Here is a 72089-nt window from a genome sequence, read left to right as displayed (position 1 = left end):
AGCGGGAAGAGCATGAGATGCCACCAACTCATAAGGCACGCAGAAACGAGACCAGAAAAGATCACTGAAAGGCTGTGTTAGAAAGTCAACCAAATCTTAACCTGTAGCCTTTCTAAGGCCAATCTACATAAGCTACATAAATATCAGATACGGTCAAGCACATTAGAAAAATATTTACCCTGAGAGACAAGTCAACAGGCAAAGACACCTACCTTGTGTAACACATTCGAAATTCAAAGAGGAGGTTCTAAACCCAAACTGCATCACTAAGTCCAATAGTAGATATACTAATTTTTTAAAAATCTTTGTTGCAGACTTAGTTATCCCAGAAATCCCTTTGTTTTTTCTCCTGCGTGCCCATTCTGCCCGGCATAGAGATGGAACAGGAAAAACCACCACTGTCCAGGTAGCAAGGACTCCTGAGGAAGCTCTGAGCCAACTCCTAGTCCTGAAATGAGCTACAGGGGACCTGACAGCATGGAAAGAGCTACAGCTGAATTTCTTCTGCTTATTTGCCCCATAACCTTGAAGCTATTTTAGTAAACTGAAATTGTAAGGCATTATTTGAAGGCTCTTGTAGGAAAATGTTTGGATTAAATGTATAGAATTCTTTAACGAATTTTGCATATATTTACACAGAACTAAGTAAGAAGTGTGATGGTTTCTCTATGCTCTGTTGCAAGTTGTGTTGTTTTAACTTAGAAAAACAAAATTCTACCTAAAATTGCAAACTTTGTTAAATTATTAGATCTAGTTCATTTTCTGCTATTCTAGATTACCCCTTCTAGAGAGATTTTTGTGCAGTTAGTGTCTGGAGCAAACCTGTAGCTTCCTTGTAGAATTCCTGTGTGACCTTGAGCAAGTATTTTGTTTTATCAAATAACACAATGCTCTGACTGAGCACATGCTAATAAAACTTCCCTACCTCATAGGCAGGCTGTGGGAATCAACAGCATTAAATACCTGAGCTGCTCAGTAGCCTGGTGATTAGGACCATATAAGTAGTTACATAGTCAATCCCTCTATGGTTAGAACATTGTCAAAGTGTGTGCTCCATGTATCTGTGTCTGATGTGACATTTTCCCAGTACCAAATTATCTGGAGACATTACAAGCAAAATTGTGGAAGGATCAAAAACAGCTCGAGTGGTTCACCCAGTCCCTTGTTGCAAGATAAAATGGCATGCAGCTGACACAAAACATCTCAAAGCTCTTGATTTGCTTCAGTGCCTTTTAAAGTACTTCTTCTGAAGAAGGAATATGTGTGTGCACACAGGAGTTATTACCAGCTAAAAACTCTGTCTGCTGATAACCCACCTTAGAACACTGCATGTATCTACTCTAAAATCAGATGCGACATTGAAAAAATATTTGACAGAGGTATGGTTGTCTTTTGATCTTTATGAATTCCTGACATACTTCTACTGATCATGACCTTCCTGCTACTTTCAGAGGTGTACAGAAATGAGAACCATCCCTTATGTGCTGCCAATTTTTATCTTACCAGTGAATAGTGGTAATTTTTTTCTTTTTGTATATTTACAGGGGTTCAATCACAGGCTTGCATGGGATTTTTAACTACATCAACTGGAAGAAAACATAATAACATAATAATGATTATCAATGTAACGTGCAATGGCTGGTCCTATAAAACATAGTTAAGAGGCTTGTTGTCTTGTACATTAATATTGGTTTGATGATGAGATCACTTTACACAGAACCTAATGCAGCTTTGGTCTCAATTGCAAGTAAAATTCTTAAAGCACGTCTTATTTTTAGGAATGGGACCTTTCAGCTGCAATGGAGAGTTTCTCAGTGGCTGATCTAAACAAGTTCATACAGTAAATATGGGATCACTGGAGCTGTTCCAATTTTGTGATGATGATGAGCCTGATAAGCAGATGGGGGGCATATTTGTAGATACTTTTCATTGCTTTTCTGTCAAAGCTTTTCATTTGTCCACTTACTCTTATGCTTGCTTCTGCTGAACAGAGATTCAACCAAAAATAAAAACCATCTGAGAACTTCTGACTGAGGTAGGAGTTCATGTTTAAAAAACTAACCAATATGGCTGATAGATAAAAGCTTTGTCTGATTACATTGCTTTATGCAAAGAAATGCAGTGCTGTGATGTGTCTTCCATATAAATTGTGAGTCCATCAATATTTGATGAAAATCATCTACTGTCTTTCCTAGTAAAAACTTTTGTGCATTCTTTTAGATCATTGACAAAGGTGTTATATAGCATAAGAGCAAATCTGACCCCTGCATGACCCATTAAAACATATTCACTCTGTTACACTTTCCTGTGTATAACCTAACCAAGTTTTAACCCACTCATTTGATGACAAGTTGCTGATTTTGTTAATCACCATAACTTCTAAATTGAAATGTTGACTAGTTCCAAATTCAGTACTTTGTCAAAGTCCATTATAGCAGTAGTCTTGCTTGTAACAAACATTCAAACTTCAGTTTGATTTTTAGTTGCTCAGAGAGGATTTAGGCTTTTTTATTTCTCTCTACTGATTTTCTTATAATTCTGTATTAAACAAATAATCATAGAATCATAGAATCATGGAATGGTTAGGGTTGGAAGGGACCTTAAAGAGCATTGAGTTCCAACCCCCCTGCCATAGACAGGGACACCTCCTGCTAGACCAGGTTGCTCAAAGCCCCATCCAGCCTGGTCTCGAACTTGCAGGGAAGGGGCATCCACAGCTTCCCTGGGCAACCTGTTCCAGTGTTTCACTGCCCTCACACTAAAGAATTTCTTCCTAATATCTGATCTAAATCTCCCCTCTCTCAGTTTAAAACCATTACTCCTTACCCTATTGTTACACTCCCTGATAAAGAGTCCCTCCCCATCTCTCCTGTAGGCCCCCTTCAGGTACTGGAAGGCCATTATAAGGTCTCCCCAGAACCTTCTCCAGGCTGAACAACCCCAACTCTCTCAGACTGTCTTCATAGGACAAGTGCTCCATCCCTCTCATTACCTTTGTGGTCCTCCTCTGGACTCACTCCAGCAGGTCCATGTCCTTCTTATGTTGGAGGTCCCAGAGCTGGTTACAGTACTCCAGGTAAGGTCTCATGAGAGCAGAGTAGAGGGGGAGAATCACCTCCCTTGACCTGCTGGCCACGCTTCTTTTGATGCAGCCCAGGATGCGGTTGGCTTTCTGGGCTGCAAGTGCATACTGCTGGGTCACGTTGAGCTTCTCATCCACCAACACCCCCAAGTTCTTCTTCTCAGGGCTGCTCTCCAGCCATTTTCTGCCCAGTCAGCCATTCTATTTTGTTCCATGGTTGATGTCAGGCTAATGTTACAGGCCTTGTTACTCATGCAAGTTAGCTGAAATGTTAACAAAATGTTAGTTTTCTTTTCATCTCTAGAACTTCTTCAGTTATCTTAGAGTCAATGAAAACCACCACCAAGGATCCTAAGGGTTCATTTTCCAGTGCTTCTGCTTGCTATAGACAAATTATCAGTACTTTCTGACATAAAAAATTTTAATATAAGTAGCTGCTGTTTACCATCTTCTGAATTTTTCAATTGGAAAATGCGTGAAAAGCAAAATATAATTCCCTTTCCACTTCCTTATCTTCTAAATCCTTCTGCCCAACAACACAAAAGAAAAATTGCAGCTTGTAATGCAGTTTGTGTAAAAGTCAGGGCAAAATAGAACCATGTAAGGAGCAGCAGGAGCCAACTTATTTCTGAGGTAAAAACACAAGACCAGTCATTTTCCTAGAAGACCTGGCTTTTTCTCCATTAGTGTTAGCGTTGTTGGCTGAGAACTACACTGACTACATGCAAGAGGAAGGAAGGACTTTGGGTCAGTTTCCTGCCCTCCATGCTCATGGGCCACCAGCATGCAGTTCTGTTACCTACATGTTTTAAAAGTTGTGAGTCCCTCTTCACTTTTTCCTAATTACTGTAATACCTGCATAATCCTCAGCATCAAATGAAAAAATTATATTTAAACTTTAAAAAGATATATCAAGTCAGATATTAAAGTGGTGTTTGGTATTTTTTAACCAAATTAATGAGAACTGGATGAGGAGGACACTCTTCTGTGATATCATAATTATACAGTTATTTTGGCTCCTTTTGCTTTACGACATATACAATAGAGTTCTCACAATTTTATCTTATTGTGATAAATGACAACTATGGTGTGTTAAGACCTTTCTGAGGGAATCTGACATATGTGAATGGAATGGAAAAAGTAGCATCCCTTTGAAATATCTGCATTTTGGGTAGATCTTTTGATTATTTATTGAATTCTGAAAGGCAGAAACTAATGGTACTATAGACCTAAAAAATCCCAGACACATCAACAATTGGAAGAAAGCTTTCACAGAAAATCCGCCCTTCCTTCTTACACCTGACTGCAGGTTGCATTAATTTCCAGCACTCCCCTCAGCAGGTGGGACACAGGAAGATCTCCTGGTCATACCTGTCTGATCTTCTATACTCGTCACCCAAAGGACCTTGGGCCTCACAGGCATGAAGTCTGTGGCATCTGCTGGTAAAGATGTCATCAGCTCACCCTCTTATCCATCTGGTTGTGGTCTCACAATTGCTTGCTACTGACAGATCTCTAACATCTTCCACTGAAATCTCTCCTTCACAGTACAAATACGACAAAATGAAGCTCACAATTTTAAAGGAAGCTTCAGTGGAGGAAACAGACATGGTTGAACAGACATGGATGGTTTTTGCCATGGTTCTGTGTCTTTTGGTTATTTTTGTGGCTTCTCAGGTGCAACACAGAGGAGGAACAGTGGCTTAGCACATCATAAACCTCCATCTGTCACACAGAGGGTGCCTAAAGTATGTCTACCTCGCTCAGCAGTGCTCACAAGCAAAAATGGTAGATGTGTGGTTAAACCTGTATCCTCATCTTTTGTACATCTTCCTGTCTGACTTGTGTGTCCTTGAATCAATTACCTGTGTGACCATTGTGGGAAATCCAGGCAAGGTGGGGAGCTTGGCTCTGTCAGGCATCACAGCTCTCACAGAGTGCCAGAGAAGCAAAAGGAACAAAAGTGAACTCTGAAATGAAGGTCTCGATTTCTGCCACAAAAAAAGTACAATCAGTAAAACAAAAAACAATCCACGTAATGATATCATTTGAAATGAATGGTTTTGTTTCAACTTTCTTGAGACAAAATTAGTCTTAAATTTTGCAGAAAAGTGTAAGACCTTCCCACAGAAAAAATCCTCACTCAGCTGTAATGAAGATATTTGCCAATTCCTTCCATCTCTGCTACAGCTTTCTGCACTTTGCCTGTGACTTAACATTTTGAGAGGAAAAAAAAAAACCACACACAAAACCTGTGGCTTATTGAGTCACTTACTGGCACAGGGCCTTGTTTAAATATCTTCCTGAAGCGGTTGGCTTGGCGCTCTCTATCTCTGAGGATTTCTAATGGATCTTTCTGCCTGAAATTAGGGCAAGTAGTTTCCTCAAAAGAATTGAAGCTTTTTAAGTGGTTACTAGCACATCTTTTCAGTTTAAATTTATCAGCTGATTTCATCCATGGATTTGTAATACTCTTCCCTTCCCCCCATCTAAAAAACTGGATTTCTGCTTCTGCCATATTACATTGTCTTCATTCTGAAAACAACTGAGAACTTCTCCAGTTCTTTTTCTCCACTCATGGATCTGGTATTCACCCTTGAAACAGGTGACTGCTGCCTCATTAACACAGTATCAATTTAATAAACCAACATTTTCAGTGAGAATATAATTCCCTGGAGGATGGTCAAGTGGTGGAGCAGGTTGCCCAGAGAGGCTGTGCAGGCTTCATGTTTAGAGGTTTTCAAACCCTGCACGGCCTAGTCTGACCCCATATCTGCCCCTGCTGTGAGAAGGAGGGTGGACCAGACATCTCTGGGGGTACATTCCAGCCTGTATGATCCCATGATCCTTTCCTGATTGTCTATTCAGCAATTGGTTTGTTTTCTTTTAAGTACAATATTAGAATTCATTTCTAGTTTAAGGTCTTTGTCCAAATCCTTAAGTTCACCTATGGCTTCCAAAATACACAACTATGCAAACACATCACTGCATTGTCAAATTACACTTTGGATTTTCTTCAGGTAAAATTAAGTTAATTATCAGAGCTATCTCAACAACTGTTGTCATAAACATGCAGTGTTTTTCCCTTCTCTTAGTAGTTCTAAATCAATTCAGTCTCCAGCTTTTCCACTCACCTGGCATCTTTCCTACCCACATGGTCCTACTGATAAACAACAATAGCACGTAACACTATGATATAAATTGCTGTTGAGTTGGAACTGTGTTTTCCCACAATGAAAATGTTCTTACACTTTTACAGATTCACTCTTACCTTTGAATCTAATGCTTTCTGACACGGTCTGTGTGAGTCTGACTAAATGTGGTTTTGTAGATTTTTTGTGTTCAAAGGGAGTGGCAGATTTTCTTGTGACAACTACTCATCTCAAAAACATAAAGTAGCCCATCTTATAAGGGTATTTACAAGAATGAGCACATTTTCTAACTCTACTTGAATATTTTCCTTGACATGTGCCACAGATTAATATTTTTCTGGGAAATCAGAAGATTTAATTTCCACTTGAGATGCTCCTATATAATTACCTTTATAGCCCTATTGAGAGTAGGAACTTTAAATAAATTATAAAGGGCCAAGTATCAAAACCCTTCCTAAAGTCTTGATTGCACAGTAATGGAAGAACTGCATAAAGTAATGTAGGGACCTGTCCAAGGGGAATATACATAGGAATTCCACTTCCGTTTTTAAGTTCAGTATTTTATATGGCAAGACTATTCCTAAGAAAACTCTCACTATGAAATTTTCAAAGGTGAGTTGCTAGGAATTCTTTTCTAGTGAAGAAGTACGCATATCCAATACTGTGAAGATTTGTATATAATTAGCTCCTGCTGTTTATTTCAATCTCACGACTTCTCATAATTTATTTTACAAGTTTATTGTATCTTTAGTGTTTGCTCTAAAATTGCATTTACTCAGCTTAGACAAGCTAGAAACATAACTGGTGATGTTGCAGAGTTGATGCTGAATTTTACTGGAAAACACAAAGTAAATTTTTCTGGAAAACACAAGCATAGTGAAGGTATCCCTGCAATATTTGTTAAAAATAGTTCTGAAGTTTATACAAGACCAATTTGAGTTCTATATAGAACATTTAACACTTTTATACTAATTATGTTAATATTTGACTACTTATATAAAACCCTAACAAAATCCTGGACTTGTGAAATTGCTATGATTTTTGGCATTCATTTCTGAAGAACCAAAATTTCATTCAGTGTGAACTTCCAAAAGTAATACAATAACCTTTTAAAAGTGATAACATACTAGTTCTCAGCAAATGAATCAGTACTTCAAAATATATTGTAGAAGGGGAAAAAGGTCCTTAGTAGGCTTCTGCGTCTATTTTGTGCATCAACAGCAAATGTTCTAAACTGTAAATTATTTAAAACTTTAGCACACTATATCTCTTTAGGTTCAGATCACTGAATTTGTAATGCAGTCGTCTCTGTAGACAGAAACATTTCTATGTGATGCATGCAAAACGTTTCTTCACTGAATTAAATAATGTAGCAAATTGTATGAAGTCCAATGGGACCACATATTAGGCTAATCTAAGTTGTCATGGAGTCATGGACTAATGAAGAAAGGATTGAAAGAATTAACCCAGTTTCTCTCCTTCTCTTATCAACTGTCACTGGAGTCAGGGAAAGGTTCTCAGTCCTTGAATCTGCCAAACCTACAGAAATGTTTAATATGATTATTACTTGTCCTTTAAATAGTATATATGAATATTGTGTAGCTTTTATTCTTTTTTGGTCTATTTCAAAACATTTTGCAAATATGACAAGTATCATTACTCTTTTTCTATATAAAAATATTTTTTTCTATATCTTATTATTTCTAATTTCTTTAATGTTATGTTGTAAAATATATACAGAAGAAAATCTTTATAAAAGGAAAGTAAATCAAGCCAGAGAAAGAAAAGGTGTCAGAGGTCTCCTTTTGATGATGGGACTATTCATATTCTTACAGTTCAGTATTTCTCTAAACTGAGAAGAATCAAGGGTGTAATTTGCTTCTGTTGAGGCAAATGGCTGTGGTGGTGACATGTTTCCATCAAGCAAACCCAGCACCACCTTGAAGGCATATTTGCTTCACATTGCTACAGTGAAAAATGTTAAAGTAGAGGATCCATCTCTTTTTCTTTTTTTTTCTTAGATATTAATAAACCTTCTCCCATTGGGGCAGCAGCAGGTTAGCAAAAATAACAAAAGCTTTTCATTGTGTTGAAAGAAAAAGCCGTACCCAGTCAGTAGCTCTCCTTTGCAGCCCTCCCTCATGGCACTTAAATGTCATTTCAAACTTCACTTCATCACCTTGGTGAGCTAATGCACTCTACGGCCTCACCAGATGTGTTTCTCTCAGATGCAGTAAGCACTTTACAAGGCTTCACCCTCCCACCCCCCCCCGGGAAACTGTCTTGAGAGGATGTTTATATGTTAAATTACAAGAGAACTATGGATGAGAAATATCAATTCTGGTATAGCCTATGAACTGATATACATTTCTTTCAACTCACTGAAATGGGGTCACATAGTTAGAGACACACAAACCAGGGAGTAGAAAACAGTGGGTTGCCTATTGTAAAACAGGACCCAGATGCCAAGGATATACCTGACAGAGAATCAAGAGATAAAGCACCAGAATTATACTGGTAAAATTATATACAACACATTCCTGTCTCTCCAGTCATATATGCAGTCAATAACTTATTCTCTTCCAAAATTTATTATCTAGTAGCTTAAATCCGTTGACTTCAGTTGCATTTACTTCTGCTTTTTACTGATCTGATGGGTAATACAGGGACATGTACTAGTGCCTGATCGTTGACTCCTAAGATCAGTACTACCTTTCTGCAGAGTAAAGTAGGACATTGGGCACTTCTGGTTGACTTCTCATAGAGTCATAAGATTGTTTAGGTTGGAAAAGACCTTTAACACCATCAAGCCCGACCGTGAACCTAACAGTGCCAAGTCCACCACTAAACTATGTCCCTAGGCACCACATCCATGTGTCTTTTAAATACCTTCAGGGATAGTTACTCCACCACTTTCCCTAGACAGCCCATTCCAATGCTTGACAACCCTTTTGGCAAAGAAATTTTTCCTAATATCCAGTCTAAACCTCCCCTGGCGCAACTTTCCTCTTGTCCTATCGCTTGTTACTTAGGAGAAGAGACTGACTTCCACCTCACTACAACCTCCTTTCAGGTAGTTGTAGAGAGCGATAAGGTCTCCCCTCAGCCTCCTTCTCTACAGGCTAAACAAATCCTTCAGTCACTTCTCATAGGGCTTGTGCTCTAGACACTTCACCAGCACTGTTCCTGAGTGTCCTGCCCCTTCTTCCAAAGGTCATAAACTCTCCGTTTGTTTTCTTCCTGAGTTCCAGCTGAAGCTCTCTGTTCAGTCAGACCGGTCTTCTTCCCCACTGGCTCGTCTTTCAGCACATGGAAATGGCCATCTCCTGTGCCTTTAAGATTTCCATCTTGAAGAAAGCCCTCAGTAGAGGATAGTCATGGTCTGGGTAGTTTCTGAGCATAGCTTCATGGAATTGCATGTATACATGGAACAGATAGGTGGAAAATTACTAAGCAACTATTGTAGCCCAAATCTGGCCAGATTTCCAAAGTACCACAGTGCCTGCGAACAACTCCAGTCATACCTAACACAAGCACTTCTGGTGTTGACACCATACTTTCTCCACAGGATCTGTACATGGGAAACAAACAAACAAACAAACAAATCTCCAATATTGGAACTGTCTTAAACTTTTAGAAAATTGTATAACAATACTATTGGTACTCTCATAACAGCATGCTACATCTCATGCCCTTACTCTGTAAGAAAATGCTTTAAACATATAGAAAAGTACTTCCTCAAATATATTGAACATGAACCTTTATTATTTTCATTTTTCTTGAAACATGCTTTTATAACAGCTCTTGGAGTGGCCACCAAACATTCCTTTGCTGGGGCAATTTTGAGAAAACTTATGAAAAAATATTTTAAAAATCCACTCTCTTGGAGATCACTGGACAATAAGTGCTGACTTTGCTGACAGAAGTTGTGTTTTGGTGACAATCCACATGCCCGGAGATAGATACTTCCATGGATTTGAGATGGAATTGTTCCAGTGGTGTCTCCATTCAAACCAGCTACAAGCCTGGACCACAGCTGAACTTCAGATTTACCTACCTAGTTATCTGGCTACCTAAGGTTTGTCATAACTATGACGTTATGTACATTTCTTTATACTATGTTCATAATTACTGAAATAAGCAGAACAGAAAACAATGTTTATTAGAAACTTCTGTAAGCTAGTTGCATTTCTAACATCTGGAGTATAATGTACTATTAACAAGTAAGTAAATGAGTAACAGAATACAGGAAGATTACAACAATTATAACAGTTACCAAAGCAAGATTAAATAGTCTCAAGAATTATTCACAAACTCAAGTTGTTTAGAATAACGTCTGTAAAGGGCAGTGGTGAAAGATTAGTGAATGAAAGTCAAGTATTGTTTTTTTTCTGTTTGCTTTCATTGTTCTGCCTGGTTTCTGGTGCCACTTTTTATCAGAGCTGTTCTGACAGTTAAAATTGTAGAAGTGATTAATAGCAATGGAGGAAGAACTCTTCTAGTACTTTACATCTCCTGCATGATCCGATGTGTGCATCCCACTGTCTGGGTCACTGTCACATGCTGCCCCAGGCACATAGCCCGCATGTGGAGTCTGGCAGGTTTAGAAGGGAGGTTGGAATCAAAGCCTCTGACCATGACTCTCACTGCCTTTAAACTGCCAAGCTGGAAAATGCTCTTGTTTCACTTCCTAAACTTAGCTGGAAGGAAAGCATTTTGGCTTGCTCATTCCTCAGATGACTAGAACAAAAGATATCCATTTGTCTGTCAGCACTTAAGAGACAGTCATTAAAATCTGTCCTTGAACACAGGCGTTCCCACTGATTTTGCTAGAATCCCAAGGCAAGATTCTCAGTGAGGGTGCACCATAATTTCATGGAAACTGGTAGAATTATAATCATTTGTACTATCTAAAGAGATAAGCTATATATCTGAGGTTAAAATGCGGTATTTTGTTTCTGAAGCATTGAGAAAAATCACATAAGGCCAAATTCTGAGTTTGGTTGGATGTTTGTGCCTCTTACCAATTTCTTTGTGAGCAGAATTGTGGAAATAATTTTCCACCTCTTGAAGTGGGATACAAAGGTGTCAGCAGGTATTTACTGCTACAGGGGTTAAATTGACAGAGGTGTTTGCAGCATTTGCTATTCTGTGTATAGGAAATATTGCAAAGGTAGATAGAGATCTGGGGATGCTGGTCCACAGCAGGCTCAATAGGAGTCGGCAGTGAGCCCTGGCAGCCAAGAGGGAAACCCGCATCCTGAGATGCATCAAACACAGCATCACCAGCCGGTCAAGAGAGATGATTATCCCGCTGTATTCAGCGTTGGTGCAGCCTCACCTTGAGCACTGTGTGCAGTTCTGGGCCTCACAATTCAAGAAGGATGTGAAGGTCCTTGAATGCATCCAGAGGAGGACAACAAGCTGGTGAAAGAATTGGAAGGAATGTCCTATGAGGAGCGGCTGAGGATTCTGGGTTTGTCTGGTTTGGAGAAAAGGAGGCCGAGGGGTGACCTTATTGCTCTCTTCAGCTTCTTGAGGAGGGGATGTGGAGGGGGAGGTGCTGTTCCCTTCTGCCTGGGATCCAGTGACAGGACATGTGAGAATGGTGCAAAGTTGCACCAGGGGAGGTTTAGGCTGGACATTAGGAAGCATTTCTTTACCTAGAGGCTGCTAACACACTGGAACAGGCTTCCTAGAGAGGTGGTCAATGTCCCAAGCCTGACAGTGTTTAAGAGGCATTTGGACAATCCCTTTAATAACACACTTTAACTTGGTCAGCCCTGAATTAGTCAGGCAGTTGGTCTAGATGATCGTTGTAGGTCCTGTCCAACTGAAATTTCTATTCTATTCTATTCTATTCTATTCTATTCTATTCTATTCTATGATATAAATTATTATTTTCTTATGTCTTACTGTACATACACATCAGTTTTTACTTTTTGGATTCATTGCAGTACCACAGAATCCTGTTACAAAACTGTATTTGAGATAAAAATCCCATGTTTCTGAAAACATGATGATAGGAATGTAACCATGGCCACAAGAGCATTCAGTTCTGTTATAATTTAAGCACAACAAACTGCATTAAGCATCAAAAAAGGCACTCCACATCTTCTGATTGGCATTTATAGTAGTTTATAATATGACAAACCTGACACCACAGAACAGGATAAAATATTATAATAAGAAAACTGATTGATTGTCTGCACAGCACTTTTAAATATGAAGCACTGCCAACTTAATGCTAAGAAAGCATTTGGATAGGCATGTCCTGTATAAGTTGAGTCTGAAAATTACCCTTCTGATGAAATAATGTATTTGTTAGACTGTAGCATTTAAATTTCTTCTGTGTTCACTCCAATTATTACTATGGTCAAGCATTTTCTGGTGATCCATTGAATAAATGGTCAATTATCCTGTTGTATAAAATACAGAGAAGGTGATACTACAATTGCAATCTATCTAAAGCAAGCTTTATTCATTAGCTAAACAAAACATTATTCTTTAGAAAGGATGTAGGAAATGACATCTCACAGCAGCAAATTTCTGCTTTCAAGTAGATGGCTAGATTGATGGGAAGCTTTACGGGAATCCTTTACTCTGGATCCAGAGAAATTGATTCTGTTTAATGAAGTGAATTCTATTTAAAAGAGTAAATATCAAGTCAATACATAAACATCCTTTAGAATATTTAATTTGCAAGAAAATGGAAGGGGCAGGGGATGAAAGCAGAAATAATACAGAAGTTTCTTGATCAGACAATTTTATGAATGCGAATGATACAACCAAGGATACCTTCAGGACAAAGGTTTCCAGACTAGTGGATTAACAGCTTTTTATGAACTATCAGTATCTCAAGATTCAAGCAAATATTGGCCATATTCTGCACTCAGATATCACTAACATGACTGCAGCACCAGCAGGAAACAACGGCAAATGTTGTCAGTAGCATACAACCTTTTATAAAAGCCATAAAAATTATTATTATGGAATACATTTTTTGATACACTAGGCAGCTAATCCAATTGAAAGTCTTGCTTTTTATTTTTATTAACAGTAAATTAGGGGCAGAACTGATGTCACTGCCTTTATTACAGTTGTCGAACTCTGCTCTACAAGAAGCTATTATCAGACCTCACATACTTTCCAAACTAATCCTTTGTTTAGTGCTCCATGCTGGGTTTCCTCCTCAGGTTTTGTATTTCTGGGAAATTTCAGACAAAATTGTTTTTTCCTTATTACTTTCTGGTAACGTTTTCTTTCGAATGCTGTATGGCCCTTTTTTCTGGATCAAGGTTTGGCAATTCGACAAGCTGTGTTTACTACTCTTCCACAAAAATAAATACGAATGAAGGTAGAAGGCTTTGTAGCAGCTCTTTCTTCTAAGGAAGGACATGCTTGAGTGCCGTAGGCAGCTTTTCAGAAGACTCAGTCCTCATCGTGTGCATCTCACATCTCACAGTGCTGACCAGGCTGTGTGTGTGCCAGATGCAGCCCCGCTGCAGCAAGAGGGATTGCAGCTGGCTTTCATCCTTGGTGTCCGTAACCAGGGGCCAGACCACAGAGGTACAACCTGGAGCACATTGCCTCCAGCATACAGCCACACTGGGCTCCATGAGACTGAAAAGCTCATGCTGAAGTAATTCTGAGTTCAGGCTCTCATAATGTGATTTTTATCCAGATAGCTGAGATTAGGCCAGTGTAGGTAGGTACACCAGTCATGTATAACCATGCTCATACTTTCTGGTTGCAAGGAAGACATGCTACCTGTGACTAAGAACTGATGTAACTCTCAGCCTGTTCACCAGCCTTCTCAGAATTGACTTCATAGGTATATATGAGATTTATCTCCGTTTTGGAAATTAGAGCTGTTTGCAGTTTAATAGCAAAGATATCTTGAAAGGAATTCTATATATGCCTGTTCTGATCTGTTCTTTAATGTGGCTTAAGTTACGACCCAGTCCTATATAAGCTCTAGCTTCAGTGTCTTCCAGATGGGCAGTAAATCTGAACACCAGGGAGAGGTTCTCAGCTGCTCTAAGTCAGCATATATCCAGATGAAGTAGCTTGTGCTAAGGGTTATGTACTTCAGGGATTATAAAGCCATAGTTTCTGTAAATGATATACACAGTCATGGTGGTTTTTTGGCAGTGTGGCAGGCTGGCGAAAATCAAAGGCAAGGAAGCCCAAGCTGGAATACAGCAATGGACAATTCAGAACAGTGCTAGGAAGTTATAATCTATTTCTTTACCTAGTATTTAGTTATCACTCCTAAGAAGATGTATTATAGACTTATACCAGTGCGCACCAGCTAAGACTCTGGCACAAGAGTAAATTTTGAAAGAGGGAAAAATAAGTGGATATAAATGTAAAATGGAATAAAATTTCACCTTGATTTTCCATAGCCACATGACTAATCTATTTTGTTTTTCTGATAAGACATTATTTTTTTGAAATAAAAGAAATGTGTAAGTTTAAGATGTCTGGACTTCACTAAGGCATGCAGTATTGAAAAATGTGATAATTATGAGCTGGACTGGAGAAGATGGTACATAAGGTACACATAAAGTACAGAAGGAATTAGCCAAAGAGAAGCTTATGACAGAGGTGTCCTGAAATGGTAATAATTATCAGAGGGAGACTATTTGTGAAGTTCTCTGTGGATCGCCCTGAAATCTTATTTAATTTAATATTTTCCACAGTGACCTATGTTACTCTAGTGACATTGGAGGTGTAATGCCTATATAGGGGTATGAGTGGTGCTTGAGCACAGCTGAGAACGTGGTATATGCTCTCCACTTTTGAAATATCACAGGCAGTGACTTATAAATGCTTCTTCTTGCTTACTTAAACATAAACTGAATGTGTTTGGAAAAGTAGCTGTATGAATAAAACAATGTGATTTTTTCCATGCTTCTGTGAAAAGTCCAAACTAAATCAGTATCTGAAGTCAAGAAAGAACAAAACTATTGACACTAAACCAGATTAAACTGATTCAGAATAATGCAAAAAGTGTTCAGTCATTAGCTCTCACCAAAATTTGTGGACGGCTGAACTGGGTGGAGGAGGATTGTTGAGAGGATTTTTTTAATGACCTCAGAAAGGTAACTGACCTGCATCCCAGAAGCACACATATTTTATGAAGTGCCCTGGATATCTTTGGAGTCTGGATATACAAATAGTGAGCAAGCTTACTAAACAGAAAGAAAAAATTGCTTAGGCCTGGTTGTTTAAGCTATCAAAGAAAAAAGAATTTTTCCAATTAAAAAAAAAAAAAGCAGGCACATCAAAATAATTACAGTGTGAAACCCTACAATATTTAATGATAAAAGACTGGACATTTGGAAATGCGAATGACTTACAAAAAGACATTATGTTGATGAATATCAACAAGAAACAGTGGAGGGAAATTTGAAGAAGCTGTTGCAACAGGCAAAACTCATGATCCATCCAAAAGCAGATGAAAGTACTGCCAGAACCAAGCATGAGCAAAGTGAGAGATCTGACTGGCAATCAAACACTTGCATGAAAAAGAGACAATTGCACATGAACAGGGTCACATTCAGCCAAGAAAGAGACATGCACAGTAAGGGCACAGATGCATTAGATTTGCTTTCCTATGGACACCATCCTGAAAAACAAAAGGAACTCTTAACATTAGGGAAGATACGCATGAAATACCAAAGGTAATTTGTTTGTGTAAGCTTGCCACTAGGCAAATGGAAATGGAGAAAACTCTGTAGAACAGAAACATTTACACTGGTAGTACAGCATTTCTTTAAGATCATATAGTAAACTAAGAAAAAGAGTAGATGTGACTATATAACTGCCTTCATAATTCCAGAGGACATGGATTAACAATTCAGATATTTCCTTTCAGGTAGTTATTTTACACTGTGTCACAGATTTTCTTCGCTGTAGCATTTTGGATGCTATTGCCAACTTGAAGAATAGAACTTAAACAGAATTCAATTTTGCATGATCCTGGAAGAAGTTTAGTCACATCTCTGTGAGCCTTTGACTCCATTCAACTCTCACCTTGGACTAGTTGGATGTATCCAAGAAAGAAATACCCCATCCTTCTGTTTGGGTACCCAATCTGTAATGCAGGTAAGCATCAGTAATTAAGAAAGCAGCAACACATTTTTAGATTTAAGTTAATTTAATGTAAGTAAATACTATAAATTAAGCACGTAACAAAGCCTGGACCTGGGCTGGGGGTTTAGAACTAAGCCAGCCTCCAGAAATAGTTGGGTTTTAACGTTACTTATTGTAAGGACGCCCTTCTAAGAAGTCACTTTCCTGGGAGGAAAACCACCACAGAAATAGGCATTCCATAATCAAAGAGCAGAGAGGTAGGTCACACTAGGCATGCAATAGCTGGGTTTGAATCAAGGCTGTAATATGAAGCCTGAGACTTTATAATTTACACCAGTTATCCCCACATTCCTACTAGTAGGAGCTGATGTGCTGTAGGCAATAGAAAGATGGAGGCTCTGAGAGGGAAAAGGTGGAGATAAAAGGAAAGAAATATCAAGGAACAACTACATGTTTATTAAATTTTGGGGGAGGTTGTTAGACAGATGCAAAGTTTAAACATTTTAACAAAAAACAGGCCACTCCATGCTCTCTTTGCACTAGTGTGAGAACTTCAGTGTTCTGATACCTCTTAAAGTATTTGATGAGAGACTAATAGCCTGACAGGCTAACACTTCACTTCCTTCCAATTAGGAGACTTCAACATCAAAGCCAAGGTCTTCCACTCAGCAAGGGCTTACTTGAATGAATTATAGAAGAGAATAAGTCCAGTAGTTTCTTGGTTTTTTCCCTCACGAAGACACAGTCCAGCATAGGCTTTAATAAGATGTTTGAGGTCAAAAGGTTCAGGTTCCTCACTGTGAGTGCTAGGAAGCTGCCAGAGTGTTTCAATATGTGTGGTGTTTGTAATGCAATCAGACAAAGCTGAAAACTCTATTACACAGTGTCATGTGGCTGACTTCCTTTTGGAGTGCTCTCATGTATAGTTAACAGCAAAGAGTATGGGACTTTTAGTACGCTATGAATCTTCCATGTTGCCATTTCAGCCTGCTGGAACAAATAATGCCTTCACCACCATTAGTTTTTGGTTGGCAGGAGGGGTGCGACAGTGTCTTCCTCCAGGGTATTGTGTCAGTTGCTTAGGTATCGATTGGTCTTCAATGAGAAAAGATGACTATGTTTGATGTATGAATTTATTTGACTTGCTAAGCATGAAGCTCTGGCAGAGTCTAAAAAAGTTACCATAAACTGTTCTGCCCCTATTTACTTCATCAGCAAAGAATAATATATTAAAATCCCTTTGAGATAAACATAGAAGATGCTTTGTTCCTTCTTTTGGTCAAATAGCTTCTTAGATGCGGGATATTTTTTGCCTGTGTATACTATCTAACTTTACTTATTATTTTTTATTGTTTCCTACTGTCAGGATTGGATCTCTCCACCTTTCAGCAACAGCTTTTTTTCTGAGGGAGTTTAGAAAATACACATATCATTTATTTTAATACCTGTTTCACACAGAAGAGCTGCAGAACGGATTGTAATACAATTGTTTGCTGCAATATTACAATGGAATGAGAAAAAAGGAAAAATAGATAAAAGAAATGTCTTCTGTTTAATTATACAAGAGACTAGATTCACCTGACCTTGCTTTAAGTCCTCTGTGGTCAAAGGAGAGAGATTAACATCCACTGAAGAGTAGTTATCAAAGTTTCCTTCCATGTGAAACAGCCAAGGTATAACAAAGACCAAAGACCACTGCAGAGGTGAAGTCAAAGAACTGGGAGGCACAAGACCTTTATCAGACATGAAGATCTCATAATTAGCATCTTGAGAAGAGTTTCTACAGTATAAGGTCCATATCTCAATAATCAGCAAGTGTTTAGATGAAAATGATTTGTGTGACAGTTCATTAGTCTCCAAGAGAAATTCTTTTTTAATCCAGGTACTACTTTCCAAACCACAGTATCTAAATCCATGCACCCTTACAGGCTACAAAAACAACCCCATCAAATGAAAGTACTTTTAATTTCCTCCCACATCCCTAAATTCCCAGGCAAATCTCTTTTTTTTTTTTTTTTTTTTTTGAGTTGATGTTGGGTTTTTTAACTACTTTTTAGTTTTTATTTTTCTCCACATACTCCTAACCTTTGTCTGCACAAAAAAATATTGAACTGAGCTAGGTAAATTGATACAGAATATAACCCTCTATCATCAAAAGCAAATCCAACTACAATGATACTACTTTATTTAAACCATGCATAATCCATGTGGGAGGAAGAAAAATCAGCTTCAATGCGAAGCACTTCCATAGCAATACAGCTGTATCCATGCAAGTTTTGGAAAAGTATTGCTATTCACATTCATTTTGGTTTCCTTTGGAAATCACAGTTCCAAACTGAAATGCTATTACTGATGAAAGAAGATCTATATATATTCTGCGTCTTGTGTTTTTACTCTGGTAACAGCATCCCCTAATTACTGTAACTAACTGAAAAACTGTTTTACAAAACTTTTTGCTCAGTAGAAATAATGAAATGCTTCTAGACTTTCTCACTACCATCAAAGGAAAATAATAAACCAAATCCTTTAAAAGTTCTGCTTTCTCAGAGTTTCTTTATGCCTCTGTTAATTTTGTTTCTTTCAAATTCTGCCTTTTTTTCCAACCTCCTTTCCCTTTCCCAACATACTTGTTGTTCTTTCTTTTCTCCTTAAATTTTTGTGTGAAGAAGAGAAATGAAACAATTTTTTTTTTTTTTTTAATTTTACAGCTTAAGGGAGTGGTTGAAGCCAGTTAAGAGAGTAAACTATCTCTGAAGGACAGACCTTCAACATGAAGACTATAGCCTTGAAAAGACTCCTGGCAGTGGATGACTCATTCAGTGTTGACACATCCATAAGAGCCATGAAATTTAGCTTCCTGAAAGTTGCATCACAGATTGTCTCAGGGATATGTCAGGAGAAGTCCAAGGAAAACCTTAATGAGTACAGTTGAATTTTGGAAATAATATCTGGTGTGCACAGAAGAGACAGAAGACAGAAGAGAATAGGAAGATGAACTCAGCTCTTTTTTTTTTTTTTTTTTTTTTTTTTAGGAAAAAGTTGGTTTCTGTATTCTTATTGAAATTTATTTTCTGGAAAGTCTGTTTCTTTGTTACTAAATAAAAATGACCATGTGTAATTCATAGGAATTTATCACACATGTGGCTCCCCTATAGGGGCCCAGCTTGCAATTCTTCTAAACCACTTTTGATGGAGAAAAACATTGACAAACTTCCAGCTGTTTGAAATTCAAAATACATCTACTCATGAGGTGGTCTAAATACAGATTTTTTATAGTGTATCTTGAAAACATGAGGTGTGGGGAGTACGTAAATCCTTAAAGACATTCCTTTTTCCACCAACATTTCTTCAAAGTTTCTTGGTGTAAACACAAATGAAGTTCCAATGGAACTTCTATATTTTTCATCAATCTTTAAATAGTATATCTTGCGTCTCCTGACTTATTCTTCACACCTAGAGCCATTTTCAGTTTATATCTAACTCATAAAAAAGAAATGTGGATAAAGGAAATGTGCTCAATGATATACATTGCAGAGTATGAAATCTAATTAACATCAACATCATATACATTTTGCTAGAAAACTAGATAAAACTTACCAGAAAAATTCTTATAAGTCATCCATTACTGAACTAATTGTTGTTTTTTAATAGCTATAAAGTAATAAATCACAAATTCTAGGCAAAATAAGAACAGCCTTATTTTTCTTTTTCAGTTTTTGCTTTTTGAAATCAAAAAGAAATTTCCATAGATGATTTTTGAATTAAGAATTCCGGTTAAGATTTTCATGTGTTCTTGCAGTGTTGTATGAACATAGATTTGACTCACTGCTTTTGCTGTGTATATACTTTTTCTGCAAAGTAAAGATTGTGTGACACTACAGTAATCGGATAATGTTTATCTGATAACTATTAATTTCCATGTGTTAAGTGTGCCTACAAGGTTTCCACTTTAATTCAACAAAAAATAACCAGATAAACTGAAAGTATACTATCAATAAATCTTCTATAGGAATGACTTTAAGCTGATCATGCACGTGGCGAAATCCTCTGTGGAAATACTTTTGCCTGTTTTCAGCACACCATGGAAGTTGGCCTTAGCAAGCTTTTGTTTGATTCCTTGATGTGGCTTAACAAAAGATCATCCTGAGTATTATTTACAGTCCGTTTCCATTTCCATACTAATCATATTATTCCAGAAACTCAGTCTATATTCACTTGCCAGTCCCCACTGGTGAAAGACAATCTTTATTATGTAAAGAAATGGACATCAGAATATTGTTTTTGAAGTGTAATGAAATGATTTAATAACAATGTGTCTTCATATTTCGTACATGATTTTAAAACCTTAATGCACTGCAGGGGTCTGCCTCAGTGGCATAATGAAATGGGACAGTTCAGATTGCAACCTGCTGTTTGAGGTTCCCCCCATGTACAGAACAGCATGACAGCTCTGTCTCCTTTCCTTTTTATCTTTCTTTTCCTAGCCAAGTGCTGGGTAATATTCTTGAAGAGACGGATGTCACTCAGTATCTCACACATCCAGCTGGTGATTAATTTACACAGAGTGAAGATGAGGTACTTCTTAGCACTAAGTTTACTGCTACAGTTTGATCGTGAAAGTTGCCAAAAGATTCAATATATAGCTCTGCTAACTTGGATGTTAGTAGAAATCTTAGCCATTTACTTTCAATGACCAGCAAACTGCCCTCTACACACACACCCCTGGCATATGTATACAAACATATAGCTGGGCATTTAGATAAATATATATTTAGAGAGAAAGTGGGACTAAAAGAGACGTGCACACACATGCTTACATATACACTGCTGACATGATGATTTCACGTTGTCTAAGACTGCAGGCAGCCGCAAGGGAAAAATGCATGCAAAAAAAAAGGTGTAAACAGCAAGAAATAACTTCAAAAGAATTTGAGCAACTCTTACAACTACAAACCTTCAGACTGATCTTTGTACATTTAAATGATCTGATAATGACTATATTGCAACTATTTTTCCTTATGTCTTTTGAGTATAATCCTGGAGGCTTCTTTTAGTGTGGCTGTGGCCTGGACATAGCAAAAGTAATATCCTAAATAGAAGTAAATATACTGATTGTTGCTGCAACCTCCTAGAGAGAATGTTTGCAGATCAATAAAAATCATGAAGGGAGAAAGCAAGAGCAGTTGTGTCTGGAAAGAAGTTTAGCGGGGAGGCTGAAAGGGTAGTACTGGCTGACTATGCCTATTTGCCAAATTGTCTCATTGTAACTTTGCCCTGAGGCAAAAGTCCATCAGAATCTACTGGAAAAGTAACAGCATTGAATTTGAGGCATTGCTTTGCTGAAGTGAGCTGTAGCACCAGTCTGGGCTGGCGCAAACTCAAAATAAAGGGAAAATTTTACTTCCAAATTGTAGGTAGCATTGACTAGACATTCAGAGTAAAAATCATTTCACCTAAATTTATGGCATAAATTTCTGCATCCCCTAGGTTCCTTTCTGAATCAAACGGGCACTTTCTGGGCATTACTCAGACCTGGTTTAGATGTCTACTTACGGATAAGATGGATTGCACCCTAGAAGTGCCAATTTCTCTTCATTGATAGAGAGGAAGCCTGAGGTGGCTGCCTTGTGTGTAGATGGATGAACCCCTACCCCTCTGTTCCCAGGACAGTGCTGCAGCAGAATTAACATCTCTGATGACACGCTCTCTAACAGTCGCATGACTGTATGGGTATTAATAATGCAGGTGATCCTACTCTGTGGAGGATGAATACATGCCTTTGCAACTGGATGGATTTTTTTACCTGAAGATGAGCTAAAAGTCACAATTTAATATTAACAGTCTAATGTGTTATTTTGCTCTGCATGCATGGTGTAGCTAGCTTTTCCAGTCTTTGAATTGACACATCACAACACACAAATACTGCAGTCCATAATGTGCTTAACACAGAGGGAAGAACTTGACCATCAGCAGCTCACCTGTGAGCTAGTGACATGTAAAACAGCTCAGTCTTTTTATTACCAGCCTGCCCTGAACTGCCCTGAACTGCATCTAATTCCATCATCATCTTTAGCACTGGATTTCGTCTCCTTCAGGGTTGCACTTTGCAGACACTGTTCAAACAGCAACACATACTACTTTACTGTCAGGTAGGTGACAAAAAAACGAAATCCACTCCAGATCATTTGACTCTTTTGCCAGCTAATTTCCTATGAAATTTTCCTGATCTAAAGGGCATGAAACCAGTCTTTCCATATATTTAAAACAACCTTAACTCAGCCCCCTAATGGTAATCCTGGATGATTATAGATACTCCGTCATGTATTCCTTGCTAGTCTTTTGTACATGATTTCTTTTTTTAGGACTAAGAGCTATCTGTGCCTGAATTGTAAATGTGGAGATACTGTTTGTTCATAAACTTCTACAGCCCTGCAGACTAGTAGGTAGCCGCGTGACTCCTTTATCTGAAAGGACTCACTTTTAAGGGTGATACACTGTCTAATGTTCATTGCTGGTAGACGCAAATCAGAAGGAATGTGACCTATATTGCTTCATTTCAATTTTGCTATTGCCTAATCTTTATTTTCCTTTCAATTGCTGTTACACATGGGCTATGGAGGCAAGAAGAAATTAAAAAAAAAACAAACCCATCCTCTACTGTCCTGAGACAGATCTATTAAAGTCTAAGTAATAAAAGGCTTGAGCTTGACCATAACCTAACCCCTAATAGCAATACCAAGAGTAAAGATAAACTGTCCCCAAACTGTCATCTGAAGACCTGATTCCTTCTCTTGTGCATATTTGCAGAGATGAACTAGAAGTATATTTGTAATCAGCTACTTTCTGTGCAGCATGATCTGAATAACTTTTTTTTTTTTCTTTTTGTCTGAGGGCTAATAGAAGACAAAATGCCTAAGTTTGCAGTGTTGTGCAGGCATGAATACAGACGACTTCTGCCACCAGGAGATGGATTCCTTCTAATTCGCTGGGCCACAGATTGAGGTGCCTGACTTGCAAATATGGACATAGCATGCTTTCTCTGTATTTAACAACAAGGAAGGAGAACCCCTAGAAGGTGACTCACCCCACTTAAGATGTCAACTGCCCTTTAGAAGTGCTGGCTTGCTCCTACCATACTAAGGCACATGAAGGTGACTGTGCCCCTTGGATGGGTGTCTGCATTTATATAGAATAACCCCCGAGGCCAGTGTTTTGAAGCAGAGAAAATAAAAGTCGACCCCCTCAAGCTGGTGGCATTATCCTGGTTAACAATGCTGTACGAGAGCAGAATTGATTGGGCTGGGTGGATCCTACAATATCTGACTTTGGCAGATCTGGCAGGTAGGAGGCAGGGTGAGCACAGCTGACGATTTACTAGGGGGTACGAGAGTAATTCTCTGCTCAGGTCCAACATGTTCAGGCAGCATCAGATAAGGAAGCAATCGGTTTGTTCACACCTGCTTACATTCAAACTATCTGCTAACTGCTGACACAAACCTTCTATCTTCCTACTGAGACACCAAGATAAATTCAGAGGAAATGGAGCTGTTCAAAAAAAAAAAAAAAAGCTACTCTTTGCAAAATTGAGTGATTCCTCTAGGCTCTGACCAACAGTTTGAGGTCAACGTAAGCAGGAAAGACAAAAGAGAGTCCCTCAGGGCTTATTCAGAAGCTAAAATAGAAAATTTGCTCAGCTGTTTATCACCTGGGTTTGACCTCCCAAGCAATATTTTTTTTTCACAATAAGAGGGCAATGAAGGATTTGGCAGTGAATGAAAGGGAATTCATCTTCCCAACATTTTGTTAGTGACAGTCTGGGGCTCTGTTTCTGACTTGCATTTCCTTTGGAGTTAGATCCTTAGGCTCGTTGGGCTTTTTTTTTTTTTTTCTCCTGTTTTTTGTATTGCACTACACCCATGAGTAGACAGTGTCAGACACTGTGTGTTTGTAAGCTACAACTGGGGCCAGGTTTTACCTGTGATTTTTTTTTCACAATTCCTTCCAAATAAGCACATCAAAAGCTTTTGCTTTTTCTTTCATTTTTCCCCTCTCGCAAATCTGTTGTCATTGAAAGCACTGATCTTATAAGATGTCTCGAATCCTCCTCTCCCATAGATACTGCCACAGAAGCAGGTGCTTGGCATCTCTCAGGATCAAACCCTAAAATGCTAGTTGCCATGGTGACTGAATGTGAAAGAACAATAAAGAGCTGTTTACCAGGGAAACTTATCAGCAGGGCTCGACAAAGAACCACAAAACTGTAATTAGGGTTGCGTTGAAACACAGCTTTATTTCTGCAGCTAAAACTAGGCAACAGCCTTTGCCTTTGATTTCTTCCTGATCTTATCCCTTGTATATCCCTTGCATCCCTTGTGTAAGATCCCACCCAAACTCTAAGTAGATTATAGCAGAGTAGGCAAAAATTAGCATTTTGAAAAATCCATGAAAAACAAGGCTGTAAAACTGCATGCAAATTACTGTATGAAAAATGATGCTTTGAGAAGCAAAGTGCTTTGAAGTATCCTACACACCCAGAGGTTGCTGTACTCCACAGCAATCTGGAGAAGATCATGATAGTTTAGCATACACTTTTGGATGCAAGGATTCTTTTCATATTTGACTGAAAGAGCAATACCCCAAACAGCACACAGAGACCTTTGGGTTTTCATATTAAATTTTGCTTGGTTTTTTGCTTCTTAGGGTTCTGGTTTCCTGTGCTGCTAGTAATAGTGCTATCATAGCTGACAAGCTAAAGCAGATATTGTTAATGATAGTAATCAATGTTGGCTTGGCAACTCTGTGTCCTGAATGAATTCAGAGGTGCACTGTGAAAAGCATTTCACAAATGCCTGTGAAGGGAAGGTCTTTACAGTGAAGAGCTTTCGCTTTAATTAAGGAAAACAGATGGTGCTGGAAGGGAAACAAAGGCACACATAGGTGAAGCATCTTGCTCACAGCTGATCAGTGGCAGCTCTCAAAGAGTTATTCCCAAATTGTTAGGACTCTGAACCAGTGTCAGTCATCAGCACAAATGTGCACCTTTAGCATTCAGCTGGAACAGCCTGTATGTGACACGGGTCTTCAGATCAGCAGTGATGTCGTGGACCACCACCAGCCCACACGCAGCAGTTTGAGAGTTTCTATTTCTATTCTTACTTCTATTTCTGCATGTAGGTATTGCACATTGAAGAGAGTTTCACTCTTCTGTCACAGCATTCAGGAGGGTATTGGCAGATTTTGGCAGCTCAGCGGGAGATATTGGGAAGCCTCAGGTAGTAACGTGCTGGGTAGTAATGTCATTTCTGTTCTGGGTACATATTGAGAAAAGTAATGGTAAAATAAAAGAAAATTTATTTAAATAAAATTCTTTATTAAGGATGACATGGATAGTGATACTGCAGCAGTCATCCTCACTGCTCTCCCACAAGGTGATTTTGTGATGTTTCTGTTGTCCTTTTTTCTGCAGATTGTGTTGCTTCTTCAAACTTTCATGCAAGTTGTTCACCATATGACTCCCAGTCCCGGGGAAGAAATGGGGAGTTTGTAGCACTGTTTCTGTTAGTGCAATGTTTGAATCAGTTAAAATCTGAAACACAAACACTGCTGTTTTAGGTTTCAGTATCATGTGGATGCCTAATACGTCCACCTGAGAATAGTTCTGCTGAACGCATAAAAAGCATCTCTTGTGCATCTTCTAAACCCTGCTTTTATGTATGTAGAATAAATGAATCATCTGTGGATCCAGGCAGCACCCCTCAGCAGTAGAAAGGGAATGATTTTCTAAGAAGGAAAAAATATTTCCTTTGAACATTCAAATCTCCGAACTGATTTCTCTTCCATCCCAATGTAAATCCATTGCCTTTGCTTCCTTGTGTTGCAGCTGGATGACACAGGGGAAGGTCAAACTCTTTGAAGTGATATAACCTGAATTACAAACCAGGTCTTGAAGAGAGCTAGTGGGTGGAAAGAACACAAGCCAGGGCTGATCTCTGCATAAACTGCAGCTGCTGTTAGTGCCAGGAACACTGAAATTTGTACCAGTGGTCTCTGCTAATTAGCTGCTACATGATGTAAAATGTCTGGTGCGCCCCAGGTAACTGTTGTTGTTGTGAGAAACTAGGAAAGATAGTGGTATCTGTTTCCTGCAATCCTTTCTAATGTTCCCTCATCTCCATCACTCACCTTTCCTAATCAGCAGGAAATCTCCTCAGATGCATTCCTCACGCCTCACCTCCCCACCCCCGCCAAGGGCCCAGGGGTGCACTGGCTTTCCGGGCAGGACATGGCCAGGGCTGCCCTGCAGCAGCTGGCGGGACGCAGTTGCGGCTCATTTCCTAGCACATTTTGGGAGACTTCAGTAGTGTGGGAGGGAAGAAAACATACGTCCTGCAGCAGGAAGAGTTGCCAAGACATCATGAGTAGGAAATAAGAGAAGGAAAGAAATTGCTGGATCAGAGAGCTGCAAATGGTTGTCCTCCGTAATGTGCTGCTGTCCTTTAAAATCCTGCTTTTGCTACTGATTACCTTCATTATTTTTTTTTTCCAAATATGGGACTCCATGCCTAAATGTCCAAGTTTTCCTTGCAGTGAAAGCTGAGGCAAAGGGCTACCTCTAAGATCCCAAATACATGGGGCTTGGGGGCTGCTGCAGTTTCGCTGCTGTGTACACTGTTACTGCCTTGTTCCGACACAGATATTCAGACATCCCTTTACTCCAGGTGAAGTCCTGATGTATTGGCCTATGTGAGACTTGAAAGGACACAGAGATCCTTGGTTTAGTCCTCTCATAATGAGTTTCACCCATAATGAAGATGATTTCTTATGTCCTCATGTCATTTAGCTACACAGCACCTGAAACGGACTTCATGGGAGCAAGGAAGTTGTTTTCTCACCAGTTCACATGGGGATTCACAGGCTGAACACCAGTGACTGTTAGCTATCAGAAGCATAACAAAACAGCATGAAAGCAAAAAGAGTTAGGTGGAAAGAAAAAATGTTTTGATTAAGAACAAGAGCAAACACTCAGTTTAGTGGGGGACATGACATACTGTTATGGCTGTTTTAAGTTAGGCTTCTGATGGAGAAGGAAAAGTTCAAGCTCCCCCTACAATCAGTGGGGGCTGGCGGACACCTCAGACAATTTTAAGGGCACTTTCAAATAGAGATATTTCTTGTCCTCTACAGGTTATTAAGTAAGCCTGCATGACTATCTTAAATTAGAGGCTTAATTTTGAAGGGTGAAATGAATCCCATCTTGTAGAAGAGTAATATGCTCATGAGTAGTAAATGCTCATGAATTAGTAAATGCTCAAGAGTAGTAAATGCTCATGAGTTAAATGTCTTGGAGGCAGTAACTAGAAAACACAAAGTAGTGAGAGCTTACCAACTTAACATGATAGGTGAAGCATAAAGCCTCATATGAATCCTTCTCTAATATACACAGAAACTAAACTTTTTCACTAGGTATTATTTTTCTTAAAGACTGTATTTTCCTTCTAAGGTCAGGAGTTTAATGAAAATGCTTCAGTCTGAGAATCCATTAAATTCTATTAAACTGGATGGGCAGCTGAACCAGATTGTACCTGGGTGACTCTGAACTCTGTCTCTGAAAACAGTAAATAGGGATGGATAGTTCAGTGGTGCCAAAAGTAAAGTACTTCACCCACCTCCGAGGATCTTGGGGTTTTACTCATACGTCCATTTCTTTACAACCAGTCTTCATATGTACATTCATGACAAAGAAAAAAAAGCATTTCTGAAACCAGAAAAATAACATAGAAAGAAGTAAAAAGTTACAATTATGTGTTGCAGTATGTTGAGTGTCAGCTTGTAAAACGGAAGCTATTACTTCTTAGGGAAAACAAAATACAAATAGGAATTTTTTTTTGTTTTTAGGAATAGGAATTTTTTTTTGTTTTCCCTTCTTAGGGAAAACAAAATACAGATATTCCATGGTATATAGAAGTCTGTGAAAGTAAGGGCAATACTGACGGACTAAGGCTTGTAGTAGACAGGAAATTAAACATAAGTTTACAGTGCATCCTAAAAAGACAGCCGTCTGGGGCTCCATTCAGAAACACATTCTTGCCTCACAAAAAAAAAAGGTCAAGAATTGGTAAGACTTTTCCTGAAATACTGTTTTTAGTTATTGACACATAGTTAACAGATAAAAGCAAGAAAGCAACATAGAAATGATTGTGATAGAGGAGAAACTACCAGAAAAAAAAATGAAACACAATATGTGCTTTCCGTGAGCTGCACATTAATTGTGAGAGGATGAACTAAATACCAGTTGCAAAACCTCTGGTCAGCCTGGGTAGAGTGTCAACCCTGGTGTAGGGGAGCAGATGCAAAAACTCTATTAATATTTGTCAGAAATACAATATAGGGTGGAGTAAAAGGACAAAAGAGAACGGAGCTGCGCAAGGACAGTGTGTCAAAGGAGAAATCTGGTGGAGATCTGAGTGATTTCCCAGATTTGGATAGACTTTCTATATGATATTGGTCAGATTTGTTTTTTCTCAACATCCTTCCTCTAAATATCTATGTTGCTGTGTTCTATTTTGCCTGTTAAGATTAAGATCACAAGTATGATCAGTCTCTACGTACACTGCTTCTTATAATAGGACCTAGTCTATACTACTGCTATAATTTCTATTACTCCTTAATCACTTTCCCTAAGATGCAGGGGAATGTAGAAGAGAGGAAGTGAATGTGTTCTTGTGGTCCCTAGGGGAGTTGAAGGACTTATTGCTAACTTTGTTTAAAACTGGACTCGATGAAATGCTGTGAAATTTGCTGTTAATAGCTCTCTGGCAGTAGGAAACAGGAGACAAGTCATACAATGACACTTCCATCCTAAGGATGTTATACATAACCATGTGAGTCTTTCACTCTCTTTAAACACGTATTTACAATTACACTTGCGGTAATCTGGATGATAGAGTGCTAGCAATCAATCTATTCAGGTGTTTTCTAAGGCAATTTGGAAGTATTATTTCTCAATAGGAGAGAAATAGCCGCTATTCTATTTTTTAATTTTTTTTTCATTTCACTATGAAAAGAAATGCAGAAATGACAACTCAGATTGTAACAGTTTTCTGGTTTTCACTTACTATCAAATAATATTTAACATGAAGGTAGGTAGAGAAGCTGGTTGTAATTAATATACTATCAAGGAAAATTCATCAAAGCTCCTATTCAGACTCCTGGATAAATCCTGCAAGCTTCCCTGTCAGTGGTCCTATTAAAGACTTCTAGGTGGAAATGCCTGGCAAGGTTTTAGCCCACAATCAAACAAAAAGTTAGAATCAAATTTCTGAACTTCCTTGTTTGTTGTCTTTCCCCTTCTTTCACTTCTGTCAAGATAAGAAGACAGAGCTAAACTCAGAACTCTATTCTTTCAGAGGATGCTGTTTTAACATGTGCATTGACCTCCAGGGGAAAAAACACCACACATGCACACAAAGAAAAAGCAAAAATACAACCCCTAGCTTCCCCCTAGAACCTTACTAAAGCACTAATTCCAACTTTAATCTGGCCCACATTATTTTCCTGAGCATTCAAACTTCTACAATAAAGCCATTTATAGAGTAAGCAGTTTTATTGTTGCACTAAGCACACTATGCTGTATGGTCTGTATGCTTTGAGTGAGCCTAGAAACAACAGTTGAAGAAAATACTAGATTATTAGGTTATACTCCACAATTTGTGTCAACAAATAGCTTCTACTTTTCTAGCTATGCTACCTGTCTTTCTCTGTCAGCTGTCAATGGCTTGCTTCTTTTTAATGAATGCTGGGGCCTCCAAAGTTCCCCCAGGCACACATACATCAAGAAAAATGCTGAGATTTGTCAATTCCCCTAACATCCATTTAGGATTATTGTCAACATTTATAAATCTATAAGCAAAACATTCCCTTGAGACTAATTCTTTTTGACGGTTAGTTGAGGTAGGTCACCCAGCAGGGAAAATTTTGTTGGTGTATAGCAAGGATGTGCTGCCTTTAATGCCTTCCTTTTATCAGTGATCTTTGAGTCTTTTGACTGCTTCTAGGATAGAATTTATCTGTATGTGTCAAAAACCTTGATTTTGTAATGATGCCTGTGCATTTATATAGAAATGCCCTTTTGGGTTTGGAGTTGGGATGGCAATGAGGTACAGAAAGGCATAGAAATACCTGTGCCCTTAGGAATGACATAAAGGATTATTATTTTTTATAATTTTATATTTTTTTTTTGCTAAGGCTTCTACAGAAATGCTAGGTTTGCCTCAGACAGAAGAAGAATTATCAAGTAGCTAGGAAATTATTCTACTTAAAGTCCACTCAGAAATTTGTCACTTCTTTAAAAAAGGGAAAGTACTACTCTATTACATAGAGTAAGGAAAGCAGATACACAACAAGGAACTGATACAGTTATGATTGGTTACTGATCGGTTATGGTAGGCTATATTAGTATCTTACATCTAACATCAAAAAATCAGTTTGGTGTAAAGGATCCCTAATATACATCAGAATTATTCTCAGAGACATCTATCTCCACTTTTTTAATTGTTGAGACATATATCAATTTACTAAGTTTACTAGGACAGTCTCATGGCATTTCAGTCAATGAACAAATGTACTTATTAACAAATATTCTTAGAAAGTGCATTTAAGATCTATACATAGATCTATAGGTAGAATCAACATTAGGAAGCTAATCCAGATGCTTTCCAGCCTCCCTGAACATCCTTGTCAATGCAAAATAGCTGGAACCTGGTTGAAAGACAGCTGAAGACTCCCAGTGTGTAGAGGACTCCTGCGTAGCACAAAGCTTCAGGATATAAATGAGTTTGTAATGGTTCAGGTCAAAAGTTCATTTAGCTCAGTACTCTATCTGCTACAGCAGGAAGAATATGAGGACCAGGCAGGATAGAGTAATTTGTCATCTGCATACGCTCTCAACCTCCACGACCTGAGGTTCATGGGCTTCCTGATCTGGATGTATGAGTGTAGCGTCTCATTTCTTACATGAAGAACTGTCCATTTCAGTTTTGAGCCCCTGTGAATTGTTAACGTTGGTGTCCTGTATTGAATTTCATGTCATGTGAAGTAGACTTGTGTGAATCATTGCTATGTGAACCTACCGTCTACTTGCTACCCACTTTCTGAGAAGTCTCAATGAACCTGATACAATTGCTTTCAAGGAGTCTTAAGACTGACAAAAGGAGAATGGTGCATCAGTTCATAGACTGACAAGATCGTGAAGAATTAAACAAACAAACAAAAACAAACAAACTAACAAACAAATGAAATAGTACAAGAACTTGAACACTTGATATTTCAGCTGAATCTGAATGCTTGTTATTAGGAAAAGCAAGCACCACACCTACAAAATTAAAATGTTTTTGAAAGTTTGATGAGTTGGGAAAGAAATACAGAAAGGTTCTGATACTTGATCCAGTGCAGTAAATGGTGGGTTATAGCTGTTTTTTCTCCTGTTAAGGTACACACACTTTTGAATTCTGGTTCTGAAGTGGTTGTCCCATGCTCCCATTATTTTCCTGCCTGTCCAGGTTGGTCTTCAAGCATTTGGTCATGGCTGCTCAGGCTTTCTGAAAAACAGTGAATGTCAGAAAAAGGAAGAGTTATGTGCAATCAGCAAAGCTTGCTTGTGAGTACATTTCCTCACAGGCAGAACCAAACTCAGTATGTGATTTCTAGCATATGAAGTATGCAATTTGACTTCAGGATTTCTTACCAACAGTTGTAATTGAACTTAATAACAACTATGAGAAATGCCTGGTTACTAGAGATAAGGAAGCTACCAAACCCAGTGTTGTAAGAGGAATTTAATGGGAGCTCATATTTGATTGTGAGGCAGGATTTCAGTAATAGTGGAATTTCTCTGCCTCATCCAGTTAATTAAAATTTTTGCCAAAGGCAAATGACTTACAGTGGCATGAAAGTCCAGCACCTCAGTGAAGGAAGCTGGGCTACAGTGGAGAAAATTGCAATATTTGGTTTTAGCACTAATATAGTTTATTCTTTGTGCTGGAGCATATTGCCCTCTCCTTAAGGAAGTTCTCAGAGGTACCTTAATAAGGGGCTCAGGCAGCACGTTTATGTTTCTGTATCAGAGAGAAGGGGGAATTGGAGCAGAAAGTGAGGGAAAAAGACTTCAGAGCACAGAGAGAAAGAAAAGAGGAGCCTTAGTTTACAGAGAAGGAAAAGCAAAGAGAAAGCCATGAAGAAAAATGACCCATGGAAGGTTAGAGCTCACAAAGAAAGGGATCATGTGTATGGCAATCAGGGAAGCAGAAAGTCCTCCTAGGTTGACTAAGCAGAGCCAGTTAAAAGGCATTCAGTCATACTAGTGATTATGAGTCCTTTGAAACCTATTAATCCCATTATGAGTCTGTGGAGCAATTTTAGAATTTAAAAAGACAAGTAACTATATTTAATTTTTTTTTTTTGCTATATAGTTTCTTTTGCCTTATTTCTTTCCTTTCTGTATTTATTTCTTTCCAGTTTGCCTTTTTTTTTTTTTCTCCTTTACATCATTCCCTTTCTGTCTTCTTATTTCCTTACCTCTCCTGTTTCTTCCTACATTTTGTTTAACTGGAGATTAAAGGGGAAAGGCAGTGTGCCCTTTAAAACCAGCATTCCTCACATTAGGAGGATGGGAAAGCAAAAGAAAGCTCCTGGAATCTTTCAAGTAAAACACAGTATTATTGCATACACAGTAAAATAGTTCATAAAAGGAGTTTAGAAAGGATACAGTAAACACCAGCATAAGTGGCAGAGTTTAGCCTCGGCCCACAATCTCTGCCAGGCAATTGAATGCTCATCAGGCAAACTGGCAACGTAGCCAAACAGCTGTGTGTTCCTCAGAGAAGCTGTAGAAACACATGGTCTTAAAAGAAAAAAGGATCTTTCTCTTCTTTAGGTTCACACACATTCTGTATAAGAGTAAAATTTTTAGTCTTGCCTTAACCAGGTCTCTGTTTTGCACCTGGAGAACTGTGTGGGTACTTGGTGCATGGAGTCTAGGTTTTAGATAGTTATGATCCACATGTAATGTTGAACCTGTAATCACCTGCTGAATTGTAGTGAGGCACATTTTGTCACCCCAGACACGTCCCATTCTCTAACTGTCCTGGCTATTAGCTTCCCAATGCAGAATGTCCCTTCCCTGGCCAACAAGAGTGGTCACCGTATCTTGTCTACATTTGCTTCCAGTTCAGAGGCCAAAGTCACAAGGCACATAGGAAGTTGTTCTGGATCAATTTTAGCCCACGTGTATATACACAGACAGCTGCTTGCATACCACTTTATAAATCAGAGCTGACATAGCAAAGACATTCACAACAAAGAATCGGGGCTGCTGTGAAATACAAGAGCACTACGTGCTGTCACCTGCTGGGATGAAGCCAATTTACCATAAGATCCCCATGATCTAAGTGGATGACTGAGCCAAGATGTCCCCAGTCCATTAGATGTAAGGTGAAGCCATGAGAGGCTCAGGAACACTTTCCTCCCAATCTGCAAAAAATATACAGCCACAGGGTTAGAAAACCAGCCAAGCAGCATTTGTGGAATTCACAAAGGGCAAAGTGCTATTCTCCATAGCATGCATATTTATTTTGATGTGGTTGGCTGTGGGCAGCAGGGTATGAAATCAAACCACACAACTTATATTTACACTATGGCAACTTCACTGCGGTCTGGCAAGGTGGAGAGACCCAAGTGCAACTATAACTAACTTTGCTCTCATCAATGTTTCTTCTTAATACTAGGTGTAAATGAGAACATGAGCCAAGCAATTGCATTAAGACCCTTGCTGTAACTATGGGAGAATGGATTGTTTTCCTATCCACTCCTTTTTTTCAGCAATGACAAAAGGATAAATCCCTCTGGTAGGCTGATTAGTGTAAGCACCCTCTGTTTCTCAGGGCCTTGTGTTTAAGGGAAGAATCCAGTGTGAAACGTGTATGACACTTTCCCTGTGCTAATGAATGTCTATAAAGCCTATATACAAGTGAGGGTCTCTATAAGATAAGTTCATACCTGCTGTTCATCAGTGTCTACAGTGCTGAAAATGTAGACAGTAGATATGTATGAGTTAGGCTGTGTTACTAACATTGCTGAGATCTCATTAGCCACATGATCCATTCACTAGCTATTAATTCATTAATAATCTTCTAGTGTAAAAAACTGTTTCACAGGAAAAAATAATTATTTCTACACCACTTGTTCTCATATATTCTACATTTCAAGAAGACAGGATTCATATTTCATTTTTCTACACACCTAAAAACCCCATTTTCTAACTCGGTGAGTTCTGGAGTTTGCCATAATAATAGGGTGTCTCAGCTCTTCTGCACGTGTTAATGTTTTTTATATGAGAAAGAAGGCACATTTCTGACAGGATGCTTAACCATTGGAACAAACCGCTAGTGGATTCTGTGTTTCCTGAGCTCTTCAAATAAAGGCTGTAAACATTACCAAAATATGTGTTTTGTTCAGATACAAGATATTGGTCTCTATAGGAATAACTAGAAAATATTATTTAGCTAGATCATTTGATTTCGTCTTATATTCTTAAAATAAATGAATGTATGAGATCAACATTTGAACAGAGGAAAGAAAAGATTCCTGATTCTCTTTTAAAGACTAAATTCTACATATGAATTTTATATATGAAGATGTATGATAACACCAATATAATTTGCTAGGCATTTTCTGAAAGGATGTAATGTTTTAGCAAGAAATATTGTGTTGTAGAATAGTACAAGTTTCAACAAACATGAAAAGGGAGAAAAAAAAAAGCATGGAATTTAAACAAAAAATAATGAACTCGCTGATAATCAGTAGATAATATACACTAAATATGTTTATAAAAATAAGATGATCCTTTATTATTTAATAAAAGGAGGTTTTAATATTTTTTCACTGAAATTTATCATAAATATTTCACTGGTATATGCCAGTGTTTAAATATTTATGGAAGGAGAAGAGCTCTAACACAAGAAAGAGGATAGTACTTAAAGCACACAAACAGGATATTGGGGGTCTAGGTTTAAATATCTGCTCCGAATCAGAACATTAAATAGCCTTGTCATTCTTCGAAAGTTCCCGATTTTCTTCCATTTCAAAACCAGGTAAGAAATTGGAAGCTCAATAAATGCAAAGTATTTCTGGCCTTTGCCTGTCAGAAAAATTTCGTGACAAAATTATAGTATTTTATTCCACAAGCCTATGAGTTTCATTTCATTGACTTAGGCATTCTGCAAATACTGTTTTTCCATGCTATGGAAGTATCTATTTAAAAATAAAAACCTGGTTTGCTCTACTTGCTGTATTTTATTGCCAATGTAATGATCAAACTGAATGAGGTCTACTGAGCCTAACATCTGTTCTCTGACAGACAAAGGTACAAGAAAATCAAGGGTCAATTATGCCACATCAGGCCCAGAGTCAAAGCTATTTTTTCCTCTAATTCTTATTATTTAGTAGTTACTGTACACCCTTTAGCTTGCACTTTTACATCCCATATATATTATTTATTTTGTCTGATGCATCTGTGATGTTCCTAGTTACCATTCAGATACTTAATCTTTTTAAAAATCCTGTTATGTTCCCAATCTTAACATCTTGTGTCAATGAGTTCCACAGATAACTCATATTTCTTAAAAATGAAATATTTCCTTTTTATCAACCAAAAAAATGTTGCCTTTCAATTTAAGTGCATTACTCTTTTGCTCTTATGATGTGGGAAAAAACAAAGAGAAAATACATTGCTGGCAGAAACAACAGTGGTAGATCTAAATTCAGTTTACAGCTTTGGTCCTGATTTAGGAGACTTTAGCCATTCACTGGACCAGAAACACTGGTCCCTATTAACTTTTTGGGTGTTTTGAACACTGTGATCATCCTGTTCTGTCTGGCCCAATTATACAAACTTCAGAGGCAGACAACAGTGTCCTTTGGCACCCATGGTTAAAGCAAGAAGGTGACGGGAAAAGCACTTTCTAACCTCAGAGCTGGGGGAATGAATTGAGCTTAGGTTCCCTGTTCTCTGAGAACATCATTAGGTCACATTGTGAAGAGAAAACTGGAGGAAAACCTAATCATGAACCTCAGTTATAAGCATGAGTTGCTTTGTAACATCTTAAAAGATTCTTAATACAGCAATAGCCATGATTTCAAAGAGAATGTGGAACCTAAAAGTCTTTAAGAATCAGGGCATTAATCACTCAGTGCTAATATGGATATGTTTATGGGAATAAATATGAGAATAGATTTCTAGGCACCTTGGGAACTTTAAAAAAAAGAGGTTTCTTCAGTCCTTCAGTACTCTACTGCAGGGCCCGGGCAGCCTCAGAAAGTGTGTTATGAGAGCCTATATTTAGTACACAAATGCAGAAAATAACATTTAAATATGAGTTAGGTTCCTACATAATTTTGTGGATGAAGGCCCAGACTCAGGAATGCATTAAGACTCATAACTTATTTAGACTTTAAATGTTGAACAAGGCTAAAGCCAAATTTGTTGTTGTGTATCCCATAGTGCTTATAATTTCCATTATATGGAAATATTTCATTTAATGGAAATATTATCATACATCTACCTCATAGAGAAAGTACAGACATACAGCAATGTATATTTCTAACGGATGACTCTCTTATAGAGCAGTAGACCATGGACGAAGAGTGCATTTTGAATATACAGTATGATCAATGGCATAATAATAGTATCTTGTGTATTTTTACATGTATAGTCTTTACAGGCACACAGTTGTCTTTATAGTCTCAGAGGTAGTGAGAAAAAAAACAATTTGAGAGTTTTGGACAAAAACAATTGGAGAGTTTTGGGTTTGCAGAAGGTACTCTCTAGTTCTCCTCTGGCATTGACAGGAGGGATATTTACTTTCTTGCTTGGCTTTTGGGGGGGGGGCATTGTCTAAGGTTTTGAAAGGCCAAGCACTTCTCTATTCACATGGGTTTGTTTTGTGGGGTTTTCTTGGGGGGGGGGGGGGGGGGAAAGAGGAAATGCCTAAATAGTTAAACTGACTAGATACAAAGAGACAGATTTGCAGGATTCAGATCCCATTTAAGCACCTAAATAAGTGGCCAGATTCTCAAAAATCTTAGCATCCGGCAGGTCCTGCTAAGACCAGTTTGCTGGGAACAATGGCAACCGCTGCATGCCGAGCCCTTTTCAGAACCTGGCCTTTGTGCTCAACCAGTTTCAGTTGTCCTCCTATATGGTCAACTAATGAGTTCATTTCCCCTGGTATTTGTGTGGGCCTTTGACACGTCAATGAGAAAGAAAAGAAACATTTCCTAAGAGGAATTACAGTAATCACTGGCAAAGGCTTAGGAACAGCAATACTACTTGACCCGACTATGAACATTGCTATTCATGCCACTAAAAATATTTGTTGAGGTCTGGTACTCTTTTAGATAACCTTCTGCTGGTTTCCAGCCTCCAAATCTGAATGAGCGTCCCCTGTCACCTGCTGAGTTACTGGTTCTGTGTGAAGCCGATCTACATAACACGGGTCCCTGTTCGCAATGAAGCCATTGGTTATATAGGGCAGACCTACACACTTTCCTCTGAGAAAAGCAAAGCTCCGCTGAGCTCTGTGCTTAAGCTTTGTAGAGGAGGGGCATAGCCACCACCGGTGGATTCTGTTACAATAGGATTAGACAAAAGATTCGGAATATAATGATACTCCTGATGCTTTCACTTTTGATGTCTTAAAAGCTGTCTTTGCATTATATGTTGCTGGCTCCATTGCAGGGTCTGGGGCATTAGGGTAAGTGAACATGCAAGAAAAAAGAAAATCAATCTCCAGCCTCAGATAATGGAACTATTGGTGCAGATGGTCACTAAACACCAGTGGTTTACAGGCTTCATTCTAGGGCTTGAGTTGCCAAGACGATTCCCGGTGGAAAAGAAAGAGGAAACTTATGAAAAAATAAGGAATGCCCTTCTCCTTATTGGGATTGTATGTATTTCATTGCACTGGCTTTTAGTATTTGATTGTAGCCTGCTCTGCATTCACAGTTTGGTGCAAATTTGTGGAGGGCTCAGTTTTGTTTGTTTTAATTCCACATTCAGTTCTCTGCCTCTTTTAGGTCTCAGGTATCACAGTTCATACTGGAAACTGTCAAATGCATGGCCAGTGTCCATGATGATGAATTGCAATGTTGTGCGAGTTACACAGGAGAGCGCCATTGTGTGCGGTTTTTCATGTAATTAGCCGGGAAATAGGCCTTGTTGGGCACATCCAGCCTTTGAAAACAGACTTTTTATACTTGCAGCTGACCCTTTCCAGAGGTCTCATCAACATGTCATTATCAACAGCAATAATAAATGTTTATATATAGGAAAAAAATCAGAACTTAATGAGCACAACTCCATGTTTTAAAAAAGCAAAATACATATTTAGGAAATAAATAAAAAAGAAATTGCAAACATGCTTCCACTTCCCCCTTCAGCTAAACTGGTAATTCAGGTTCTCATGAACAAAATTCAATGTCTAAATTCCTTTGCGCTTCCAGTGACTTTTTCTTTACTCAGATGTGTGTATGTATTAATGAACCATAGGTTTGCAACCTTGTTTTTAGAATGGCTTTTTCAAAAACACTTAGTTATTTTATTAACAGCAGAGTTGGCTCTTCAGTGAATGTCTTTGAAAAACCCAACTTATATGAACTTACTGAAAGTAATGAAATTTCAAGCTAGACAATTTGTGTGCCCAAAATTTAGGGGTAAGAAAAAACAGATGGATAAGAAAATGAGTAAGATTTAAATAAAGAATAGGAAGACATATTCAGAGGACATCTTTCTGCAGACTTTTGTGAATGTGAAGTGAATGTGAAATTCACTTTTCACTTTTTAGCTTCTAAACTTTTAAAAAGTTTACATACTTTTTACATTTTTTACAGCCATCACTAGATGTATTTTTATATACTCTGGATATGGAGGAAACTAATGGATAATATAAGAATAGTTGAATTAAATGAACTACTAGGTCCATTTTGTGGATAAAATCAATGGAATTTTTCTATCTTTTGTCTTATCACACAATGTATTAATGAGGACCAGAACAATAAATACAGAGCTATGTTCATTTCTATTTTCATTTTCATATGTGATTTCTGTGGAAACAAAATTATTTATTAAATTATTTTGCTACTTGTTATGTAATTGTCTTTTATTTTAATACAGTCTACTTAGGCTTGTTTCATTTTTACAGACTTTTAAAATCAAATTATCTTTCATTAATGCATATAGTCTGCATAGGTTTCTTTTAATTGCTCTTAAAATGGTATGTTAAAATATGTAATAAAGAATTTATACACATACTTTTCATTACTTTCATTTGAGTTTATCAATGCACAGCTCTTGGCAGGGCCTGGTTAGTTCAGCCTGGCATTTTTGGAAGGCTTTTGTGTTTTTTATCTTCTGCCGTTAAGTTTCTTTGGGCATCATTTTACACAGATCAATACAAACTTCTGCTCACATACAGCCGTAGGGAAGAAATCTCGTAGGATGTCAGTATGGTTTCCTATATAGTTGAAGGAGAAAGACAGGGTCCTCCAGGGAGCAATTCAAAAGCTAGGCTCTCTTCTCTTCCTTTCCTTCTCTTCTGTCTCCAAAATGTTACTGCAAAATCAAGGGAGTCTAAGGAAAATCAATAGTAATGGTCAAGAACATAAAAAAAAGATATCTTACAAAAAGTAATAGAAACGGTAGGTATTTAAAATAGATACAAATCAGAGGGCAATGTGATGAAACAATGTGATCTGAAAATCAGAATGGTCTGAAAACAAAGAAAAGTAGAAGGAAGATGAATAGGGTCTTCTCTTCTTATTCCTGGAATAAGAACACGGAGGTATAACAGATGGGAAATTCAAAACAGAAACAGCAAAATTTTTTTTCCATGCAGTTCTGTGATTAAACAGTGGAACTTAAGAAGTAGATGAGAGAAAGCTCTTGGCCGGGTTAAAAAATGGATGTGCTTTTATAAGACTGACAGGACCTCAATTAAGAAAAATAAATACTTCTAAAGGGTTTTTAAACATTCAGGTCTTAAACCTGTTAGGAGACAAAACAAGATGTTGCTGGAGCTGTTTTATTCCTTATATGTTTGCTACAGGGATTTGCTAGGTCTTATGAAGCAAAAGTTTTAGTCCTGATGGAAAAAGGTGCACTGCCGTGACCAGCTGGGGCTGGCACTGCACCTGTGCTCCATTTCTAAATAAATACATAAAATTTCATGTACATTTGCTGAGATGTGAGCATTGGCCCTGACATCACACAATGCTGTTTGTATGTTGGATTCCTCCAGTTTCTCCTGTTGCAGGGTTTCTCACATGCTGCTACTTCATTTAGATGTTCGAGGAAGGAAAGGAAACATCTGGAGCAAAGGCAGAGGGTAAAGAGGTTAATCACTGATGGAAAATACTGTACTTACCTCCAGTTCAGTAGCCACAAGGACTCCTCTAGTTCTGCATTCTTTTCCACAGAAAAACTCACACATATTATCAGTGTTTGGTGTCGAAATGCCAGATCTCCTTCACTTTCTTGTAGCAATCTGGATGTTAAGGTTTTTAGGGTACCTAGGACCAGGCTAAGTGGTGACAAAGATGATGCACTGCTTAGTGAGCAGCAGAGGAATTTAGTTCTCAGTTCAGTGTGGGAGCTCAGCAGTCCCAGGGGTGCAAGGATGACATACTGGGCAGAAACTTTCTCTTTAACTGCAGTCCCCAAAACAGACAAGGAGCCTTCTGCAATCGTCCAGTTTATAATACTAATTCATAATATAATACCAAATTATAATATAATACCAATTTATAGTCCTTCTTATCTGAGGGACTTCTGTGTTGAATCACTATGGTATTTGATTTCAATACTGAGAATAAACGCCCCTTGTGCTAAGTGATTTTAGAGGTAACAAACTGTGGTTCTTAGGAAAACTATGCAATCACTTTGTTTTCAAGCTGCTGCTTTCTCTGTGTAAAGGAAGTTTTATATTGTGCTTTCCTCACGTTCTTTAGGTTTGTTGGAAAAGGTGAAAATGATAGCATAGCAAAATTTGAAATGGAGATGAGCCTTTTTTGCCTTTTAGACAAACTACAGTACATTAAAGACACATTTTCTCTCAGTTTTGATTCCAAAGTGTCCCTCCTTTTAGCACATTAACTTTGACAGTCCTGTGTTTTGCTAAGGCAGGCAGGCTGCCCTGGATTTATATTCCCCTCTGAAATCAATAAAATAGTAATGAAGCAACAGAGGACACAGTCGGGCTCTTACACCACAGATTCAGACCCCATGCTGGGTTAATGTACTAAAAGATTTTGCAGCAGCCAGATTTTCATTTAATGAATTTCCTCTTTCTTTTCCCCCCTTTTTCCTGAACACCCCCACATTTCACTTTGCTGCCCTTGCTCTGGTCTGCTGGCTCCCTTTCATGTGACAGCAAGTCGAACTTTACCAGCTGTTGCAAAATAGGAGCTGTGAGAAAGATTGTCAGGCCAGGAGGGGTGATGAGTGGTTCTCCTGGCATGTGGGGTCCCAGGGAGTGGATCTGGAGGTGGGGTCCCTTGTGTCCATCTCCACCTGGAAGTCGCTGCCTGTCACCCTCCAGAGGTGCGTGGTACAAACGGCATGAGCCCCCCCAACGCCAGCAGGGATTTGGCTTAGAGGAAAGGTCCCACCAATATTTTTGGATCTCGGGAGATTTCCCAGGACACATAATGAGAAGGGGTCAGAGAGTGGGACCGTTAGGATGCCTTGCAGAGGGCAATGCAAGCAAATGTAGGGCGCTTGGTATGTGATCAATAATCAGCATAGTGTGAGAGTAATCAGTGCCAGAGAAGTTAAAGAGCTACTAAAAAAAAAATAATATCAGATTATAGTTCAAGCTCTGGTGTTTGAAAGTGTGACTTCAGGGCATTTGGTGGCAAACAGCAAAAGAGCACGCAAGGGGTGACACACGATGTCATAGACTGTTTCTGAAGGCTTATTACTACAAGAGTAGCAATCATTGCTGCTACACCTAAGGGTGCGTACACTTCTGTCTTCTCTCTCCTTGCCTGAAATGACTTCAAACTTTGTGAAAATATTGCTTCTCAGGTTGAAAACTTTGAAACAAGGGTCACGTCTTAGGTGAATTTAATTTTGTTAGACATATTTGGAGTCAAAAACAGTTAAAGAATTTATGATCTTATATCACAATTAAACTTTCTATTTTGAAAAAGGGCCATTTCCTCTCCTGAAAAAAGGAGAAGAAAAGAAAAATTCCTGTTTCCAGGAATACTCACAAAGCTTCTGGTGTGTGATCTGCTGCATGATTGCACTCTTGCCACTACAATTTGCATGTTTTCTCCCTACCTACCGAACATCTCTGAATCCTGGGTGTAAGGCTGGTGTGCAAGCAAAGAGCAATCCTGTCTGATGTGTGCAGTGACTATTATACATCAGGGTGCATTTGAATATGCAGTCTGAACACCGGCCACTTTATCTGCGCTTGCCCAGCAATTCCAACACAATTTGGGGGTGTGTCAGTCGGTAGATGTTTCTTTTTGCCTAGGAAATGGCAGCTGAAGAGGCAGGGTCCACTTCTGAATTTTAGAAGTTGGCAGGTACGATAGATTTGCTGAAACATTGGAAAAGATTGCTGGCTCTTGATGCCAAATCGTGTAAGCAGAATATGGGTGACTGTAATGTGTTTGGCAGTGCATATCTTTCTATCTTCTGCTAGGTCTGAGTGCGCCACTTCACCTGGTCGGGAGTCCAGCCACACTGCTCCGACACTGCCTGCACAAGCTCCTGGCATTCAAGCCCATCCTCAGAAACATAAAATATACTGCTTTCATAACAGGTCTATCTTAGATATTCCCAGCACTTGAAATACATTGTTAAAGCTGACTGCTGACCTTAAAAACAGCTTTGAAAACACGGGACTAGTTAAATCGTCCAAGGCATAATGAGTGTGTGCTGTCTTGACTGGTCTGTGAATAACCTCTCATATGGATCTATTTCTACCATCATGGAGAGAAAATTTTCATTAAGATTAATCATTGTCGCACATGTTCCCTTATGTAATCACCACAATGATGCTTAATGAAGCCTTAAATTCCTTTGTGCCATCTATTTTTGCCTATTTTATTTCACAGACACTTTTGCAGTGCAACCCAGCATTCTGCACTGGACTGTTAGTGAGGATGGGGAAACCTCACTGCTGAATCTTTAATTGTCTCAAATGGTATAGGGCCAGAGAGAACTGGATTTGCAGAGTGGAGACTTAAGGGATATAAGCCACCTTCTAAAAAATACCTCTTTCTTTCAATTTACAATAAAGGAAGTCGTTCTGGCACCTAACTTTCCTGAAAATGGCACAAATAAGAAACTGAGAGAGAGCTAGTAGAGGAAAATTAGGTAGGTAAATTCACTAGCTAGGTACCTGAACTCACCATTTTCTTGTTAGGTATTTACTCCCCAGCCTATGTCAGACTGATTCCCCGTCTAAAGTAGATGTCTAACAGAAGGAAAAATAATCTTTTCTCTAGGAAGTACAGTGATTGCCTGAGAAGTGCAAGATCTGGATTTGACATCTCCTCTGCCTCTCCTACTGAATCTGTACAACTGGCCAGAAAAGCATCAGGGGGAAGCACCAAGTGAGAGCACATCTGACTGTAAGACACTGAAAAGACTTTGTAGGGTGCTGTTGCTTATGCTGCTTGTACATTTTAATCTATGATATTCTAATGAAAAAATGCACAAGGAGTCTCTTAAGCAAGACAAAAAAACATCTTCCTCTCCTAGGTCAAACTAGAGGAACTGTAATAGTCTGTTGGGGTCACAGTTAAACATTCACCACTGTGAAAATAACAAAAAGGGGGAAGTTACTCTGTCTGATGGCATTCAACTACATGTAGTTTTATTTAATTCATGTTTCCCTATGTATGTAGGCAATGCTGGAACCCAGAGATAAGTTTTAAAAGTAGATAAGGTAAATGGCAATTTGATAAAAGTTAAATGTTGCCTCGGTATAAATAAAATGGGAAGTCATACTATAATATTATAGACCTCGTCTCTGAATTGTACTTGTTTCAGAGTCCACTGGTAACAAGTGAAATTCATTGTGTTGTGAGAAATATTTACATGCATCCCTGATCTGTGATAAGCATCAGACAGCCACAGTAGAGCAAATCTGGATTTGACATCACTGGCATCTTATAAAGGGAAGACAACTGCTCACTGTGATCAAGAGATGACTTTTACATTAAGTTACAAATTATTTAAGTTATTCTGACAATTTTAAATGGAACATAGTAATCAATACATTTAAAGCAGATTTTTTGGTTTATTTCATCTGAGTAGAGAGCAGATAAAGAGGATATTTCAGTCTTTACTTAGGCAGAACTTCCATTATGCTTTAGATAATTTTGCCAAACTAAGGACTAGCAAAAGAAAGTAAAAATAACTCTGATGCAACTGAGATTTGCACACATGCTTAGAAAAAATGTAATAAGAGTAGTGTATTCAATATGTTTAACATAAGGGTCTTGCTCACATGTTTAAAGTTATACACATTCTCAAGTCTTTGTGAGAGCAAGGACATAAGGTTGAGACAAAAATCTCTGTCTACTTTTGTATATAATGCAATTATGTCATATAGAAATGTTTGGTATTACTGATCATACAAATGTTGCATATGCAAACCATAAAATTTAAAAAATGTCCATTTCCTTTGGTCCTTCTCAGAAATGTGTCCCACAACTTACTGTCCTGTTTTTTTAGATAATAAGAATAGCGTGCATATATAGATTTTTTGACTCCAACTTAGAATTCATTAAATTACCTTTGCATATTGGCATATACATGTATATTTGCTCTTTGAAGCCTCATTTACTTTCTTGCTTTTTATTTAAGGGAAAAATAATTTTGTGGCTATGATTGCTTTTTTGGTATGGTTTGATTCAATCAGCTTTTAACCGTACTGACATTTACCGGATGGTCATAAAAAGAAAGCAAAGTGAAAATGACAAAAAGCCCCATGTTTTGCAGAAGTTCACATTCAGTGCATCCAATCTGCAGTCCCCAGAGACAAAAAGAGAAAAGAGCAGGTCTGTAATGCAGCTGCCAGTTTAGTGATCAAACCCAACAGATTGCGGTCTGGCCAGATCTGGTGTCCAGATAAAAATGGTATTCATGCTAACCATCTGCCTACAGGTCAGTAGGGACAAAAATTAAAAATAATTACCTCTAATGAATGAATAGACAATGACAGTCCTGTGTGAGGTATGGTATCATCTCTGTGCATATACACATATACGCACACACGCGCACATATTGGTGGAGAGTTGTTCGGTTATTTATTTTAGAATGCTGTCAGCTACAGTTTGCGTTTATGTTTTCCTTTAATTTTCTCACTTGCTGGTTTTGTTATTGCAGTTTTAAAATTCGTGGCTGTTTTTCCTGGAATTAAATTGTGTTAATGATGATGATAATAATTAGCACCTTGATTATGTCCAGTGAAGACTCAAGTTAGCTTCTTACTCCTAAAATCCAGCTAAGTCTCAGTAAGTAGTATTCTACACTCAAAATCTCCAAAAAGTGATTTGGACTATCTACTTTCAGGTACAAACTGTGTGTAGAACTAGGAGCCTTGGGAGAGCTAAGCTGAGCACTGACTACCGTAGCTGGAGCTACATAGAGGGGGAAAAGGAAAGGTCCTGGCGTGGGGTGTAAAGCTGCCTGGGGCTGTAGGATCTGTCTTTCAGATCCACAGATTCAAATCCACTGTTAAGAGCTGCAGCTGGCATCTGTGTGTCCCATATTCATTTTTTTAAGAGACGGAAAGGATTGCATGTGATGAAAAATACAATAAAGCGCTGAGATTTATGAGTGTCTTTTCTTAATAGCCTCTGAAATGGGGCTGGTTTTGCTACACGGAGACTACTCAGTAGTCAATTTTCAAGCGATTACTTTTTTTTGTTTGGGTTTTTTTTTCTACAGCTATGGGAAAAGATTTATTTCTATATTAATAAATACATCATCCAACCAAAATTATTCTATTGTCTTCTGTCCTGAGCAGCCAATACTAACTCATAATTTTGTCCAACTATTCTGGAACCAAACATGCTCTGAAGATATACTCCAGTTTAACCACTGTCTGCTGGAAGTGTCATCTTTGTACATCTCCATATAAACAAATCTGAGTGTGCATGCAGTTCATTTAGCTGTAAAGGAGGCCAATAAGAAGTGCTTAGAAGACTTTAGTTAGTATTCCCTGGGTCTGCTTCCCCCTTGTGTTGTCCCGGACTTAATCAGTTAGGTAGGAGGTCACTGCATAAAAGGTGCAAAATGTTGCTGTTTGTTTGTACTCACTGTTCCTGTGTGCAAATCTCAATGCAGAGTTCAAGAGGGCAAAGAATAACAAGCAGGAAGGTGACCAGAAAGCTAGTAAAGTGGACAAAAAAAAAAGTCCAGAAAGAAACTAAAAGTGAGGAAGAACACTAAAGAAAAAGACAAAGTTAAAGCATGTTATTTGGCTCTGCAACCATTTGTTGAGTTATCATACATGAGAGCTGAGACTGAAGCAAGATAAAGGACACCTGTCCCTAAAAGAAGTTCATGAGACCCATTATGGGCTTTATGTAGATATAAATTATCTCTTTTCTACATATATCTGTATTACATAATGGTAAAAGATGAGTTAACTGATTGTAGAAGTCAGAAATGACAGAAAATGTATGAGGAATGTGTGCAGAAATGCATATTACAACTTTGGTGGAAGAAGCCTAAATTTCCAGACTTCCAAGAAACTGCAGTTTCTTGGAATTAGAGTGAACTTGGCTTCACTATTCATATTTGCACTATGCAAAAATTCAGCAAGAACTTCTAAGCTCAAGCAAGTTGTTGTAAATTAGATCTTCACCAAAGAAAGATGAACCTGTTTCTCTCAGCATCCCATATCTTCCCCGAGTCGAGCACTCTGCCCGCGCACAAATTGCTCCCAAAGAGTCTGTTCATAACAAGTCTCCTCCAAAAGATTCAGAGCTGTTTCTGCAGGCTCAGAAGAGCCCACATTGCAGAAGGCACTGCACTACATAGTTGGCTCCTGTTTTGTACCAGCTGAAGTTCAAGGCCAAGCCGTTCAAAAGGTTCTGGGCTCGATTCATCGCTTACAGCTCCGCAAGAGCAGCACTGCTTCTGTCTTACCAGACCCAGCAGAGATTTCTTCCCAAGGTGAAACTAAACTACTGCTCTGCTATTTTTGTTACAAGGCTGCTCAGATTTATTTATTTCTTTTTTAATAGAACACTTTGCCATGGAAACCACAGAAATAAAATTTTGGGCAATCAAATCTGTGAAACAAACAAAGTTACTACAACTCACAGAACTACAGATCAGTGATAATTTCACTGCTGCCTTCAAATGCAAAGCTTGCTTATTTGAACTACTCTTCTCTGTACAGTCCAGAGAACAATATTTACATACACCCACACAGACATATACACACATTTATCTATAAAACTAAGAAATGGGCATTATCTATCGGAGTAAATTATGTGATAGTCCTTGGGACAGGATGAAAGAATTGCATGTGGCCAATGCTATTATGTTGTGTGATGCAGTACATACAGGAGGCACTCAGACCCAATAGAAACTGAACTGCGATATGTGTACATAATGAAGTAGAATACTTAATTAACTTCTTAAAATAGTATTCAAAACATTATGCTGTGCCTGTCACCATACAAGATCGGGATCCCAGAAATCCACAAGAAATGTAGCTGGGCTGAAACAATTGTTTGCAAAACATGTTCCTCTGGGTTTTTTTCATTACAATTCTTCAAACAAATCAGGTTGACGGCCAACCCAGCAACCAGATGTATTTCATATAGCCAGTCTTCACTGGTTTCAGTAAAACTTTACATCCAAACTAAATCTTGTTCCTGGATTCCATTATTATCACTTGGTCTGAAAGATAAACAGTACACGTAGGTATAACAATAGGCTAGAAGAGTTTTTCTGATATTCACAGAAAGGAAAAATCATGGAATCACAGTAAAAGCTACAACTAAACCTCTAGTAATTTCAAAGGTATAATTATCCACAAAGCACAAACATAGTGACCGTGACCCTAAGATTTTTTTTTTTTCTTCTAGAAACGTTGGTGTTATTGATCAGTTTTCCAGAGAAACAACAGAAGTGTAAGAACATGCTCATGGTTAGGTAAGAGGCTTCAAACCTCTAAACTTTGGATCAAATATTCAAAACTAAAATTCCAGTAAAAAGAATGATATTTTTCTATAACTGCTTACATTCAAGGTTTTGCTTTTTCTCACAGAAGTTTGACATATAAATTTCTCAAACATCCAAAAATCTAGAGACTTTTAGAAGTTCAGATTTGGGCTAATATTTCCATATGTACCCTGTGAAAAAGTATGTATACACTTTGGAGAAGTTAAATAAGTTAAATAAAAATATAGCCAAAAAATTTGGACTTAGAATCACAGGACTCATTTTTTAGAAAATTTCCAGAATTTTTTCTTCTGTTTCTCCTGGAAATAAGGCACAGATTAACTTTCCCTTCACATGTATTGAACAGATGTAAGAAATTCAGGAATAAAGAAAGGTATCTTTCTAACTTAACTAAATTATTTAGAGCTCTGTAAATATGTTAGAGTTCAATCTCTTTCCACTATTTGCTTACTACTTATAATGTGTTCTGGTTTGTCCTAAATCATTATGTTCTTTATGGCTGCTGTAGAAGGTCTTTTCCTAGTCTGTGGAGGAAGGAAAACATTATGGCTCCTTTAAGAGTGATAAGGGGTGCATAGACTATTAAAGCCAGGTCTTGAGCACAATCTAGAACTAACTTCTAGAGAGTAAGAGTTGGTAGGAATAAAGCCAGTGACAGTCTGCAAAGAGCCACAAGTTTGAGAGGAGATTAAGACACTGCTGAGAAGAGCAAAGCGCAGACAGCCAGGCATGGAGGAGGTCGTGGCAAGGAGGAGACTGCTAAACCATACTCTGTAGAGTTTGCTGTGTCACAGAGAAATGCTAAATGTCAGTAGACTGAGAGCACGATTGCAGAAAAGAGCATGCCCTGCCTTACTCCATGTGAGTCCATTTCTCTGTTTTGAAAGTATCTGCTTCTAGATTTTGTTAAAATAAAACTAGTTTTAAAATTTAATAACCTTGCTCCATGGGTTTGTTGAAAGAGAAAAAGGCTTTGTAGTTTCATCTTAAAAATGCTGGCATCACATCTACATATGCTCTTCTTACTGTATTACTACTTTTAACTCTTTCCTACCAAAGCTATCTATAATCTATGCAGCAGAACAAGTTATCTTCTTTTGTCTTCTAGTTCTTTCTAATGCAAATGTACTGTTTTTTTAAATTTGACGTTACTTTCTCTCCGTATTTTCACATCCCTTCAGCTGCCAACTAACTGGGTTCTGATCCTTTCATAGACTGTACATTTTCCAGGAAATGAAGACCATTTGCCTTAGAAAGCAGCTGGCTCAGTGCTTCTAAAGTGGATTTCCCTGCTGTGTAGTTAACATTTGTCTTTGCAAGTAGTGGCTATGACCATCTTGTCACACAGTATGCATCAGTCAAAATATTCTTCTGTAACAAGGTAATCACTTTGAGCCCAACACCAACCTGTATGTGATGTAGTGGTGACCCTAGAACATGGATTTTTAAGGTAATACTTGTTTTGGGGACTCAGTAATGCCAAATTATATATGAGGAGACATTTGTTTCCAAGCTTCTGTGTCATGCTTGGCACAAAAAAGAAGCTTAAGACATTTTATATGCAGTGTTATGCATACTGCCCATCTAAATCTATTGTTGCTCAGTGTCAATGCCCAAGGCAAAAGTTTTGGTCAGCTTCTGCCTGGGCATCATGCCATCCTGACAGATGGGTATGAGTGTAGACAATCAAGAAAGTATGTTTGTTCATCAAATAAGAGTGGTCGGGGCATTTTTCCCAGCTGACACTCTGAAAACAGCTGTCTTCTTTGAGCATGCTTGTTTCTGGTTAAAAGGTCTGTGATATTATTAATTCTTCTCTGAGCTATGCAAACTGTCAATAAATAAAAGAGTGATTTTACAATAAGCTATGGTTACCATGTTTGAGGCTACTTTTAAAGAGTGGCCTCACATAAGCATTTATTTTTTCTTCAAGAATTAGGAAGTGCGGTCCAAATGTCCATGACTCATCTGAGTTGCAATTAAACAGAACTCACAAATGTGTTCTCAGTTTGTATGTAACACTGCAGGCTGCCCTTCCTATTGATTACCGAGGTGGCTGGAACTGTGGTACCTGCACTCCCATTGCATGTCTGCTGTTGACATGCAACCTAACCTTAAACAAGATGTTTGGTTTCTGTAACCCAGAGAGGAGGAAATATGAAAGATTTGCCTTTTTTTTTTTTTTTTTCCCAATGAAATAACTCACTAGATTTCATTAAAAACCAGTGATAAGATCCTTTATGTTCTACAGATGCATTTCAAAATCTTCCTTTCATGCTAAATAGAGTCACTCACAAATTTTTGCATTTCATAATCTTCACATGTAGCCATGAGATATTTATATTCCTGGGAAAAGATTTTATCCAGCAACAGGAGGGAATGAACAACTCAACATTGACTCATCTTCCAAGACAACAACAGCAGTTATGCTGTTTCACAGAGTGTCATAATGATCTACATGCTCAAGATTTTTACTGTATAGCATACAGTAATTTATAGACGTCACGTGTTTATACAACCACAAGCACAATGGCTTTTCATGAAATTATTTACTTGCCATTTTGCAATCGGTTTAACACAGCTGGCCAAAATTGTTCCTCCTGTAAATTGGTGGTATTTTACTAAAGTCAGTAGATTAACATGGGATTAAATAAATGATTAATGTATCCTAAGGTACCACAGACTACTGTCACAATGGCACATGATGAAGGTTCTGAAGCCTGTGTAATCCCAAATTGTTCTGAAGGACACCCCAGAAAAAGATCTGAGACTTTGAGTTTCAAGGTTCAAATCTCAACAGGTACATTTCACTGCAAAAAGTCCTGTGTCACAATATGAACACTGAATGTCACGATACATAATATGCACATATACAAGAGAATTCACAGCATGTCATGGTTTCACATACCAAACATCTTTTAGAGCTAAAGTTATGCAGAATGTTTTGTTTTCCCAGTGTTTAGTACAAGAAGCCCAAGCCTAAGAAGAAGTGGAATACATGGGGCCAACTGGCTGTCTTCTTGGGATGGCAGCATTCAGTTTCCTAAGGAAACATGCCGCTATATCTATCACACGTCCACATTTGGACCAAAATCTCCTTCTCAAAGAGCTTGAATATTTACACTGAGAACCCCTGGGAATCAAAGCATTAAGTCACATGGCTATTTTCCCACAGGTTTAATGGGGAATATCTTTGCCCTTGAATATCTGCCAGGTCTGAGCCAGGCTCTGCAGCATTTATACACTACAGGGCACTCCCTGAGTAATTGCAGGGATGAGTATGCCCCATTTGACCCTTGCCATCCCACCAACATAGGCAGTTACTGGCTTCACCTGTGAGACATAGGCATTCATCCCAGCTCTTCTACATGCCACAGTGCATAGCGTGTCCACCAGGCTGCCCTTGTCCCCCTGGCTGCCACACTCCCAGCAGTGCTCTTGCCAGAGGAAGATGCTGACCCACTTCCATTGCACAAAGATCCCGCTTTCCCTCAGAGCCTTGGAATGGGGGAAGCACTGAAAAAGGAGAGCTCAGGTGAGTCGGGAAAGAATACTGGGCAGGAGTGGGACAGTGGGGTACTGCTGCCTCTCTGGTGAGTGAGGCACAGGCATGTTGCAGTCATTTTGTGAATGGAAAAAAAATTCTCACGAAGGGAAAATTAATCCTGTGCATCCCTTTTTTTGTTAGTCAATAAAACTTTATTTTTAGCAGGACTGAGATTATATTGGGTCACTGCACCACAAGCATACCTTTGCAAAATGAGGAAAGGCCAGCAATTATAGCTCTTCCTTGTTTTCTAGTGATAGGCCTCTGATCCTGGACAAATATGGAATGGGGAGCTTTTTCCAGCAAGCTCATTCCTGAATTATCTGAAGGTGTTTTAGCAGAACCATGTAGCATCCAGGAAGAAAGGTAGAGGAAAATGTTTATTTTGCAAAGGCAGAAAAACTTTATTCACTAATCCTTCTCCCCCACCCCCCGTTTACAACTATGCTTAAAAGGGTAACCTTCTCCCAGTTTCATGAGGAAACTAGCTTCAGGACCACCCAGAGAGCTCTATTCCCTTCCCCTTGTCCAAATCACACAAAGAAAAATAAACAAATGAACACAACATTTGCCTTCTCATCCCTTCTTTTCACTAAAGGGTCAGGAGGGTCGGGGATCCTTCTTTTGCCATCTCTGGACACCCTCACTCTCTTCAACAACCAATCCAGATGGATCATGGCCTTTGAAATCTTAAATCCTTTAATCAGTTTCTCCAACTTTCTCTGTTGGCTCCTTTATGTCACATTCCTGGGCTAATTCAGGTACCTTCACACAGCGTAGGATTTGGGTGACAGAAAACACATGGGGAAGTACAAGTCCAGCGATCTGTGCAAGTGGTGTGTTGATTATCCTTAGCTTCATTAAGGTTGCTCAGCAACATGAGCTTGTATTAATCATGTCAGAGCCACCGCATCCTGACAAGCTATCCGCACTGCCAGGATACAGACCCTTCCCGCACACTGCTGAGAAAACATTCCCATGAAATGTCCCTCTGCTGTCAACAACGTAATGGGTGAATAAAAATTTAGACTTGTCAAAAATTTCATGAAGAATTACCCTCACTACAGTAATGAGTTCAACAGGAAAGGAACATCGGATGCTGTACAAAACAATTTTTCAGTGACTGCAAAAGAAAGGCGTGAAGAGCAGCAATTGAAATATTAAACAGTGTGGCTAGATGAGCTAGGTAATTAAACAACAGGTAAAGAATTCCTCAATAGGATAGATTGCTGGCTGCAGAGTTCACAGCATTTCTATGCCTGGAACGATGGAGCCAACACATTTTTGAAAGATTCATCATGAAGTCTGCAGTCATCATTTCCAGCCGGATTTCTTCCATTTGATAATTTTATACTGTTAATCAGAGCTCATCAGATACTGCAGAAATAGCATTCAAGAACTTTGGTTTAAATTCCAAACAACTTCTTCATGTCTTTCTATTTCTTATTAATATGATTATGTTGCACTCACAAATGTTCTTTTTTTATCTCAGTCATTTAATGATTTCAAATTACCAGCCATTCAGTGGAACAGCACCTAAGGTGGCGTTACAGAACAAGGTTGAACTCTTCCATGAATTACCTTTATGCTGTCAAGCCAAGCAGGAACCTCTGAAGACTTTCAGATATTTAGTAATGAAGTTATCAAGCTACACCTGAGGCTTTCAATTTGGGGCAGGGTTTACTGAATTCGTATATTTTATAATGGCATTTCTGGAAGTGGTTTTCCTTTAATGATATGTGGGTGAGTTGAATGGGAGTGATGTTAGCCCTTTAAAATGATGTGGGGGTTTCTCAGACAACTTGCAGATGGTCTTAGGACCCCACCCCTAAAAGTCCATGCTGATAGCATTGTACCAAAGATTCCCTAAAGTCAATTTGGATTCTTGAAAAGCCATAGTGTTTATTCCCTTGCTACAAAAGGGAGAACTTTGTGTTAAAATACTCTAGAGGAGGTATACATCCATGTCTGTATACACATCTACTTTTATTGTCTATTACTTCATTCTGTACAAAAAAAGGTCTAATTATAAATTGAAGGATTGTGCCCCAAGCAGTGTATAACTGACACACTGGCTGCTGCTGCACCAAAGGTGGAAAACTCAGAAACAGCTTTTTTTTTAAAAAAAAAAAAACAAAACAAACACCCCAAAATATCTGTCACTTCATGTAGAAGGAAAAAAACAGCATAGAATAAATAAACAAACTCAGACTTCAAAAGACAGCTTGGAAACCTTAGGAAAGATTTGGTTCCTATACTGTTTGAGCAAAGAGAGAATTCCTATTAGTTTGTTCATACTTGAACATGTGACTATGAAAATAGCACCTAAATCTGTGAGACAGCTGAGACAGGTGGAGTTTTTTGTTTGTTTGTTTATACAATTTTGCTGAGGTTTCAAATACTTTCAAATAAAGAACACTTCAGGTCATTGAATACTATGTATACTCCCACATACATTTTTTTATTGAGTCACACACATTGAAAGAAAATGCTTACTGGTAAGGAAGACTACTCAGCCCACTGTTCTGCAGGACAAACTCCAGATCTCTGAATCTTCATTAGATTTAGCAAGACACCTCAGGTCTGTGTTGTCTAATATTTTTTCCCAGCTGTAAAACTAGGACAGTACAGTTTCATTTGGCAGCCACTATTTACAGTGTAGACTGTAAATTTAAGTGGTCAGGGACTGCCTCATCCTATACATAGTATTAACATGACGGATTTCTCCTCCCAGTTGAATTTTGTTTATGCAGCAAATAAGTTAAATACTATTATTTCTAAAAGAACCTGGGCTGGCCAATAATTTTTAGCAGTTGAACATCTGAAATACTAAAATGAAGAAATGTAACTTCTGATAGCGTTGTGGTTACTAGTAACATGGCTATGGGTAAATTCATTCAGTATTGAGAAATTCTGTTGTTAATAACACTAAATACCACATATTTCAGGTTTAAAGAGTTGCTATGTTGCCTGTTAAACACATCTGCCAGTTTTTCCATTTAATTTTCTTTTCTTTGAAACCTGACTTGTAAGATAATGCAAATCTGAAAATCAACACAATACGTATACACCATTGTCATGGTTTAACTCCAGCCAGCAGCAAAAAACATGCAGCTGCTCTCTCACTCCCCTGAGCTGGGATGGGGAAAAGAACCAGAAGAGTAAGAGTGGGGAAAAACTAGTGGGTTGAGATAGATAACAGGTAGAGTAAAAGCCACACACACAAGCAAAGCAAAACAAGGAACTCATTCACTGCTTCCCATCAGCAGGCAGGTTGTTCAGCCATCTCCAGGAAAGCAGGGTTTCCATTGGTTATCGGTTACTCAGGAAGACAAGCACCATCATTCCAAACGTGCCCCCCTTCCTTCTTATTCCCTCAGCTTTATATACTGAGCATGACATCATATGATATGGAATATTCCTTTGGTCAGTTGGGGTCAGCTGTCCCGGCTTTGTCTCCTCCCAACTTTTTGTGTCCCCCCCCACCCTCCCAGTCTACTTGCTGGTGGGGCAGTGTGAGGAGCAGAAAAGGCCTTGAGAGCTTAACAACAATCAAAAACACCAGTTTGCTATCACACTATTCCCATCTCAAATCCAAACCATTGCACTATACCAGCTGCTAGTAAAAAAGTTAGCTCTATCCCAACTCAAACGATGACAATCATTTACCAACATTTTAGTTCACTATTATCTTATTAATGGTTTATAAAAAAAGAGTATAAGTATTGGGTTGATATATAAATATGTGTTAGTATATGTATAGCATGGACAAAACTTTCATTTTCCATCTCAAAGGCCTTTTCATACAGAAACATGGTTCATCTGTTTCATAGAGTTCCTGTTCTTCCTGCTTTTATTTCAACCAATCTCTAATCTTAGGCATTAGGATAAGATTTTACTCAGAGCAGATCATCTGTGTCTGTCAACTACGGGGGCTCCTTGCTTTCACCTGAAGAAGGCATCAGTGGCTAATGTCGGAGCGAGAATACTTGAGTAGATGTATCATCTTGTTACATTAGGAGAATTTTAAGTTAGAAAGGTATTTTCCTACTGATTTAAAACATTCAGAAACTATCTAGCACGGTAAGTAAATAAGTTTATGATGTACCCCTGCCTCACAGTCTACCACCTCAGTGATGAGGTCTGACACTCACAGGGTGAGCCTTCAGCCAGCTCAGCCTGTCCTGCTCCTGCTCAAGGGCAACATGGACTTGCTAAGGATAGAGCATTTTCACCTCCATAACCAACATCCAGGCACACAGAGAGGTTTAAGAAAAGTGAAATGAGAAAGAAGAAAAACAGTTCAGGGAAACTATGGAAACTATGGAAAACCTTGAGTTAAAAAAAGAACCTTTGATGCACTGACTCTGGACATGTGACGTAGGACACAGCTAGAGAAATTCACAGGACAGTGTATCATTTTTATTTTCTCTTGTGTGGTCTATAAAAGACCCAGCTTAGTACTAAGCATAGGAAAAATCTGCAGGATAGGAGGAATGAAAGCAGAAACAAAACAAAAAAAGCCTTTATCTTGCTGTAGGAGAGATAATGGAGTGCCAAACCTGGGAGGAATAGGCATACCAATCAGATCACAGATTTTGGAAGCTGAGAGAAACTATAAAACTTGAAAACAGTTTGGTTGGTGGTTGGATAGCTGAAAGCACCTTGTGGCATTAGAAACTATGTAGGAAGTGTTTTAGATGTTCCACAGTTGCACCTAATCTTGGAAAAAAATGTGATCTGTGTAAGGATTATTCAAAAAGGGTTAAATTCATCTGACATTTTATTCATTCCACCAGGTATAAGGGTAAACTCATCCTCTTGGTAACATAGGTAGACATAGAATTACAAGAAATTCACCCTAGGAAAGAGACGTATGCTTGTGGCTGTGAAGAAAGGGGGGGATCCGGTTTTCAGTTGATGACATTATTCTTCTCGCATTTATTCACATACAGTTCCTCCATCCACTGCCCTTCAGGGGAAGCAACCTTTTCTATTTTTATATGTCTAACAAGTGAATCTCAGAAGATGGACTGAAGAGTTCAAAAAAACCAAGCTATCTTGTCTTTGACTTGGGGTCACTGTTTCCATCTGGCAGCTGAAATACAGTAGTTGGATGGGAGAAAGAAGCTGGAATTACTGCTGCCCATGCTGCTTACTGAAATACCTCTCAGAAGTATTGGAAATGAGGATCACTGACTTTGTAAAACGCCAGAGAACCAGATGATTCCTGAAAGAGGGAACTGAGGGTTTAATCCTCTTCCCAGGGTGATGTAAGAAGTGCAAATGAGGGCAGGCAAGTTAGTTTGGGTGTACCGTGACTTTATCCCACTGCCTTAGTAGGGATCATGGCTCTTTCTCTTTGCTGAGCAAGCTGAGACTGTCAGTGGGACTTTGTAGTGTGACTTTGTGCAGAGGACTTGAGTCCACACCCAAAATTTTCAGGAAAAAAAACAACCCACAGAGAGTCTGTATATAAAATCTTTTTAAAATAATACAAATCAAAGTGTCTTTCCTTCCCTCTTTTTCTTTCCATCTCATATGCACACTTTAATGGGGAGTATTATATTGAAAATACTGATGTATGAGTAATTTCATCCTTGAATTACTCTGAGCTGTGAATTATCTGTGACCTTCCTTCTAGCGCTTTCTTTTGGATGGAGGAGTCTTTCCTCCCTTGCAACTGCTCTCATCACGGAGGGAACCCTGTCAGATTTCCTGCCTCTCAGTGTCCTCCACGATCCTTCCCCTGCAGCTCTCACTGGAGAGCTCACCCCTGAGACATTCCCATGCTGGTGGGAGTGGAGGAGGGCAGAGCTCTCCAGCTCCACCCTCTTCCAGAGGAAATGTCATGAGAAAATGTTTTCTTGAGGTCTTTCCTGTTAACATGCTATGAGAATGCTTGCTATCAACTGTGCATTTTTATGGCATTTTGACTGGAAGTAATGTGAGAATGTTCTTTCTCACATTATTTCCAGTAGAAATACCCTGAGAACATTGTTGTTTGTGATATTTCTACAAAATGTACTTAGAGATTGGATGTGACTAAATTTGCCTTTATAATTGTGGGTTGTTTTTTTTTCTTCTTTCAGCTGAAATTTGGGCAGCATCTAATGTCTTTCCATTTTAAGCATTTCTTTTATCATTAAGCCTTGTCCAGATTTGTGCCAAATGAAGCCTTTAGCTGAAATAGCCGATTTGTTTCTTTTGTGCCCTAAGACCTATCCAAACTGAATCAAAGGTTAAGAAACCAGATTAAACTCCACAGCAATTACAGTATTTATAGGATTTCCTTCTGAGATGAAGTTGTTTCGACTGCCCTTTCTGTTTCAAAGTGGACCTACAATAGGGTTGAATAAAACTGTGGAGGAGTAGAGACCTGGAAGAACAAAGACCACATACTGTAAAAAAGCCATTCTAATTAAATCAGAATGAAAACACAAGAATGCCTTTGCTTTCAGAGGAACAAGTAAGCGACCTAGAGAACCTTATGACTTGGCAGTCTACACATTTCTTTTTAAAAAAGGAACTCGCATCTTTAAAAGGAAATAAATCCTGGAAAAAATATAAGATGTGTCAAGTCAATCAGCTATTTATGCCATTTCCTCCGATCCTGATGTTTCCCTCATGAATTATGCACTTTCAGCTGCCACTGCTTACATATGTGGGCCCTTGTGGCATGTTTCCCAGGACCAGCATGTGATTACGGATCATAAAAAATGAACATACACTTTGCTCCTTCAGTAAAGGCTGAGATGCACTATTCCAACTGCTCCATGTTAGAAATCTCTTTTCTATTTGAAAAATAGCAGCTGTTATTAAAAGCATCTATAGCTATAATAGCTGCAGCCGTGAAAACTAATCACCATGTTTTCATTTGAAATTGTAACAAAGGAATTAAGAAACAGATGCCCATTAAAAACGTAAAAGGTAAAGTAGCCACTAAAAGTTCCTCAATAACCAGAAGGTGGTGCTACATTGTAATATAGTCACAGGGGGTCAGGTTTGCGTCTTTGATCAACTTATGCTGTTTGATTCACTTTTTTAAAGTGAAACAGAAGGAGAGATTAAACCACCGCAACCGTGCTGCAGGGAGGTGTTCAGCAGAGGTAAAACGAAGTGTAGAATTTAGTTCCTGATATATTGAAATCCCTTGGTTGTGGTGAAAACTTTATCTCTCTATGTTTCTTCATTGCTGGTTATATTAAACTCTCCTGCTGCCTTAACTCTTCTGTTTCATAAGGATAGTCAGCAACACAAAACAGAAAAATCCTTTCAACCGTCCTGCGATGTGTTTCCTTGAAGAAATCTTTCTTCTAACATTTCACATAATTTTTACTAAGAAACTTTCAGCTTTTTCCTTTGTTGAATAAAAGCCCAGATATTGAGCCCCAGGAGGACACTGTTGACTTTGATGAAACTCTGCCAGGTTTTGTCAGCTGAGGTGGTGCAATCACCTTCTTTAAGAGCAGAAGAGGAAGAGAACAGAGCTGCTGTCACGTTGTGTATTTCTGCGCAGTGGAGAGCAGTGTTGCGCGGAGGTAGAGGGCTGGGTCCCAGTGATTTAGCTCAGGTAAAGCAGCGTGGGTGCCTTGTCTGCCTGGTTAGACTCCTTCAGTCATGCTGCTCCCCTGGTCCGTGTGGATCTGTCGGCATTAGCATTTTATTTAGGGCCATGAGTGGGCTTTTGAACCAGATATCTGGATTGCCCCTGCTTTCTGTGCCTTGCTCTGCACTTCGGAGTAGTCTTGGAGAGCAGGTGTTGGATGATAGTAAACGGGCAGACGTGGTCCAGCAGCTCACCCAGTGCACTGCAGCTCCACAGGGCAGGCAGGACACAGGATCCCTCCCTCTCCCGAGTGCTGTAGGGTCTGGATGTAGGGCCTCAGCACCAAATGTAGCTCTCCTACAGATTCACTCCTATTGATCTGCTTTACTGCTTCATGTGGGTATAGCCCACGGGTATCCCTGTATAGGCTTGGGGTCATGTGGACAATTCCCCTGTGTTCTCTGATGAGAAAGATACTCCAATTCGATGTGATTTTTCTTTTGTATGTGTGTGGAAAAAAAGGTCACTAAGAATCAGGCAGCTGCCTCATGGGGATAAAGTTTTGACTGAGAGGAAAATGACCCTGACCATCAGAACAAATCGTCTCAGGGACATGGAAAATTTTTGCCAAGTAATGCCATCATTGTTGCTGTTTGCATTGCTGAGGAACTTTGGAGTCATGGGCCAGCACCCACTCATACTAACTACTAACAAAACCGTGATGTATTCCACAGCAAGGAGATGACTCTGGATGTTAAAATCTTGTAGAGATTAAAGGAGAGACACTACAAGTTCATGGAACTGAAATCCACTGAGAATTAATGAGTATGTAAAAAACACATCCAGTTCAGGAAAACACCGGGTTGAAAGTAGCTGGAGTCTGGGAGAACAGTGAGGGGGGGATGGTCAGATAGGCCTGCCCCGTTCTTTTCTAGACACTGCTTTGACCACTTCTGGGGCAGAATAAAGAGATAGTCCTCTCCCACGAGAGTGACAGCAGCCCCTTTACATGAGAGGGGCTTAGGGCTGAGCACCTTCCTCCTCCTGATGCTTCCCAAGGAGGTGCCTGTGCAGCCCCTCTGGGTTCAGCTGTACCAGCCTCTGTCTTGCTGGGAACCAAAAGAGGATTTGGTTCCTCGAACTCTCAGGAGAAAAGTTTCCATTGATTCATTATTAATTGGGCCTAATTTATCCTTGGCATGATCTTTCTGAGTAATGGTTACTCTCACATCAGCACTGAACCTGTGAGTATACAGCAGGTGAGATATGCTTACCTCAGCTATGGAGAGATTATCCAAAATGGAAATCAGAGAAGCCCTTTGACATCTTTGCGCTGTGCATAATGTCTATGATGGCTTGTAGGACCTTTGTGGATCTGCTGCAGATTTTTTCCTAAATTTACAGTGCCAGAAAGCTGCTTCCAGTTTGGTGGAAACATACTAATTCTGCTAATTGGGGCGGCTAAGGCGTGCAAAAAAGTACATAGACTTTGATCCAGGTGGAGAATAAATAGTATTTTCTTTTCTATGACAGGATCATGTGGTCTGAACAGCCTTATGTAGAATAACTTCACAAAAACTTTGAGTTGCCATAGAAATTGATATGGTTTCATTTTTGGTGATCTTTTTTTCAATATAAATATAAACATACATATATACACATAGTTATACAGTAGCTTTTAAACTCACCAGATGCTTAATGACTGCTTTCAATCAGAAAAGTGGCCCATAGCAGATGGAATATGCCTAACCATTTGCAAAACCATGGAGTTTTATTGTCTTAAATAAAATGAATTTTGAATAATGAGGGGAAAAACCAAAACCTTTCTTTAACTTACATAATGACAAAATAGCCAAGCTATTTAAATAAAATATTGTTTAAAGCATCTATAGATCTAAGACCTGTACTGGCAGAGATCATATTCAGCTTGGGATAAGTGCTTGTGTGAGAGTTTCTTATTGCTGGAAACAGAGGCCCATAATGGAAGTGGTGACAGACCTTAAATTAGTGCAGTGCTACTGTACAATAATGTGTATTCTCAGTGCCATATGGTTATGATATGCAGCCGTTTTCCGATGCTGATTATAAATTTGGACTGTCTGGCAGACATTACAGAAGGGAAAGACATCATTGATCATTTTATTCATCCACTCTGGGTCAGCGAAAGATCGTTCCTGACAGTCTCAATTTCTGCTTTTTAATTATTTGCATTGCTGTAGTGCCCCAAATCCCCAGGCAGGTCAGTGTCCCCTTGTTCTGTGCATTATAAATCAGGGTAAGCGTTGCTTGCTTTGAAAAGACAGAACAGCTAATGTGCAGACACAATCAGAAGCAAGTAGGAAATGAAGTTGACACAATACTCAATGTAAAGGCTACAAATTCTTAACCTTTGCTGCTTCACTTTTTGTTCTTTTATTATAACCCAACTATCTAGGTTTGCTTATCAGATCACCTTAACTGATCGGAGTTTCACAAGCATCATGGCAGACCTGGTGTGTGGAGAAGCATCTCCCTATGAACAAACGCAGGAGGGATGTTCCAGAAACAAGGACCATCACAGGCAAACTTGAGTCATTTGTCTGAGAAGCAAATGAGCCAGAGTATCACAGGAAAAGCAGTGGGAAGGCAATGTTACAGGACAGAAGAGTGTGTAAAAACATATGCAAAGATGAGAAAGACCTCAATGTACAGAATTACTGAAAATTTGTCTATGCCATAAAATGGGCCTGTGGTAGAAATCTCACAACTAGTGGAAACTTATGTCATTAAGTCTAGACTGTATGTGTAACACAGCACCATGCCACAGTGACCCGTCACTGCATTTTTCTCTGCAGAGCTTATTAGCTTGGGCACAGCACTGTCTAATGTGAGAACAGTGCATCAGATGTGAACTGGCTTTGGTCCAGGCAGCTCCGTGCATCCATGTATCACACGCCCCAGCACACCAGCTCTGGGATTAGCTTGGGCAGACCTCACTTGGGTCTGTTTTAATTGGTCCATAAATGATAAGAAGCCCTCATTGCTTCTCTTATCCAAATAATCTCCAGTTTAATAAAGGAAGTTCTTTCTGATGATCAGACAGGTCTTTTCCCTTTAACAAAAAATATTTCATCCTAGTATAAATTAATTGCCTTCCAAAACCAGAGCAGAGTCCTTTGAAAAAGAGACATCCTGGCAAGCCAAGCAACTGTGTGTTTTGTTGCCATTTGAGGGTACTTGCGCTGAAATCCCAGCCTCTGCTGCCTTCATCCTGCTAAGGAAGAAGTACCTCATATCACAAACCAGCAGCCCCTTCAGGCAATTGCCATTTAAAGAGTGGCATTGATGGACTCTGTAAGGAGTCCTATTCAGTCCTCTCTAGCTGGCAGCATGATGTCAGTGATGTGGGCGGCAAACCCCTGAATTTGCTTTGATGGTATTTGTGCTCTTTTTTTTTCATTTTTCACGAATGAGTGATTCATTTCTTTGAAACAATGTGTTTGGAAAGCCTGCCCCGCTAAGGAATTGTCTACGCAGTGGGGGAGGCTTGGAACATTGTATGTCCTCATGGAAGCACCAACAGGGGTTGTGCCAGATCCCCAGTGCAAGAGGTAACAGGGATGCTTGTATCAAAGCCAAAGCTTCATGAATCAAAGGCGCTGACTCTCGAGCACAAGTGCCAGCATTCGGGCAGATAACCTAGCCCGTGCCAATTTAGGGTAAGAGGAATGCCCCAGACTAATCCTGTGGATTCAAAGAAATGCAACATAATCAATTTCAAGTATCCCACAGCCCTGAGAATCTTCTTTTCGTTTTCAGATGTTAAAGGAAGAAATGAGGGTAATGATGTGGTCTCATTTCCCAAATAAGAAAAAAGCAGAACATTTTTTTGCACCATTTTCTACTGAAAACTGATGTTACTTTGGGTGGTTTGTTCTAAAACAAAGTGAGGTGGGGGGAAGCAGCACTGGAAGAAGAAACTGTGGATGTCAAATCACATCCTTTGCACATGGATGAAATACAACTCAAATGTTCATGTGGCAGGTGACTACAAGCAATTTTGGCCAGTCTGAGGGCTGTTAAATAATCCTGTGCCATCTTCAGTAGTAAGCACCTGACACTCAACACTTGCTAGTACGGTGATTGAGGCTGCTCAGATGAGTCTGTCTAAGGCAAAACATTTTATGCAATGAAGAGAAGGTGGCACCCATGAAAAAATCATCGAATACCCTACACGCAGAATGGAGCTGCAGGCAGCATTGCATTAAATTCTAGAAGCAGGGTCACATCTGAGCCTCTGTCACTCTCTATCAATGAAGTTCCTGAATCTTGCTGAAAACTATGTGCCTGTGTTCACTCAGAAAGAAAATGTGGAATCCCCTTCTGCTCAGAGGTGTGTAATCAAGCATTTCTCATTCTCTTAAAAAGGTAGCAAAAAGAGAAGATGACAACCCAAGTTTTGCATAACATTTTTGTGACTCTAAAGAGGACCGTGAACATAGATTTGTAGCTCTGGACAAATAGAAGGAACTTAATTAACTTAACTTTGCATTTCATATATAAAATGTTAAGTGCTCTACCTTACTGAAACAACGGGCTTCCTCCTCTAACAAGCCCTGTATGGGGAAGTCCCCATGGGAAAACTGATCACCTGACTCCACAGCACACCCGATCTCTGGTTCCAACGATTGATTCCAAACAGTGGGACAGAGCATTTTGTGTTAGCAGAGTCTAATGCCTTCATATATCTAATCAGTGTTTCCTTAACCCTTTGCATAATGACAAACTTTTTAGATTCCTTGTTCAGGAAGTGGAAGGCCTGACTCCATCCTCTTATAAAGTTTGAATCCATAACTCCTACATTACAGAGAAATGTTTTAATCTGACTCTGTAATATTCTGGGTGGGACAGGCTTCACGCCTTCTGTTAAGAGTAAGCCACAGGGAGGATATCTTAAATTCACATTTAATGTTGCATTATTTCTGTTAAATGTGTCCTGAATATAAATGGATGCATATGCACTTTACAACACAAACACAGACCCTGACCCAAATCATTATTAAAATGGTCTGTTATAGAAACCTAAAATTCACTAAGTTGGTGCTCAGGTTGCATCTCTGCAACACAGGATGAAGTCAGTGAGTTTACAAATAGAGACACTAAATTTAATGGACTCTCCAATGAGAAAAGAGCAGAAAACATCCTGTTCTCCACCTTGCTTCCCTCCCCCAGAAGACAACATATGCAAGAAGATGCTATCCATGACAGCTGCAATGCTCTAGTTTTCTCAGTTTGTCCATTGGTTTCCTTGAACTCAGTGGTGTTGAATAAGAACAGAGAAAACACTATTCCTGTTAAACATTCAGAAGTAGCTCCCCATTTGTCCTGCAATTATGTACTCACCATATAATGAGTAAAGACAAGGGAATGCTTTGAAATCAGACCCGTTTCTTATTTTTTGGCCCTGGAACTTGGTATTCCATATGCACTGAGTAGATTTTTTCCTTCTGGTTTTGACAATAAATGCCATTACGAGTCTGAGAAACCTGCCTGGCTGAAAATGTTGTCAAAATGGCACTTACAAAAGTTCACTTTCTGACAATCATTTTGGTAAGAATTCCCCAACCAACCCTCTTTACTTACTTACAAAGCAATTTTGTATTCTCTAATGTGTGGAACATTGGTTTTTCAGTGCAAATTATATAGATATTGTTTTGAGTTGCAGGAGGAATATCCTTTCAAGAGGAAATGTTCCTGGAATTATGCTATTCCTTTTTTTTTTTTTCCATAATTTTGATGCAAAACAAAAAAATAAAGTCTTTTGCATAGCAGAAATTCTGAAAAAATTCAACCAAAAATTACTACCTCAATGATATTGAATGGCTGTAATGTTAACCACTGAGCATTGAACACAATGTTTATCTTTATATAAAGTAATTTATTTTATACCAGTGATACTTTATTAGCATTATCAAATGAAAAACAAAGGACATTCTTATTTAAAACAAAACAAAACAAAACAAAGACAAAACAAAACCAAAACCAACTTATATGCCGTTATTGCCAGATTCATGACAAATATTCTGGTTTTCATGGAACTGAATTTCCTCGTGAATGTCAGCTTAGCTCAGCTTAAAAATTTTCAACCAACTCTAGAATTATACATAAAGGAAAAGACAACTGAGGCTGTGATTTTCAAAGCACTAGTGGAAATGAAAAGCATATGGATCCTGTTGAAAGTTACTATGATTTGGGTACAACGCTCCCAGAGGATCCTTTGAAAATCCTGAAAGAGTGTCTCAAGCACAGTATGCACTCACTGCTTATTACTTGTTAAAAATAAAAAGTGTCTGATGCACATATTTAGGAAAACTTGGAGCACTGTACTCCTCTGTCTTTAACTTCTAAGTCACTGTAGGACAATACTTTCTTTTTTTCTTTCTTTTTTTTTTTTTTTTTTTTTTTTTTATCCTGATAGATAGTAGGACTTTCAACACCATCTTATTCTGTTCTTGGTAGCTTTTGGATTTCTGTTATACACTTGTATCTTAAAAAAAACAACAAGAAAAGCAAACATGTTTCTCTAATGTTAAGAAAAGACAAGCCACTATCCAAAACAGAAATGCTTTGGAATTTTATTTGAAATTTATGAAATACTTTGAAATTTTATTTTAAGTCCAGAAAGCGTAGTTAAATCGTCAAATGAGATCCCTGCATTAATATAACTGATTGCAATTCATTCCAAACTTCAGTTGTGTCTCCGTGCATACTAACTTCACAAACACAAAACTTCCCACTGCACTTTTATTCACAGGCTTGTCAATCAGGTGCTCACCGTTCCCTTAAAGTTTAAGCCTTATTAACCTACACACTGGATTTGACTGATGATAGGCCACAACAAACAAAGAGCACTAACTCTCAGGTTCCAAATCCTGTCATCCTAGTTCAGAGGGTCTCGGCAAAACCCTGGAAGAGATGAAAGGATCACTCAAATGTCTGATTATTCAAACACACAGGCAATGAGGGCACATTGTAGAAAAAAAAAAAAAAACATAGTTAGTGGAGTCCCCTGCTGATTGAGATATCTTCTAAAAAAATAACTTGGTGCTGATCTTTGTACACAGATACCATTGGTTTCCAGCCCAGGTCTTCATGGGTTATGTCAAATGCATGCTGGGAACACCATGTGCAAGATCTGGATTGAACATATATTTGGCAAATATTGTGAGATTGAAATCACCTCATGCCAGTGTTGCCCAGATACAGTAGGAAGCCAGCATGTTAGCTACTTCAGAGGAACTGAAAAATCGCAGTATGTCTAGCAAGAAGCAATTTTATTTCATTCATTTTCATATGCAACTTCATAGTTTAGGGCCTCAGTATAGGCATATACTTAAGCCCCACTTTGGTATATAACAGTGTTATTTTATTACGAAAATTCTGCTCATTAATGGCCTGGCATGTTGGGCCAATGCAATTCCTGCTGACTAAGCCTCACTGTATTTATCAGGATTTTCATTATTGTTAATTAATATTGCAGCATTGCTCAGAGACCCCACTCAGGCATAGTCTCCTATACATAAAAGGTAATGGTCCTTTCATGTTCTGAAGTAAAAATCTAAATAATAATTATGCATTGTAAAATGCAAAGTAGAAGAGCTGAGGGAAAGAGCAGGATAATGTTAATGAAGAAATCCAGAAGGTTGCGTTTTTAAAAAGAAAACCCACACCGGACTTTAATACGAGATAAGTGAAAGGATCAAGAAGCACAAAAGGGCCATCTACCATGAAGACATACTACAAAGTAGAAGCTGACCTCAGGTTTTCCCCAAAATATTACCTTATATCCCTGCTTTCCTGCTCTTTTTTTTTTTTATTTCAGTTTTCTCCTAAGTAAAGAATAATAACTGTGCAGGATACCAACAACTGTTGAGCCTGTATGCAAACAGCGTTCAGTTTATGCCTGTGATGCTTGTTAGCTTCCCACTGAGCTAACTACCAGTTAGTAAAATTTAAATGACACAATAAACAGAGATGATGAGAGCATCAGATCATAAGAACAATAATTTTACACAATACTTTTTGAGAAGGGGAAACAAGAGCAGGTTATAGCAGAATAGTGCAGAGAGCAAGTGGCAAAAGTTGCTTCAGTCTGTCTACAAAAGCAAACTTTTGCTTTTCTGAGGAAAAAAAAAAAAAGGTATAACAAACTGAATGGTGAAATCCTTTTGTTACTGAAAAACTAATTTTCAGTCCCCAAGTGGGTTTTACTGTCATGTCTCAAGACACTACATTCAAAAAGATATGAGGAAATGAGGGTGATAAGAGAAAAACAGGGACTAATATCTCATCAGGATATTAATTTCTTGTAACAAGTTGAGTATTCCACTTATACAGTATTAAGTCTTCGTTCCAAGACATATTGGTATAAACCAGATTATTTACGAATATTATACTTCCTGTCTGTTGGTATAATGCTGTATCAACACTTGAAGCTATAAAAATGTGAGTTTTGCACTTGTTTTCTGTTGTCATTTAATATGTTTGATCATTTCTTTAAAAAATTATAGCACTAAGATTTTCATCTGTTTTCTGTGTCAGCTACATCTTAATACTTCTATCCTCTAAGAAGATTCCTGCCCATTCAATAAGCATGTTAAATAAGGGGTAAATGTATGAATAAACTTGTTCTTATATGATTCAGAAGCTCACAGCAAAAAAGCAACCAAGCATATACAAGTAATACGCTGTTCCTCTGGGAATACAATACTTGTACCATAGCTTTGGCTTTATGTCGCAGTGTTGGACTGAGCCTGAGAGATGAATGTAAAAGATAAAGAAGCATTGTAAGGTCAGTGACTGAGCTCCTCTTTTTGCTAATCGGCTTCCCTTGTTATCCATCTAATTTACTAGAAAGTTAACCTTTTCACTACTGTTAGAAACTACAATTTTCTATGAAATGGCTATGGTAATAAATTAACCTTATTACTGTTTATACAGCTCTGTAACACTAAATGATACTGTAAAAAAAAAAAATAAAAAAAAATAATCAGCAGCTCAGCGGCACTTTTCCCTCCAAAGAGCATTCAAATGCAAATGGGTTTACATGAAAAGAGGTACCAGGCCTTCATAGGTAAAATATTTCATGGAGATAGAGCTTCCAAGACCATGGAAGGAATGCCAATGTTACATATTAATTAAGGAAGTATTTAAGATGGACTAATCTGATATTTTCCAAGGGAATATAGTCCTGTTAAAAAAGCATTTTCTTTTAAACTAAAACTTTATATGGAGACTTTAAAAAACCCTACTACGAATGAATTTTAAACATTAAATGCATAGAATATTGTAATTCAGTATTTTTTAAATGTAAAGTTTCATTTTCCAGGTTGAAATGATCAGAAAAGTCAGAAAAAAGCAGAATAGTTATAGATAAGTGAATCAAACCTCATTATGTATCCACAAGCTTTTATGAAGTTTTTCCTTTCTTATTCAATCAAGACAAACATGTAAATTTGTTGAAAAAAAATCCAAAGTGCAAAAGTTAGTTTCTTTTAAGCTATGTTCTGTATCCCAAGAGTAAGAATGAAAGAAAAATTTGAATCAGGATGGGCAATACAAAGATGAGGGCCTTTGTCTACCAGTTGGAAGATCGAGGTTGAGTGCTTGGTTCCACCACAAGCTACTTTTGTGGTTTTTGCCCAGACAGTTCATTCCATGTTGACCTGTCCTAAAATCAAGGAAGCTGTTAAATACCTATATCTCAGGCAGCATCATTTGTCCCCTAGAAGCACATACAAGGAATTCGTTCTTCTGTTCTAGAGCATGCACACAGGAATGCCCCAAAGCCCTCAAATGTAATGGGGCAGTTGGCTACATACTCCTTAGGAAGTGCTGGTCCTAGGACAATTGGTTCTAAGTTGCAATTCAGGAATTTGAAGAAGCTGACAAGGAATAAAAGTCCCCAGAAAGATCATGTTCTTTAGATGTACCCTGCTATGGCTAATATACATAGCCAGCACGAACAGCAATCATTCTGCATTACAATTTCTTGTATTAAGAAAAGGAAGGTGGTGTATAAAGGGCATTCTTTACTCAAAATTTCACTCATCGTCCCAGTGATTAGTGGGACCCTCCTGTAGTGATGGAAGGGAGGAATGGTAGTACTCTAATTCAGAAAGGGACTGGGAGAAAAGTCTATATTTTGCTTTTCTTAAAATACATATATCAACGCAGAATATTAGGAAGGAGAATATATGAAAATATTTAAATTATGGTGAAGCAGAGCTGTGAGTGAAAACACGAGAATTCAGACCAACAGTGCTTACACGGCATATTAAGCAAATTCAGCTCTAAAGGCAAAGCAATTGATGCAATGGCATCAAACACCAAAACCCAGGAAAACCTCAGTGGTAGTTCCAGACTGAAAATTGAACCTTCAGTGTTCTAAAAATGTGATCTTTACACTATAAAGATAACAAAAATTCTTAAATCCAAAAGGCTTCTTTTCTAGGAAGATCTCCAGGGGAAAAGCCTATGTCTCATATTCTGTTTCTGTAGTGAAAGAAGAAAGTCAAGAATTTTTCTGAAAATGGTAACAAACCATTGGTTTTCAGTCGTGCCATTAACTTGTCTTGCATCCTCAGTCTATATACCTTCACCTTCTCTTTGTCCTTTAGTTCTTACTATAATACAAATAATCTGTTAGCTGCATCATTGAAAAAATCTTTATTCTTTAAGCCAGGTTTGATTTTAGTTATTCTTCTTAGAATATTATAAAATCGTGGTGAAAAGAAATTAACTATTCTGTCCTTTAATCACAAGAGTAATTTTTATGCATTTGAATAGTCCTATTATTTTTGAAACGCAATGAGTTTTTAAGAGCATAAAATACAAAAGAAAAAATAAGTATTTGTAAGCACTGTATCAAGTCAAGAAGAGGATCTTTAGGCAGAGGAAACAGGAAAGAGTTCTGGAATAAGCAAAACGAAAGGAAAAGGTAGAAATAAATTGCAGGAAAGTGTTCAGAAGCTTTAGTTTAGGATTTTAGCATTTAATAAATGGTCCCATCCACTCTAGGACTTCACAAACCTAACCTGACCCTTTGTACCTTCTGAGTACACAAATTATTAATCAAGAAATAGTTTTGTGGTCTTTGCATAGCCAAACATTTGCACACGTTTTGAACTTTTAATTTTGGGATTCCAAAGCACAACATTTAGGGATAGGTTTTCATTCTAACCTCAGTATGTAGTGCAGGTGCTTGATGTCTCTTAAGTACTGCGACTCATCATCTCAGTTTGGATCCCCAACAGTTTAGCCTTACTATTTTGACTTAATGTTGGCATTTATTATAATCATGGATAATTATGTATAATTATAATTAAGCCCTAATCCTCCTCAATTACACTGACATAAATTAGGCATAAGGCACAATTTAATCAAAATTAATGGATTTGCGCCAGTGTAGAGCTGACACAAGGATAAACCCAGATCTTGTACCTTATTATGAAGTACAGTGTTCTAAATATACCAGAGTAAACCCATCTTATAGGTAACTATTGTTCAGTTACATGAAACGTTTGTTATTCATTGACTGTCATTGCCAACAAAAGGGTAAAGTGGATTAATTCAGAAAGTAAAACAAAAATTACAAAGGAAGCACTGAAATCTGAAAGAGTTTCAAATCTTGTACATAAGAAAAAACATTTGTAAGATCATAAGGATGTCTATAAAGATTACTTTTGTTTAAAAAAAAATCAAAGGAAAATTTGTTCCCTTGGGCATTTGAAATGTATGTGGTAGAAATACTCACATCCAGATGCTAACTTTTCTAACTGACCAAGAATGGCCTTAGAGAGGGTTGTTGGGGAAATGATCCTTTACAAAACAAGGGATACAAAGCTTATGTTGTTGAAAGGAGAAGCATGTAATCAGCTAAAGAATTCCTGAGAAAGACCAAGGGCAGCAGATACTGAAACCTTGAACTTCCTTGCTTCAATGCATTTTTCGCATGCTTCCCGAAGAAAGGAGCAACCAAGAGAATTTATTAACTTTTAACTTAATTAGGTAGATGCCAAAAAAATGTTCATTCCTGAAGCAGTCTATTTAGACATTGCAGCCTCCAAAAAAATTGTATCTCCACTCCAGCACTCCAGTGGAGATTTTTTTTCAACGAGACTATGTGAACTTTTTTCTTCTAAATACAACACAAGTAGGCAGTGTGGTGTATATGTATACAAACATACTTTTTTTTCTAACTTTGATTCTTATTCATTGCTCTCTGTGAGGGCATATATAACCTAAGTCTACCTTTCCCAAGCAACACTGTAGTAAATCTATAATATAATTTAGAGTTATGGTCTCCCTTGGTTGTATAAAACATATCTTTTTTTTTTTGTTTA

This window comes from Numenius arquata, chromosome 9 (assembly GCF_964106895.1).
Source record: "Numenius arquata chromosome 9, bNumArq3.hap1.1, whole genome shotgun sequence".
Taxonomy (NCBI): domain Eukaryota; kingdom Metazoa; phylum Chordata; class Aves; order Charadriiformes; family Scolopacidae; genus Numenius; species Numenius arquata.
This window is presented reverse-complemented; position numbering follows the sequence as displayed.